Below are 72,089 nucleotides of genomic sequence, written 5' to 3' on the forward strand. Positions count from 1 at the left end.
AGTTAGGTAAAGGCCAAGTAGGCCAAGCCGGGAAGCGCCAGGTTAAATCGTGAGGTGCCAAGTAGGCCAAGCTGGGAAGCGCCAAGTTAAACGTTAATGTACCAAGATCGTAGGCCCGATTGAGTTGGGAAGCGCCAGCCGCAAATAGCTGTAAGTCGCCAAAGGTCGAAGGCCAGAAAAGTACAGTCAAACTACCGGTGCCCGCAGATCTCAATTAACCTCCGGGAATCGGATCTTCCTTTTGGGGGATCAAGATCGAAGGCCCGACCGAGTTGGGAAGCGCCAGCCGCAAGTAGCTGTAAGTCGCTAAAAAGGTCGAAGGCCAGAAAAGTTCAATCAACTACTAATGTACCAAGATCGAAGGCCCGACCGAGTTGGGAGCGCCAGCCGCAAATAGCTGTAAGTCGCTAAAAGGTCGAAGGCCAGAAAAGTACAATCAACTACCGGTGCCCGCAGATCTCAATTAACCTCCGGTAATCAGATCTTCCTTTTGGGGGATCTCCTAGCCTATGCAGATGCCCTCCTCTTGCCTCAAGAGCAGCGCCACTGGCTAATGGAGTCATGCGCCAAGTATTTGCCATGCATGCCGATTGCTAAATAAAGTTTGTTAAATCCTACCAACTGGCCTCTCATGATTGAAGTGAGGTCTCTAGACCATATTTCAAGCAGAAGGCCATTCATGCATAATCTAATCCGATCACCCCCTGACGTCAGTCAAGTTCTAGTATGACGTGGTCAGTCAAGGTCTTAGTATGACGTCTGTAATGACGTCAGATATGACGTCAGTTAATTCTCATATATATAGCAAGGGTTCTACGTCATCTCTCTCTCTCTGGCCGATCATAGCAGCAGCTAGCTTCACGGCAGTCCATCTCCCCTGAAGCCGTCCTCCGAAGCGTTGTTTTGCCCCACCCACCTCCCCAGTCCGCCACCAACGAGTCGTGACTCCTGATCCCCCACGGGGGGGGGGGGGATCTCCTAGCCTATGCAGATGCCCTCCTCTTGCCTCAAGAGCAGCGCCACTGGCTAATGGAGTCATGCGCCAAAGTATTTGCCATGCATGCCGATTGCTAAATAAAGTTTGTTAAATCCTACCAACTGGCCTCTCATGATTGAAATTAAAATAGATTGAATCTTTCACAGTCAACATCATCCACATTTAGACACTAAAAAATGTCAGCACAGCACACAAATATAACACAGCCTGTTTATGCAAATAGTCTTGTGTTAAGAAACATAGAAAGTATTTTCCACAAAGTAGCTATGTAAAGTCTCAATATTTATAGAGCATTATATGCAAACCTTTTTAAGCCTATTAAATCATGAAGCATAATAAAAAAGCCGTCAGGATGGGGGAAAACGGCTGGAGGGCTTCACCTTATCACTTTCACACAACAATATATATATATAGTGTAGGTTTGTATTTATTTATATATATATATATTATTGTGCAATGGTTGAACTAGTGATGTCTTTACGAAAAGGACACACACACAGACACACACTAGGGCATTCACAGACTAGTCGACTAGTCGACTAGTCGACTAGTAAAACCACTAGTCGACACTGTGCTTAGTAGTCGACTACGGTAGTCGTTTTAGCAAAAAAATAAAAAAATAAAAAATATATCTTTAAGAAAGAACATGAGGTATTTACACGACAAAGAACATCAAAACACAACAAGACAAGAAAACTGCATAAGATACACAATAATCCCAGAACAAACAAGACTATTGGACAAACAACCAAACAAAAACAATGCATTCAAAGTAAATACATAGATCTTGCCCTGTTGGCAGCTATGATAGCTTTAAATTGGAAAGCATCCAATCCCCCAGCTGTAGTTCACTGGTGGAATGAACTCTCAAGCTACCATACGTTGGATAACATTTACTACAAGAGCAAAGGCAGATTCTTAGACATCCCCCAAATATGGCAACCACATACAGAGTTTGACTTTAAGAACTTTTTACCCCAGTGTCATTAGGATTATCAGGATAGGAGCTGAATGCATTGTTTTTGTTTGGTTGTTTGTCCAATAGTCTTGTTTGTTCTTGGATTATTGTGTATCTTATGCAGTCTTCTTGTTTTGTTTTGTTGTGTTTTGATGTTCTTTGTGGGGGATATGGGATATGGGATATGATAGTCCATCTATGTCGTGTAAATACCTCATGTTCTTTCTTAAAGATAAAAAAAAAAAAAAAAAAAAAAAAAATTAATTAAAAACAATTAAAAACGATTAATCGACTAGTCGACTACCTTTAGGGACGACTAGTCGACTAGTAAAATTCACTAGTCGTGAATGCCCTAACACACACACACAGACACACACACACATACACACACACACACACACACACACACACACACACACACACACAAATTGTAGATACAAAAGCTTTTAGTTCACACAAATTAAACAAAGGCATTTACAAGAAAACACTGTTTGCATGCACACAGAAGAACAAAAATAAAAAACGCAAAAACACACCACACCATTATACACAAAATAAAGAAATAGTTTGAAACTAGAAACTATGGCCTTTCACACATTTTTTTTTGTCTTTGTGGATTGGGAAGTTTAGAGCATCCTCGTGCGCCACTTGGTAGATTTTTTGTTGTGTGATCAGCCTCTGAGAGGGGTGGACATTCTCCAGCAGGTCCTCGACGACACCTGCAAAGCGAATTGCAGGAGTCCAGGGGGCCAGGGCAGGTACAGGGCAGGCCTGGAGAGGTGCAATGCTGGCCAGGGCAGTAGGTGTAGGGGAGGCCAGGGCAGGTGCAGGGCAGGCCTGGGGAGGTGCAGTGCTGGCCAGGGCAGCGGTAGGTGCAGGGGAGGCCAGGGCAGGTGCAGGGCAGGCCTGCGGAGGTGCAATGCTGGCCAGGGCAGCAGGAGGCACACGGAAGGCCAGGGCAGGTGCAGGGCAGGCCTGACGAGGTGCAATGCTGGCCAGGGCAGCAGGAGGCACACGGGAGGCCAGGGCAGGTGCAGGGCAGGCCTGCGGAGGTGCAATGCTGGCCAGCACAGCAGGAGGCACACGGGAGGCCAGGGCAGGTGCAGGGCAGGCCTGGGGAGGTGCAATGCTGGCCAGGGCAGCCGGAGGCACACGGGAGGCCAGGGCAGGTGCAGGGCAGGCCTGAGGAGGTGAGGAGCTGCACGATGACTGTGATGAAGACCCTCGACTCCATCCCTTTAATAAAGAAACGTGAAATTATAAGCCGCCCGATAAACACCACATGAAAATGGAAAGACAGGACCCTGCCAGCTACATTGTAGAACAGAGACAAACCTAATAAAGACATAAAATGAATTGAAACTGCTAGGCCATGCTTGTGTTATGAGTTGTGTTATTACTGAGTATTACTGAGTATTACTGATAGAACTCATAGTAGTAGGTGTGTTGTGTGGTCTTTGTGGCAATACAATACAACGTATGTGCAATAGACACAGCCGAGATACAGCCGAGATATGTCCTATAACACATATTTTTAATTTGTCTACCTTTAATAATGTAATTCCGGCGGGTGTCATGTGACGTGCTGATGAAGATGGCCGCTTAGAGGAGTAGCTCTGCGCGACATGCAGTAATTATTCGAATATATCATATTACACACGTATCAGTTGGTTGATTGAGCAATATATTATGCACTAACTAATAATAGGATGGGAGACGCGAAAAAAGAACTGTCTAAAAGCTATGAGACTAGACTACAAGGGAGCAAACAAATGGAAAAACATGGCGGCGACGGCATCTCCTCAAACACAAGCAGCAGCATGGCTCTGGACATTTCTAACATAAATGTCATGCTAACCAAGATGAGTATTGAACTGGGTGACCTGAAAGAGATCAAGAGAGCGACGGTCTCCATGGAGGAGAAGTTATCGTCTATCATGACCCGAATCAACGATGTTGAAGGAAGAGTTGGATTTCTGGAAGACGCCCAAACAAAGTTAGAGACTGATCCCCCAGCCACTAAGAACGAGCTGGAAGAGCTTAGAGCTAATGTGGAAGCGCTGGAAAATCGATCGAGGCGAAACAATTTAAGATTTGTCGGCATTGCAGAGGGCAAAGAGAACGGGGACTGTATCGCCTTTCTAAACAGATTTCTGCCAGCTGCGCTGGGAATTAATTCTCCGGACGGAGGATTCGAAATTGACCGGGCCCACAGAATCCGTGCCCGTCGCCCTGACGCCAAAGAGAGACCCAGAACCATCATCGCCAGATTCCTTCGATTCCAGGACAGAGAACGGATTCTGCTGGCGGCTAAAGAAAAACGAAGGATCATGTGGGAAGACAGCCACGTTATGATTTTCCCTGACCTGGCGAGAGCTACGCAGACCAGAAGAGAGGGATTCGCACCGTGCAAGAAAGTCCTTCATGATCGCGGGATCAAGTTTGCTCTGCTCTTCCCAGCCACGCTGAGGATCGACACCAGTGGCGGCTCCAGATCGTTCGGGGACCCGAAGGAAGCCATGGAGTTTGTACGGGCTATGAAGTGACACCCCAACTGATAGCACGCACGCATACACACACACACACACACACACACACACACACACACACACACACACACACACACACACACACACACACACACACACACACACACACACACACACACGCACACACACACACACACATTTGAAAAGGCCAGGTGAGAATTATTTTTTGTGTGTTTTTCTTTTGGGTTTAAACAAGTAACAATGCCATATTTTCAATCTACAGCTATAATTATATTTTATATGGCATAGAAGCAAATGTCTCTGCTAGTTATGGCCCTACATTAGATAGGTTACTCACCTGGCCAGGCCTGATTTCTTTTATTTTCTTTTATTATTTTCTCCCCCCCTTTTCTTAAGGACTCAGGCATACATTACTAGTTTCAAAGTGACTTTCTTTTTTTTCTTGCCCCCCCCCCCCCCCCCCCTCCTCTTCTCTCTGGCAGTCGCGGATGCTGTCTGGAGTGCACATCTGAATCAGCTTAGGTCATGGACCTTAATTATTTTTGTTTTGTTTTTGGTATTTGCGCCTCGCCTCGGTGCTGGTGCTATGCACTGAGCCCTGTTATAGGGCTTCATCCGTTGCCTCTCAAGGACTGTACCGTATGTGTTTTATGTGTAGGGTTAATTTTGTATTTTTGTCTGTTTAAGTTTATGGCATTAGCACTGAGAGTCATGGTAATTGGAGTAGCTCTTACATTAACATTGTGGATTATTTTTCTATATGTCCAGCCATAGTATTAATAAACTGTGCTACGCTAGTTGGAATATTAATGGCCTTCGCCATCCTATTAAGAGAAAGAAAGTGCTGTGTAATCTGAAAAGTAAAAAACTTGATGTGATCTATCTACAGGAAACACATTTAACTCCTGAGGAGTCTAGGAAGTTATGTAGGGATTGGATAGGACATGTTTTTTTCAGTGTTGGATCAACTAATAGTAAAGGGGTGATTATTCTAATTAATAAGAAATTGCAATTTAAATGTTTAAAAGAAGTAACAGACACTGAGGGACGCATGGTCATTATTCTTGCAGAAATACAGGGACAAATGATAATACTGGCCAATATTTACGCACATAATGGAGATCACCCTGCTTTTTTTTGTAGATCTGGAAACTAAACTCTTTGAATTGGGTGAATATCCTATTATTTTGGCTGGGGACTTTAATCTTATTTTGGATCCTGTTTTAGACCGTAGTAGTTCTCCTAGCATCAAACCACCCAAAACTGTCTTGACAGTGAAAGGTTTTTGTGAATCATTGGGATTAGTTGATGCTTGGAGGCTAATGAACCCAAGAGCAAGGGATTACACCTTTTACTCTCATGCGCATAACATGTATTCAAGAATTGATATGTTTTTGGTTTCTAAGATACTACTCCCTTCCACTTTATCCTGCTCCATAGGTCATATTCTGGTCTCTGATCATGCAGATATTTCACTTGAACTGTTACCTTACTATGAAACAATCAGACCACATAGATGGAGATTTAATGCATCTCTGCTACAAGACTCTAGCTTTAAAGAAGCCCTCAGGAATCAAATTAAGGAGTATATAGAATTCAATGTGTCCTCGGCTCCCTCAGCTGGGGTGGCTTGGGAAGCTATGAAGGCAGTCCTGAGAGGCTTTATTATTCAGCATGCTTCATACAAGAAGAAAATTAGCATAGCCAAAGTTATAGAATTGGAAAAAAAGGTTCAGACAGCTGAAACAATATTTAAACGGGATATGTCACCTATTAATTTGCAAAATTTGACACAATTAAAGTATGAATATAATAATTTACTATCACAGAAAGCGGAATTTTTGTTATTTAGAGCCAGGCAAAATTATTTCGAGTCAGGGGAAAAAGCAGGGAAACTCCTGGCAAGATATATTAAAAAGAAGGAATCCTCTTCAACCATTGCAGCTGTGCGCGATCAGGGGGGGAGCCTCATGACTAAACCAAGTGATATAAATAATACATTTAGAGAGTTTTACACAAATCTTTATACGTCTGAGAACACCTCAACAGATACTGAAATAAACTTCTTTCTTGAGGGCCTGAACCTTCCTAGATTAGATGAACAACAACGTGACTCGCTTGATGCCCTAATCTCTAGGTCAGAGATAGCTGAGGTTATTAGAGGTCTGCCAGTAGGTAAATCCCCAGGACAGGACGGCTTCACTGCAGAATTCTACAAATGCTATGCAGATGAAGTGATGCCACTAATGCAACAGATGTTTGAGGAATCCTTTAATGTGGGAACACTACCACCTTCACTAACACAGGCAGTTATTACTCTTATACTCAAACAAGGTAAAGATCCGTCTGACTGTAAGAGCTTCCCCCCTATCTCGTTAATTTCTACGGACTGCCAGATTCTGTCCAAGATTCTGGCTAATAGAATTAATAAAGTGCTTACATCACTGATACATCCAGACCAAGTGGGTTTTATCCCCCAGAGGAACTCTTCAGATAACATCAGATGCTTGTTAAATGTCATGTGGTCAGTCCGCAACATAGACTCCCCAGTGGCTGCTATTTCACTCGACGCCGAAAAAGCGTTTGACCGGGTGGAGTGGAGATATTTGCTGCTTACTCTTAAATCTTTCGGATTTGGCCAGAACTTTTTAAAATGGATAGAAATACTTTATAATCACCCACAAGCGGCAGTTCAGACAAATGGATTAATCTCGCCTTATTTCTCATTAAGTAGAGGGACCCGTCAGGGCTCAAGCTTTTCACCAGCATTATTTTGTTTAGCTCTAGAACCGCTCGCTGCGGCTATACGCAGGAACCCTAATTTTCCTGGGGTAACCAATGGGGAGTCAGTACACAAACTTATGCTTTACGCGGATGATATACTTTTACTGGTGTCAGACCCTGTAAAATCAGTACCAGCTCTTCTAGATTCTATTGATTCCTTTTCTAAACTCTCAGGGTACAAGGTCAATTGGTCAAAGTCTGAGGCTCTCCCCTTGACTGCGTACTGTCCCAGTACTCTCTTTAAAGACGGCGCCTTTCAGTGGCCAACTGAGGGTATAAAGTATTTAGGAATCCTCTTCCCTCCAAAAATAGAAGATGTAATTAAGGTGAATTTTGATCCTCTTTTTGGAAAGATTTCTGTTGATGTGGAGAGGTGGTCGTCTTTGTTTTTGTCCCTGTGGGGTAAAGTAAATGTGTTAAAAATGACTGTTATCCCGAAGGTAAATTACTTGTTACAGTCACTTCCATTATGTATCCCCATGACATATTTCAAGAAATTTGACAGGATTTGTAATAATTTTATATGGAACGGGAAAAAAGCCAGAATGCGACTTGAAAAGTTACAGATGCCTGTCGACAAGGGAGGCCTCGGGCTTCCAAAACTTATTTTTTATTATTATGCTTTTAGTTTAAGACATTTGGCCCAGTGGTCATTACCTCCTGAAAGGGCGCCTCCCTGGTTCGTATTAGAGCAAATCGGATTTCTCCCTCTCTCCCCTCTTGCCGGTATAACAGCTAAGCTGTCACCTACATTTCGGTCCCATCCTATCATCTCTCATCTTCAGACGGTCTGGAAAAAAGTCTCTTTAATCTTTAAGATTAACCCCTATTTGAACTCAGAATCAGGGATTTGGCTAAACCCCAAGCTCCCTATAGGTAGAGCTCCCTTTTTTTGGAAGGAATGGAATAATAGTGGTATCAGTATGCTGGGTGACCTTTATGAGAGAGACACTCTAAAAACGTTCGAGACCCTAATCCAAGATTTTAGTTTACCTAGGACACAGCAGTGGCAATATTTTCAATTGAGGCATTTACTTGTGAAAACCTTTAGTTCAATTAACACCTCTCCGTCTCACTCGGATCTACTGAGTAACATAATAAGAACATTTGGTCTGGGTCACGAGGCATCACACTATTACTCCATGATTTTCAACCAAGCTCATAAAGGGAACTGGGCACTAAAACGAGTCTGGGAACATGATTTACATTGTTTATTTAATGAGAAGGAATGGGACCGAATATGTCAGAACTCAAAGAAAATGTCTAGGGATATTAGAATTAGATTAATTCAATTCAAAATAATTAATCGGTTTTACTGGACCCCATCAAGGTTGCATAGATTGGGGCTGAAAGACACAGCAAACTGTTGGAGGTGTGAGAGGGCAGAGGGTACTCTTTTACATGTATTATGGTCATGTTCTGTTCTTCAAGATTTCTGGCACAAAGTTCATAAGAAAATCTGTGATATTGTGAAGCTTGATTTTCCTTTCTGTCCTAGACTTTATGTTTTGGGTGACCCCTCACCGCTCGCCCACTGTGTGGGTGAGGTAGCAGACTGGATCCAGACTAGTATTATGGTGGGGAGGCAAATGATAATGAGGGGGTGGAAAACAACAGAAGGACCCTCCATGCAGGAATGGCTGATTGAACTGGGAAGGGTGGCGTCCTATGAACATTTGTCCTATAGGATGCACAACAGATTGGAGGTCTTCACCTTGAAATGGGGGACATATCTGGCTACTAATGTAGCGCAGGATACCTTACCATAGGGAAGGATTCTGGACTGATAGAGCTACATGATGTAAGATTTAAAAAAGAAAAAAAAGTCGCTGTGCCTTTTTGTTTGTCATCGTTTGTCTGTTTTTGTCGGTTTTCTTTTTAAGTTATTTACTATGTATGGATGATTGTAATGATGATTGTTGTGAAAATAATAAAAAACTTAAAAAAAAAAAAAAAAAAATGTAATTCCGGAGGTCTGGAAAACTGCCTTTGTGCTCCCACTTTTGAAAGGCGGTGATCCACAAATTTTAAATAATTACAGACCCATTTCCAAGCTCTCTATCCTAGCCAAGGTCCTTGAAAGGCTAGTAAATTAACAAGTGACAGAATTCCTTTGTTTAAATGACATTTTATCTCCTCTTCAATCTGGCTTTAGGAAGCACCATAGCACAGTGACTGCTGCTGCTAAAGTTGTAAATGACATTGTGGAGGCTTTGGACAAGAAAAAGCATTGTGCCGCCCGCTCTTTTTATTGATTTGTCCAAAGCGTTTGACACCGTTGACCATGCCTTATGCCAGCGTTTGTTAGATATATGTCTGTCTACTCAAGCCATTGGTTGGTTTGTAAATTACCTCTCAAACCGTAGACAATGTGTTCAATTTGGTGATCTCTCCTCCAGTGTCCTTGATGTCACAAGTGGCGTGCCACAGGGCTCCGTGCTAGGGCCAACCCTCTTTATCATTTATATAAACGATGTAGGCCGTAATATAAATGCGTATGTTCATCTTTACGCGGATGATACCATTCTGCATTGTTGTGCGAACACTGTTGCCCTTGCTTTTGAATGCTTACAGTCACACCTGTATCATCTCAAATTGGTGTTAAATGCAGATAAAACAAAAGCCATGTTATTTTCTTTTAAGAAGGTGCCAGCTGTTCTCCCCTGCATTATGTCAGTGCAAGGTACCCCTATTGAGCTTGTGGGTTCTTATAAATATTTAGGTATTTTAATTGATGATGCCCTTTTTTTTAAACTTCACATTGATTTGCTGGCAAGGAAGTTGAAATTGGGCTTCTTTTTTAGGAACAAATCTTGTTTCTCCTTCAATTCAAGGAGACGACTGGTTGCTGCCACCTTCTTGCCGCTTTTGGATTATGGTGATGTTCTGTACATGAATGCATCTGCTAAATGTCTCCATCTGCTGGATGCTGTTTATCATGGTGCGCTGAGATTTATTACTGGCTGTAAACCCCTTACACATCACTGCTTGCTGTATTCTTTAGTCAACTGGTCATCCCTCTCCATGCGCAGAACTGTGCACTGGTATACTTTCATTTATAAATCCATCCTTGGTCTGCTTCCCACTTACTTATCTGTCTATCTCCACAAACAGTCCAACTACAGCTTAGGCATTCAAAACTTCAGCACCTATTCCATCGCCTCAGTTTCGTACTGAGCGTGGAAAAAAGGTGTTCTCTTACTCTGCCCCCTCCACCTGGAACACCTAGTCTGAAGCTTGATCCCCCTGGCAAGTTTTAAATTATTGTTGAGTAATTTGGAGAGAGCTTCCTTGATCTGCTCCTGCTCTCAAGGCGGCTAAATGTTGTCTCCACCCCCCCCCCTTCCTTCAGCACTTTATGTTTTATGTTGTTTTTAACTTATTATGGTTTGACGGTTGATTGTACTGTTGTTGTCTTTACATGTTGTATGAGCTGCTGTATGAACAGGTCGCACTTGTAAATGAGACTTCGGTCTCAATGTGATTTTACCTGTTTAAATAAAGGCTAAATAAAATAAAACCAAATAGTAAAACATTCTTTACTGTTGCTTACATTTGTGTAATATTGCTTACCTCCAAATCAAAGTTATTTTCGGTAATACGATGTTTGATGCATGTTGACAGCCTTCCCAGCTGCACGAGAATAGGAGGAATTGTTTTTATGCCACCGGGATCTCCACTCTTCTTCACCTGAGCTTTTTTTGCTTTAACAAAGCGGTCTTTAGCGTTTTTCCACTTTTTCTTACAAAAAGTGTCCTCTTCTCCCAGCGTGCTAGCGATTTCTCTCCACAAGTTCTGTAGCATTTTGATTGATTGATTGATTATTTTATTTGGTCTCCCTTGGGAGAAACTTGTTGTGGTCCTTGTGGTCCCTTCGGGAAGTGTCGTAGAGGTTCGGGTAGAGCCGGATCTGTTCAGCGAGACATGCTTCGAAAGTGTCCATGTTTGGAGAGAAGCTGTGCGGAGGTCGCGCTGTGAGAAAAATCTGCAGGTACGCGGTGGGCGTCCTACGGAGGTAGCGGCCAACCACGCCCAACACATTGACGTCATTTGACGCTCGCGCCCCTCGCTCCAGCCCCGCGCCCTTCACGGCATGGCGAGTATAAAACAAGCTTTAGTGACTTACAGCAACTCACGGCTGCCGCTTAACTTGGCTGGGCCTTCAGCCTTGGTGACTTAGTGACTTAACTTGGCCTCTTCCAGACTTGGATGACTTAGGGGAGGGGTTTATACAATGGAGGTGACTTAGGGCTTTATACAGCGGAGATGGCTTAGACCGGGATTTATACAGTGGAGATGACTTAGGGGTTTATACAGTGCGAAACCGGGTTAATACAGTGGAAATTCGAAGGGTTTATACGGTGAGGAATCCGAATCCGAATCCCCCCAAAAGGGTTTATATGGTGGACGTGACTTGAGGGTTTATATGGTGAAGATGACTTAGGGGTTTATACGGTGGAGGTGACTTAGGGGTTTATACGGTGGAGGTGACTTAGGGGTTCCACAGTGGAGATGACTTAGGGGTTTATACAATGGAGATGACTTATGGGTTCTACAGTGGAGATGACTTGGGGGTTTACACGGTGAAGATGACTTAGGGGTTTATACAATGGAGATAACTTAGGGGTTTACACGGTGAAGATGACTTAGGGGTTTAGACAATGGAGATGACTTAGGGTGTATACGGTAAAGATGACCTAGGGGTTTATACAATGGAGATGACTTAGGGGTTCTACAGTTGAGATGACTTAGGGGTTTACATGGTGGAGAGGGTTTCTACAGTGGAGATGCCTTAGGGGTTTATACGGTGGAGATGACTTAGGGGTTTATACAGTGGAGATGACTTAGGGGTTTACATGGTGGAGAGGGTTTCTACAGTGGAGATGACTTAGGGGTTTATACGGTGAAAATGACTTAGGGGTTTATACAGTGGAGATGATGTAGGGGTTTACATGGTGGAGAGGGTTTCTACAGTGGAGATGACTTAGGGGTTTATACGGTGAAGATGACTTAGGGGTTTATACAACGGAGATGACTTAGGGGTTTACATGGTGGAGAGGGTTTCTACAGTGGAGATGACTTAGGGGTTTATACGGTGAAGATGACTTAGGGGTTTATACAGTGGAGATGACTTAGGGGTTTATACAGTGGAGATGACTTAGGGGTTTACATGGTGGAGAGGGTTTCTACAGTGGAGATGACTTAGGGGTTTATACAGTGGAGATGGCTTAGGGGTTTATACAGTGGAGATGACTTAGGGGTTTACATGGTGGAGAGGGTTTCTACAGTGGAGATGACTTAGGGGTTTATACGGTGAAGATGCCTTAGGGGGTTATACAGTGGAGATGACTTAGAGGTTTATACAGTGGAGATGACTTAGGGGTTTGTACAGTGGAGATGACTTCGGGGTTTATACAATTGAGATGACTTAGGGTTTATACAGTGGAGATGACTTAGGGGTTTGTACAGTGGAGATGGCTTCGGGGTTTATACAATGGAGATGACTTAGGGTGTATACAGTGGAGATGACTTAGGGGTTTATACAGTGGATATGACTTAGGGGTTTGTACAGTGGAGATTACTTAGGGGTTTACACGGTGGAGATGACTTAGGGGTTTAGACGGTGGAGATGACTTAGAGGTTTATATGATGGAGATGACTTAGAGGTTTATACAGTGGAGATGACTTAGGGGTTTATATAGTGGAGATAACTTAGGGGTTTACACGGTGGAGATGACTTAGGGGTTTATACAGTGGAGATGACTTAGAGGTTTATACAGTGGAGATGACTTAGGGGTTTATACAGTGGAGATGACTTAGGGGTTTACATGGTGGAGAGGGTTTCTACAGTGGAGATGACTTAGGGGTTTATACAGTGGAGATGGCTTAGGGGTTTATACAGTGGAGATGACTTAGGGGTTTACATGGTGGAGAGGGTTTCTACAGTGGAGATGACTTAGGGGTTTATACGGTGAAGATGACTTAGGGGGTTATACAGTGGAGATGACTTAGAGGTTTATACAGTGGAGATGACTTAGGGGTTTGTACAGTGGAGATGACTTCAGGGTTTATACAATGGAGATGACTTAGGGTTTATACAGTGGAGATGACTTAGGGGTTTATACAGTGGAGATGACTTAGGGGTTTGTACAGTGGAGATGGCTTTGGGGTTTATACAATGGAGATAACTTAGGGTGTATACAGTGGAGATGACTTAGGGGTTTGTACAGTGGAGATGACTTAGGGGTTTACACGGTGGAGATGACTTAGGGGTTTAGACGGTGGAGATGACTTAGAGGTTTATATGATGGAGATGACTTAGGGGTTTATACAGTGCAGATGACTTAGGGGTTTATATAGTGGAGTTAACTTAGGGGTTTACACGGTGGAGATGACTTAGGGGTTTATACAGTGGAGATGACTTAGAGGTTTATACAGTGGAGATGACTTAGGGGTTTATACAATGGAGATGACTTAGGGTTTATACAGTGGAGATGACTTAGGGGTTTATACAGTGGAGATGACCTAGGGGTTTATACAGGGGAGATGACTTGGGGTTTATACAGTGGAGATGACTTTGGGGTTTATACAGTGGAGATGACCTAGGGGTTTATACAGTGGAGATGACTTAGGGGGTATACAGTGGAGATGACTTAGGGGGTATATAGTGGAGATGACTTAGGGGTTTGTACAGTGGAGATGACTTAGGGGTTTGTACAGTGGAGATGACTTAGGGGTTTGTACAGTGGGGATGTTATATTATGAAATTTAAACCCACATTTGCCGGACGTGTCTTACGGTTTCTTACTTTAATAATAATAATAATAATAATTAATTTATTTTATATAGCGCTTTTCAGAACTCAAAGACGCTTAACTCATTGAGTGCCAATGACGTCGATCGGCGTCAAATCAAATACTAACGTAGAGTGCCAATGACGTCGATCGGCGTCAAATGCGTTTTTTGACGGTGGGACGTGGATCAAAGCCTCATGCATCTCCTGTGAAAGTTTGGGGGATTTTGAATGTGTATAACCTATTTTACGGGCCCATTAGGTGACGACAGTGCTCTCCAGATTAGAGAAAGTTGAGGAAAAACAGCAGAAAAAGCCGTGATGAAACCATTCTCATGAGAATGGTTTGGCTTTTCGCTGTCGCGCTGGGAGCCGGCGCACAACGGTGGGGGGCTCCGAAAATAGACTCTGGGATGCAGCACACTTTGAAACGCGCAGCAGAAAGCCCAGAAAGCCCAGAATCGAACGCAGCTTCATCCCAGCTCACAACCGAAACCCCAGAAACGAGCAAGCCCAATCCAGACTCCCCCGACGAGCGGCCGCCATCCGAACGTGGATCCGCAAGCAGCAGAGACTCGCCTGACACGCAGCAGAGCGAGCAGAGCCGCCAGAGACACACCCACGGAGGAGGAGTTTGCAGTAGAGGGGGGTGGGGGTGCTGTTATATTGAAAGAAATTACTGTTCAGATGTTTCAGGTCAGAAAATATTAGCTTCAGAGTCAGTGATTTGCTTGAAATGCTTCAATTCACAAAAGGCTCATTATCTCAGCTTCTAGATGGAAACGCCTGTTTTTGCTGTTTTTGACCTATCTTCTCCGGCTGATAACTAAAGAACGGAAAATGATATCAATAAACTTTTTTTTGCTGCTGATACAATAGAGTCTCATCGTTCTTTGTGCGTGTTCGGTGTTTACATAGTAATATCACACAATATTCTGTGGGCCTCGAGAAATCACTGAAAACGCTCTGAAACTCTGGCACTGGGAGCGTCCGTTCTCCAAAAGTGGCTGAGTTAACAGTAAACAAAAGACAAGCAACAGAAACAGGCAACAGGCAACAGATACAGGTAACAGGTACAAATAACAGTGGCGATTCAGGGCAAGGTTGTATGGAGAGGCAGAGGAGAGGAAGAGAACAGGAGGGGGGAGGGGGAGGCGGAGGGTGGTGGTTAGGAGGAGGTGGTCAGGGGTAGGGGAGGTTGTAGGCTTGGGAGAACAGGTAGGTTTTAAGTCGGGTTTTGAAAGTGGGGAGTGAGGGAGAGTCTCGGATGGTCTGGGGGAGGGAGTTCCAAAGTCGGGGTGCGGCGCGGGAGAAAGCACGGTCACCAAAGGTTTTGAGTCTGGATGGGGGGATGATGAGGTGGCAGTAGAAGAGGATCGGAGTGTACGGGAGGGGCGATGGGGGATGAGGAGGTCAGTCATCTAGGGGGGGCTAGGCTGTGGAGGAGTAGTAGTAGAGTAGTTTGAAGTCAATACGTTGCTTGACGGGGAGCCAGTGAAGAGAGTGGAGGACAGGGGTGATGTGATCGCGGGACCGGGTGTGAGTGAGCAGGCGGGCGGCTGAGTTTTGAACCATCTGGAGTCTATGGAGGGAACGGGAGGTGATGCCGATGAGGAGGGAGTTGCAGTAGTCGAGGCGGGAGGAGATGAAGGCATGAATGAGGGATTGAGCAGTAGGGGGGGAGAGGCAGTGTCTGACTTTGGCAATATTGCGGAGATGGAAGTATGAGGTTTTGACAACGGAGCTGACGTGGGGATCGAAGGAGATGGTGGGGTCCAGGATGAAACCAAGGTTGCGAGCCAGTGGGGAGGGGGTGATGGTGGAGTCGTCTATGGTGAGGGTGATGGGTCCGGTTTTATTGAGGGTGGATTTGGTGCCAATGAGGAGGAGTTCCGTTTTGTCGCTGTTGAGTTGGAGGAAGTTGTGGGTTAGCCAGGTTTTTATTGCGGATATGCAGTTTTCGATGTGGGTGAGGGGTGGGTTCTGGAGGGATTTGGTGCTGATGTAGAGCTGAGTGTCATCGGCGTAGCAGTGGAAGTCCAGGTTGAATTGACGGATGATGTGACCAAGGGGGAGTATATAGCAGATGAAGAGCAGGGGGCCGAGGACTGAGCCCTGAGGGACCCCCTGCAAAACAGAGGAGAGGGTGGAGGAGTGACCGGAGAGGGAGATGAACTGTTGTCTGTCGGTGAGGTATGAGGTGAGCCAGTCCAGTGCGGTGCCCTCAACACCCAGTTGGCGCAGCCTTCGGAGGAGGATGGAGTGGTTCCCAGTGTCAAAGGCTGCGCTCAGATCTAGTAGAACTAGGATGTTGAGGGCACCGGAGTCAGCGGAGGTGAGGAGGTCGTTGATGACTTTGGAGAGGGCGGTTTCGGTGCTGTGGAACGGACGGAAGCCAGACTGTAGGGATTCGTAGAGGTTGTGAGAGTGAAGGTGGGAGGGAAGTTGGGTGGCGACGATGCGCTCAAGGGTTTTGGAGAGGAATGGTAGGTTGGAGATGGGGCAGTAGTTGGAGGGGTTGGCAGGGTCGAGGGTGGGCTCGAGAGAGCAGGTGGAGGACTTGGAGGCGGTGATAATGTCGGTGATGAGGGAGGAGTCAACAGGGGAGAAGGCAGTGAGGGAGGGGGGAGGTCAGGGGGAGGGAAGATGATAGTGGGGGGGGAGCGGCGGAGGGGTTGGCGATGGAGGCAGTCAGGGAGGAGTGGATTTTGGAGATTTTGCTGTTGAAGGCGTGGAGAAATTAGTTTCAGAGTTCAGGGGCGGAGAGTGTGTTATTGTCCGGGGGTTGGAGGAGCTTTTTTGACAGTGGAGAAGAGAGTGCGGGGGTTCCTGTTGGTGCTGTTGATGAGGGTGGAGAAGTGGGCGGATTTGGCGGCTAGGAGTGCATCACGGTAGGAGGAGAGGTGCTGCTTGTAGAGTTCAGCGTGGACAGTAAGGTGAGTTTTCTTGAGGAGTCCTTCCAGTTGCCGGCCGGTCTGTTTCATAGTGCAGAGTTGGGGAGTGAACCAGGGGGAGGAGGAGGTGAATGAGACTGTGGAGGTTTTAAGGGGGGCCAGGGAGTCAAGGGAGTAAGTGAGTGCAGAATTGAGGAGGGTGGCATAGTCATCGGGAGAGGAGGGGGCGGATTCAGGGGGGGGGGGGGGGGGGCAGAGGATATAGTCTGGGAGAGAGTGGGTAGGTCAATGGATTTGATTATTACGGAAGGAGATGGTGCGTTTGTTGGGGCGGCGGGGTGGGGGCAGGGGAGCAGAGAAGAGGATGCAGTGGTGGTCAGAGAGAGGGAAAAAGAGAGGGTGAGGGTTGGAGATGGGTAGAGAGGAAGAGCAGACTAGGTCAAGAATGTGGCCTTTGGTGTGGGTGGGGAAGTTGATGTGCTGGGTGAGGTGAAAACAGTCGAGGAGAGAGAGGAAGTCAGATGTCAGAGGGGAGTCAGGTTGGTCAACGTGGATGTTCAGGTCACCGGTGAGAAGGAGGCGGGAGGAAAGAGAAGAAGCGATGGTGAGGAGTTCAGAGAGATCAGACAGAAAAGAGGGGTGGGGCTTGGGGGGACGGTAAAGAAGAAGGGCAGTGATGGAGTTGGGAAGAGAGAAGGCAAGGTGTTCAAAGGAGGACAGGGATGGGAGGTTGAGGTTGAGTTAGTTGATGGGTAGGGATTGTTTATGGAGAACGGCGAGACCCCCCCCCCCCCCACGCCCAGAGAGGCGGGGCTTGGCGATGTAACTATAGTTGGGGGGGGTGGCCTGATTGAGTGAGTAGAAGTCCAGGGGCTGTTGCCATGTTTCAGTGAGGAGGAGAAGATCAATGTTATTGTCCAGGATGAGTTCCGATATGATAGGTGATTTGTTGGAGAGAGAGCGAGTGTTCAGCAGGGCAAGGGAGATGGATTTGGGAGCAGGGGGAGCAGGGGGGAGAGAGCGGAGGTTGTTGGGGTTAGCAGAGCGGCAGGTGGTATTGACAGGGGGGCGGGAGTTAGTCCAGAGTGAGGGAATGTTAGTGTCGGCAGAGTAGTGTAGGGTCCGGTTGCGGTTATGGCGGGGTCCATGGTGGATGTAGCGGCGGCGGCGGAGAATGTTAGATTTGCTGGCGGCAGTGAAAGCAGGAGCAGAGAGACGGTGGTTATTGTTAAGTAAGTGAAGGTTGGCAGCAGAGTAGGTGAGGCGGGGGAGAGATCGTGGAAGTTGGGGGGTAGGTGGAAAAAATAATGGTCCAGGTGGAAAAAATAAAAATAAAAATGGTCCAGGGGGAAAAGATAGGAGCAGTAGTGAGAGTCCAAGATGGAGGTATGATATGAGGAGAGGTGACAGTAATCCGGGGAGAGTGGTGTTGCAGTTGTTGTTGTTGTTGTTGGTGTGAGGATTGATGGTGCTGGCCCAAGACCGAGCCCGTGCGGCGGGGCAGCCCAGCCGTGCCATGGCAAGAGACCAGCTCCAGCAGCAGTGAGGGAAAGCGGGGTGGCAATCACTCACCTGCAGAGATGGCTAGCGGAGGTGGCGGGAGCCCACGAAATGGCGAGGTAGTGGAGGCTGCCTGCCAGGACGTGGGTCACACAGCGCAGCACGGCTGGGCAGCGATAGGAAATGGCACGCAACAGGTCGGTCATGGAGGGGCGAAGCAGATGGAGTCCAGGCAGTGAGAGGGAATGATAAATCCAACGGGAGAAGGTAATCCAGCGACGTGTTGATCAGCGGAGGGGAGACAGGAATGAGGAAATGATCGATCAGTTTGACGGGTAATCCAGAGGGTGGTGAGGACGTGTTGATCAGCCGAGGGGAAAACGGGAATGTTCAAACAGCAGGGAGGAAAGGACAGAGAGACACGGACGAGGACGGGTGGACCAGAACAAAACAAAATAAACACACAAACAGCTAACAATAACGAAAAGTAAGGACGCGGGCAGAAGCGGCAGTCACAACAACAGACGCCAGCAGTACTCAGACCCGGATACAACGTAACGTAACGTAACGTGAGACTTTACGTTACGTTCACTTTTGGCACAGTGAAATTCAGAACCACCTGGGCTGAACTTTGCGTTCAAATCGGGGGTGACTTACGGTGCCTTACCGGGCGGCACCACCAACGAGAAGTTTTGACATTGAGGTATTGGGACACTGTCCATTGCCATGCTCACCAATTACGGGAGGAGGGGCTTTTCGGCCGCCGGTATGGCTGCCTGCTCCGGTAGATGTAGGCAGAGAAGGCGGATGTAGGTCGAGAAACCTGACTGGCGCCCCGTTTGCTGGAGGGAGGCGGAGGACACCCCTTGCGCGGCAGCCGATGTAGCTGCGCCGATCCAGAAGGAGTGACTGGAGTAGATCTCCGCCGGGAGGTTACATGGAGCGTCCACTTGAAGTGCTAGATGAACCAGGATCTCGTCATGTGATGACGGGGTGCGATGAGGAACAGGGGGGCAGAAGGGCTAGTAAGGTCTGAGCTTGACATAACGTACCATGGACAGGGGGGACGTAGGTGTCTGCCCTACTGATACTGATACTGTGTTGCTGTTTTTGTTTTGTTTTTGTTTGTTTTTTATTATTATTTATTTACTTTATTATTATTATTATTATGTTATTATCATTATAATTATTTATATATATTATTCTTATTAATAGTATTATTATTATTGTTATTAATGGGCATTGATGATAGAAGTCATTGCACCATCGCTCTGATGGTTGAAAGCATATTATGATGTTGATTAATTTAGCCTACTAATATCAAAGTCGTTTCAGCATAGAAATCCTACTATGACCTCAGTTGATTTGTCATTTAACGAGCAGCAGCTTTCGTTTATTTGTGTGAACGACTTTATGGAGCATCATCTCAGAGGAAAAATAACTCACAACGACGCGCAACATAGCAAGGGATTTCGTTCTAGGAAGTAGGCTACAGGTAGCGATCTTATCTCTGCGCCTCAGTTAACAGTAAAGGCTATAGGCTATTAAGACCGTTCTGAATGCGAGTTGGATGCCCGTGTGTCAACCAGCTGCAATCGCTTTTAATAACCTAAGTGTTGTCATTGTCAATATACCGTCTTCAAAAAATAGGCTATACTTTTAAAAGTTTGACTGACTGCACGTCTCGTCTCGTCTCCTCTCGTCTCGTCTGGCTTGTCGCGGGTAGGGAACTGGTTCTTAGCATGATTTGTTTTTAGTTTTTTTTGTTAAAATATTTAATTTCACATTATTGGATGCAAAGAGACATTTAGTAGGGTTTGACAGATAGCTAGTCCGACCGGTGTCAGCACAGCCAGCGCTCCCGGTCCTCGCTGCTCGTTAAAGATGTCCAAATAGGCTTATTCTGATAAACTGGTCACATCTATGTAACGTTCTCACCCGAAGATTGAAACTTTAAAACAGTTTTTTTTTTGCTTGAAAACAGCTTTTTGGCAAGTCTAAAAATGACTACAGTAGGCGTAATCTACTTCCGTGTCTAAAACCGGAAGGACGATTACGAAATGACGTCATGCAGAAGCGTCCTTGTATGGGCAAAGAATAAGGTGACCACACTGCCACCTAGCGACCTGGCATGTACATTACGGCGTTTTAAAAATTCAACAGCGCTCATGTAAACAGGGAGAAGGTGTGAAGGAAAATGTGTGAAGGAAACGCTATTGTGTCATTTCTTCCAGAAACTGTTCTCGTGTAAAGGGCCCCTTTATGTAGGCTCGCCAGAATCTTTCTTTACTTATAGGCCGGAATAGAACCTGTTCGGTTCGCAGAGATTGTGAAGAGTTCATGCACTATCATAAATACATTTGCTGCTTGTTTTTTGTGTTTTATTGCTGTTTGACAGGCCTGTAAAGTCAAACCCGAACAGAGGCGATATAAATAAATTGATGGGCAGTGTGCGCAGTGGCGTGCCTGACCAAGTTGGTGCCCTAGGCAAGATTTTCAAAGAAAATTTGACGTTTTTTGGACTTTCATCCATATTTAGAAGAATATTTAATTTTAAATTAACATTAGGATTATACTGCTGTGATGTCATTATTCAGTATCTTCTCCTTTTCTCACTCACTTTCATGTAAGCACCTGCTCTCCCTTTAGTTGTTTTACACTACAACAGACAGCAACACAGGCATAAACACTGAACTTATTATTATTATTATGGAAAACCAGATTATGTTGAAAATCAAACACTTTTGAAGAGAGAGCGTATGAAATAAGATTAGAGCTGCAGAAGCACAAACTGTTTTTTAATGCATCTTGTTGGTGGTATAAACACAAGACAGCCAAATCCAACAATTTCGAAAATCCCATTTCTTGCCACCAGGGTTGCTGCAGCACCCTCAGCACCCAGCTTCCAGCTCCCTTCCCCCACTCTGGGAAAAAGCTCCGAGCAGGTAGAAGGGGGTGTGGCCGTGCAGGGGGTGGGGTGGTATGGATTAGGGACCATGGTGAAAGTGCTGCAGCCCAGGCAGCCAGAAAGCCAGAATTAGAAAAATGATTTCACTATTATTTAAAGACTTAAGACGTTGTTCTGCTTATTTTTTGTCTACTATTGTAAAATAATAGTAGGCCTATTATCATGAAAAAGTATTTTTAAAAATGTTTTTTTTTTTTTTACCCTCTCTGGCGCCCCTAACGGCTCAAGCGCCCCTAGCATTTGCCTAGTTCGCCTAATGGACGGCACGCCACTGAGTGTGCGGCTTGCTTCCTTTGCACTCGAAAGGAACTCTGGAAGGTTTCCTTTCCTCGCAGGCCGTTGTGCGTCCGCGGGTGCCCTCGCTTCCTTTTCAGGCCTCCTGCCCCTCTGGGCCCTTCTTCAGTGAGTCTCCTCGTTACGATCTGAGACGCAGCCTGGGCCGTTGCGCCCGGGTCTGGCCGGCTGAGTAGAGAGCCTCTCAGCCGCAGAAACGAACGAATGCCAAAATCCACGAGCAGGAACAGAGTAGGCTATGATCGTCAAAAATCCTTGTCTCCGTCCAGGAAATGCTCTATTTCCTCCTCCCCGAATCTTCCATTCTGCTCATCGCCCAATCCAGACGTGCTGAGAGTGAAAGTCAATGCTGAGTGAACCCACGGATTAATGGCGATTTAAGAACAGGATGGAAGTGGCAAACGATAGGAGAATGGGAGAATAGAATAGCGAAACAACAGCTTCAGAGGACGGCTTCAGAGGAGATGATGAACAACTGTGAGGCCAGCTGCTGCTATGATCCACCAGAGAGGGATGTGAACCATCGCTATACTGTATGTACTAGGATGAACTGACGTCATAACTGATGTCATAGTTACACTTGACTGACGTCACGGGCTGATCAGGTTATGCGAATATGGCGGCCTTCTGATTGAAATTTGGAATGAAACCTCACTTCTCAGACTGTTGAGATACTATACTTCTGTATTCCTCATGCAGTGACAGGAATCAGAAAATAGGTACAGAGACACAACACAATACCAGCCTTGGTTTTCTTTTCTTTTTCTTTTTTCCCCGATTCTTTATCCCATTTTATCCCCCGTTAGTGCTCATTTGATTTCTCAATCCTGGTTGCTACTCCATCCTCTGCCGATCTGGGGAGAGCCGAGACTGATTCCATGCTTCCTCCGAGACATGGGCAGTCAGTCAGCTGCTTCTTTTCACCTGACAGAGGAAGCTTCACCGGTAGGACATACTGTAGCACGTGGGAGGTTCACGCTATTTCAACCAGTTCCCCTCCCTCTGAACAGGCGCCCTTAACGACCAGAGGAGGAACCACACTAACAACCAGGATATTGCATGTTTTTGTGAAGGGGGTTCCTATATGAAGGAAACCCCCGGGAGGCACGGGGAGAACATGCAAACTCCACACAGAAAGGCCCTTTTGCCGACCCCACCCGGGCGGTGGGCACTCGAGGACATGCGGACGGGCACGCATTCCTTCAGCGTTCACCTCGTCCCCAGGTGGGAATCGAACCCAAGACCTTCGAGCTGTGAGGCGATAGTGCTTACCACTGCACCACCGTACCTCCCTCAGCCTTGGTTTTCTGACAGGTCTAGCCCTATATGTTCAGCTGAAGAAACAGATAATTTCCAGGCAGGAGCTGTCAATTATAAATAACTTCAAATTCAAAAACACTGCAACTGCTATCTGCAATTTCCAATGTTCACAAAAAAAGAAATCCACTCACCAACTTTAACTTAATCAGGTCCCAATTTGATGGTCGCTTTGGCTGCAGAAATACAGAGAGAGAAATGTTGAATAGCGCTGACATAATTTGATGACTGACTTCTTACTACAGTAACCTAATTAACAAATTTACCACGAGAGAGAGGGGGTTGTGGGCACATTTACCACTGGTACAGGGTTGTGGCACGAGGCGAAGCCGAGTGCTATAAACCCTGTACCAGTGGTAAATGTGCCCACAACCCCCGACCTCGAGTGGTAAATTTGTTTTCTACAACAGCTACCAAATAATATAAAAAATACACAATTGTAACATCCAATTCATTTATTTACAATCATTACTGGTTTCAGAATACATTTATCCTTCCGCCACAGAATATAGTTCCATACACAAGATCAATGATTGCACTAAACATTTAGTTGCCTTTGAGCCAAAAAACAACTAACCTATTCCTTAACGGGATTCACAGTTATTGATACATTGCCTGTAAAAGTACAGTTATTTAAACAGTTTTCTACAACAGCCCGTTTTGGTGGTGGTGTGTTGATATCTGGTGACGGCAGAGGGCGTTTGTTTGTTTGACAGTCCCAGGTTCGGGGTCCGGGCGCTAGTCGGACCTCCCGCTAGTCGGACCTCCCGCTAGTCCGAACTCGTGACAACTCAAGCTCAGCCAGTTCTCTCTCCCCAATTTCACCATGTCGTTCTTTGTTCACTTCACCTTCATCTTCATCTAACCACTGCTCAAAACTCAATCCACCCAGTAAATCAAACGGTACTACGAAATCGGACAATTCCTTGTTAGAGATCGGCCATTTCCTTGTTAAAGATTTGTCGACTGACAGGCTAACAGTGGGCGGAGTCAGCACAGGCAGCGGAGTCAGCATCAGGGAGCGGAGTGATACTGCGGTTGGAGCCGAACTGTAGGTTGTTGGCCTATTTACCACTGTTGCTAGCCAATCAGAATCCAGTATTCACCCATGCTGTTGTAGAATCAGGAACATCTACTTAATTCTCTATCACAGAGGACTGGCCAAGATTTAAAATTCAAGTTGGTTCTCATAATGATATAGGTAGTCTTCAGGACCACAGACAGAGAAAGAGAGGGGGGCAGAGAGAGGGAGTGCAGCACAGAAAGGACCACAGACAGAGAAAGAGAGGGGGGGCAGAGAGAGGGAGTGCAGCACAGAAAGGACCACAGACAGAGAAAGAGAGGGGGGCAGAGAGAGGGAGTGCAGCACAGAAAGGACCACAGACAGAGAAAGAGGGGGGGGGGGGCAAAGAGAGGGAGTGCAGCACAGAAAGGACCACAGACAGAGAAAGAGAGGGGGGGCAGAGAGAGAGAGTGCAGCACAGAAAGGACCACAGACAGAGAAAGAGGGGGGACAGAGAGAGGGAGTGCAGCACAGAAAGGACCACAGACAGAGAAAGAGGGGGGGGGGGGGCAGAGAGAGGGAGTGCAGCACAGAAAGGACCACAGACAGAGAAAGAGGGGGGACAGAGAGAGGGAGTGCAGCACAGAAAAAACCACAGACAGAGAAAGAGAGGGGGGCAGAGAGAGAGAGAGTGCAGCACAGAAAGGACCACAGACAGAGAAAGAGGGGGGGGCAAAGAGAGGGAGTGCAGCACAGAAAGGACCACAGACAGAGAAAGAGAGGGGGGCAGAGAGAGGGAGTGCAGCACAGAAAGGACCACAGACAGAGAAAGAGGGGGGGCAGAGAGAGAGAGTGCAGCACAGAAAGGACCACAGACAGAGAGAGAGGGGGGGCAGAGAGAGAGAGTGCAGCACAGAAAGGACCACAGACAGAGAAAGAGGGGGGGCAGAGAGAGGGAGTACAGCACAGAAAGGACCATAGACAGAATTTAGGGGTTAGGGTTGATGTTTCTTTCTTCCACACAACTGATTTTCACTTCCTGTTACTTCACCTACCTTCCAACATGTGGGTTCTTCCACCAGACGCTCCAGCCGGGGGTCCTGAGGCTGCAAGACATGAAATGAAGAAGACATGATGAATGTATATTTCTCAGACCACAGACAGAGAAAGAGGGGGGACAGAGAGAGGGAGTGCAGCACAGAAAGGACCACAGACAGAGAGAGAGGGGGGGCAGAGAGAGGGAGTGCAGCACAGAAAGGACCACAGACAGAGAAAGAGGGGGGGCAGAGAGAGGGAGTGCAGCACAGAAAGGACCACAGACAGAAAAAGAGGGGGGACAGAGAAAGGAAGTGCACCACAGAAAGGACCAGAGACAGAGAAAGAGGGGTGGGGGCAGAGAGAGGGAGTGCAGCACAGAAAGGACCACAGACAGAGAAAGAGGGGTGGGGGGGGGCAGAGAGAGGGAGTGCAGCACAGACAGGACCACAGACAGAGAGAGAGGGGGGACAGAGAGAGGGAGTGCAGCACAGAAAGGACCACATACAGAGAGAGAGGGGGGGCAGAGAGATGGAGTGCAGCACAGAAAGGACCACAGACAGAGAGAGAGGGGGGGCAGAGAGAGGGAGTGCAGCACAGAAAGGACCACAGACAGAGAGAGAGGGGGGGGGGGGCAGAGAGAGGGAGTGCAGCACAGAAAGGACCACAGACAGAGAGAGAGGGGGGACAGAGAGAGGGAGTGCAGCACAGAAAGGACCACAGACAGAGAGAGGGGGGGGGGGCAGAGAGAGAGGGAGTGCAGCACAGAAAGGACCACAGACAGAGAGAGAGGGGGGACAGAGAGAGGGAGTGCAGCACAGAAAGGACCACAGACAGAGAGAGAGGGGGGGGCAGAGAGAGGGAGTGCAGCACAGAAAGGACCACAGACAGAGAAAGAGGGGGGGGGGCAGAGAGAGAGAGTGCAGCACAGAAAGGACCACAGACAGAGAAAGAGGGGGGACAGAGAGAGGGAGTGCAGCACAGAAAGGACCACAGACAGAAAAAGAGGGGGGACAGAGAGAGGGAGTGCAGCACAGAAAGGACCACAGAAAGAGAAAGAGGGGGGACAGAGAGAGGGAGTGCAGCACAGAAAGGACCACAGACAGAGAAAGAGAGGGGGGCAGAGAGAGGGAGTGCAGCACAGAAAGGACCACAGACAGAGAAAGAGAGGGGGGCAGAGAGAGGGAGTGCAGCACAGAAAGGACCACAGAAAGAGAAAGAGGGGGGACAGAGAGAGGGAGTGCAGCACAGAAAGGACCACAGACAGAGAAAGAGAGGGGGGCAGAGAGAGGGAGTGCAGCACAGAAAGGACCACAGACAGAGAAAGAGGGGTGGGGGCAGAGAGAGGGAGTGCAGCACAGAAAGGACCACAGACAGAGAAAGAGGGGGGACAGAGAGAGGGAGTGCAGCACAGAAAGGACCACAGACAGAGAGAGAGGGGGGGCAGAGAGAGGGAGTGCAGCACAGAAAGGACCACAGACAGAGAAAGAGGGGGGGGGGCAGAGAGAGAGAGTGCAGCACAGAAAGGACCACAGACAGAGAAAGAGGGGGGACAGAGAGAGGGAGTGCAGCACAGAAAAGACCACAGACAGAGAAAGAGGGGTGGGGGCAGAGAGAGGGAGTGCAGCACAGAAAAGACCACAGACAGAGAAAGAGGGGGGACAGAGAGAGGGAGTGCAGCACAGAAAGGACCACAGACAGAGAAAGAGGGGTGGGGGCAGAGAGAGGGAGTGCAGCACAGAAAGGACCACAGACAGAGAAAGAGGGGGGACAGAGAGAGGGAGTGCAGCACAGAAAGGACCACAGACAGAGAAAGAGAGGGGGGCAGAGAGAGGCAGTGCACCACAGAAAGGACCACAGACAGAGAGAGAGGGGGGACAGAGAGAGGGAGTGCAGCACAGAAAGGACCACAGACAGAGAAAGAGGGGGGGGCAGAGACAGAGGGAGTGCAGCACAGAAAGGACCACAGACAGAGAAGGGGGGGGGGGGCAGAGAGAGAGGGAGTGCAGCCCAGAAAGGACCACAGACAGAGAGAGAGGGGGGACAGAGAGAGGGAGTGCAGCACAGAAAGGACCACAGACAGAGAGAGAGGGGGGGGTCAGAGAGAGAGAGTGCAGCACAGAAAGGACCACATACAGAGGAAAAGGGGGGGGCAGAGAGAGGGAGTGCAGCCAGTGCTGTAGTGGTAAAAAAAAAAGTGGGTAAACTATACTTTTGAGGCAGCTTTCTCACGCGGCACCGGCGTGACTGATATACAAGACAAAATATGAGAGTAGAACAACTTAATCTGTATCTGAAGCCCTATAAGGTATATCAGGGGGTTCCCCACATTTCTGAGTATGAAAAAATGCCAGATATGAAAAGTAGCTGGCTATAGGGATGGGCCTTGGACAAGTGGGGTCCGGGGGGATTCTCTCCCGGTAGAAAATGTTGTACATTTTAAAGTAAAATTCATCAACGTGGTGCATTTGAGAGCAAAATGAAGAGGCTAAATCTATGAAGAACTACACACATCTCTAATGTGTTGTGACTTTACAAATAATTAGGCCTAAACAATCAATATAAAATGTATTTACACATTGTACACAAAATGCATTCATTGTGACAAATTTACAATAGTTACTTATCCAGCCAGAATCATTGCAAATGGATGTTCAAAGTAACAGTTAACATTATAGCATTCAGTTAATCAATGCCTAATGACGTTAGCAAGAGCAGTGCAAATTAATAACGCTTGATTGAGCTCAGCACATCAAGCTTCAAGCATTGCTATTCGACAACAATATCAGGCATAATCTGACTAACTGATTTAAAGCCCCATTCAGCAAGTTTTCCAAGTTTTGCTATTGGAGAAACTGCGCCCTCTGGGTGCAATAGTATCGATAACGATATCGCCGTTCAACGTCAACAAAACACAGCGCCAGAAAGCTCTATGTACATGTTGTGACATCGGGTACTCACCACGTGATGAAATAATAATCCATAGTTCCGTGAAACATCATTTTCGTAGCAAATCCAAATCGAGTTACTTCCTTGTTTTCATGAAGACAGCGCTTCCGCTGTACAGCGCATGCGCGCATCCTTTTCTTTTTTTCTTTTTTTTTTGCCACGGGACGTGGCAGACAACCTGCTTAGTCCCAGGGCTGGCCAATGGAGGGCGGTGTGGGATAAATAAAGTCGAGAGTCTCCCTATTACAAGTCAATCTACCATGTCCTCTGACTAAAAAGCTCTTATATTACAGTAAAAAATGTCAAAAATATTACTGATTGGGGCTTTAACAAGCAATTTACCATTTGCAACCGCTATTCTTCGTTTTTTCGGGTTATTTGTGAAAAACTAACGAATGTCCATGCTGCTTCTTCTGCGTCAGAAATTGTCACGTTGTCTTAATTGCATGAAGAAGAAAATCACCTGCATGCCGTAGTTCACCCTCTGGCGTTTCGTGAATAATAAAACATTTTGTGAATTTGCCAGCAGCCAGGCCAGGGGTACAGATCTCTGCATAACAAACACCAGTATGTTTCTAGATAGTTTTCAACATGGTTGTATTGGCTTTATACAGTAGCACCTGGACTATTCAAGTCGCACCTAATGTTACAAACTTTACTTGATCAGAGGGAAATCAATCATGTCTCTTACACCAGTGATTCACTCTTCAGTTGTAAAACGGTAGGCCTATATGATTTTCCCCACTCCTGACACACATTTTTAACCAACCTACGTTCAGCTCACCATGAGCTGGTCTCCAAATGCACGTCTCCAAATGCGCATTGCGCATCGCTGGCACAATGGCACCGTCAAGTTGTTTGAGGGGAGCGCTGTCTGGGCAGACAAGCGCAGCTCGAGAAAGGCACCAACGTGACCGGGGCCGTGTACCTTTCCCGCGGAGCGCACCACAATTCGAGTTTACTCGAACTTTTTAAAACTCGTGCAATAATAAGTGCAAAAATGATTTATCTTAAAAGGTGCCTAAACGCTGCAGAGCATTGAAAAAGGTACCTAAATGCCGTTTACGTGCGTTTAGCCACCACTACAGCCCTGAGTGCAGCACAGAAAAGACCACAGACAGAGAAAGAGAGGGGGGGGGCAGAGAGAGGGAGTGCAGCACAGAAAGGACCACAGACAGAGAAAGAGGGGGGGCAGAGAGAGGGAGTGCAGCACAGAAAGGACCACAGACAGAGAAAGAGGGGGGGGCAGAGAGAGGGAGTGCAGCACAGAAAGGACCACAGACAGAGAAAGAGGGGGGGGGGGCAGAGAGAGGGAGTGCAGCACAGAAAGGACCACAGACAGAGAAAGAGGGGGGGGGGCAGAGAGAGGGAGTGCAGCACAGAAAGGACCACAGACAGAGAAAGGGGGGGGGCAGAGAGAGGGAGTGCTGCACAGAAAGGACCACAGACAGAGAAGACAGAGATGTTTCTTTCTTCCTCACAACTGATTTTCACTTCCAATTACTTCACATACCTTCCCACATGTGGGGTCTTCCACCAGACGCTCGAGCCGGGGTCCTGAGGCTGCAAGACATGAAATTAAGAAGACATGATGAATGTCTATTTCTCAGACTGTAGACAAACCATACGTCTGTGTTCTGTAAAATACATGATAAATGTATCTTTCTCAGACTGTAGACATACCATACTTCTGTCTTCCTCATGTAGTAAAATACATGATAAATGTATATTTCTCAGACTGTAGACATACCATACTTCTGTCTTCCTCATGTAGTAAAATACATGATAAATGTATCTTTCTCAGACTGTAGACATACCATACTTCTGTGTCGTCATGTAGTAAAATACATGATAAATGTATATTTCTCAGACTGTAGACATACCATACTTCTGTGTTCCTCATGTAGTGACAGTAATCAGAAAATAGGTACAGGGACACAACACAATACCAGGCTAGGTTTTCTGACAGATCTAGGCCTATATGTTCAGCTGAAGAAAAAGATAATTTCCAGGCAGGAGTTGTCAATTATAAATAACTTCAAATTCAGAAACACTGCAACTGCTACAATCAGCAGTTTCCAATGTTCACAAAAAAAGAAATCTACTCACAAACGCCGGAATCAGGTGCAGGTAGGCGCAATTTGGTGGTCGCTTTGGCTGCAGAAATACAGGGAGAGAAATGTTGAATAGCGCTGAAATAATTTGATGACGGACTTCTTATACTACAGTAACCTCAGGAACATCGACTTCATTCTCTATCATAGAGGACTGGTCAAGATTTAAAATTAAAGTTGGTTCTCATAATGACACAAGTAGTCTTCAGGACCACAGACAGAGAAAGAGGGGGGGCAGAGAGAGGGAGTGCAGCACAGAAAGGACCACAGACAGAGAAAGAGGGGTTGGCAGAGAGAGAGGGAGTGCAGCACAGAAAGGACCACAGACAGAGAAAGAGAGGGGGGCAGAGAGAGGGAATGCAGCACAGTAAGGACCACAGACAGAGAAAGAGAGGGGGGCAGAGAGAGGGAGTGCAGTACAAAATGGCCACAGACAGAGAAAGAGGGCGGGGCAGAGAGAGGGAGTGCAGCACAGAAAGGACCACATACAGAGAAAGAGAGGGGGGAAGAGAGAGGGAGTGCAGCACAGAAAGGACCACAGACAGAGAAAGAGGGGGGGCAGAGAGAGGGAGTGCAGCACAGGAAGGACCACAGACAGAGAAAGAGAGGGGGGGGCAGAGAGAGCAAGTGCAGCACAGAAAGGACCACAGACAGAGAAAGAGGGGGGGCAGAGAGAGGGAGAGCAGCACAGAAAGGACCACAGACAGATAAAGAGAGGGGGGCAGAGAGAGGGAGTGCAGCACAGAAAGGACCACAGACAGAAAGAAAGGGGGGTGGCAGAGAGAGAGGGAGTGCAGCACAGAAAGGACCACAGACAGAGAAAGAGGGGGGGCAGAGAGAGGGAGTGCAGCCCAGAAAGGCCACATACAGAGAAAGAGAGGGGGGCAGAGAGAGGGAGTGCAGCACATAAAGGACCACAGACAGAGAAAGAGGGCGGGGCAGAGAGAGGGAGTGCAGCACAGAAAGGACCACAGACAGAGAAAGAGAGGGGGCAGAGAGGGGGAGTGCAGCACAGAAAGGCCACATACAGAGAAAGAGAGGGGGCAGAGAGAGGGAGTGCAGCACAGAAAGGCCACATAGAGAGAAAGAGAGGGGGGCAGAGAGAGGGAGTGCAGCACAGAAATGCCACAGACATAATTTAGGGGTTAGGGTCGATGTTTCTTTCTTCCTCACAACTGATTTTGGTAACCCTTTACTTTACAGGTACCCTAGTTACATATGAACTATTTGTAATTACACATGAACACCAGATGTAATTACACAGTAATTACCAATAGTTATAAATTAAGTTCATATGTAGTTACATTGTAACAGACCTGTAAAATGGAGTGAGTCTGTTCAACTCAGTGACGGCGATAAACCGGGGCAAGGGGGGTCTAAAGCCCCCTTGCAAATTGCTGTAGCCCCAGTTAAGCCCCCTCAGGTGTAATTTGAATAATCTGGAAAATGATTCAGACTGTAAAGCATTATTTTGGAAACAGCTATGAACTTGCAAATCCTCTACATAATAAAATTAAATATAACAATTGTTCTTTGTAGTGTCTGTTTCACATTACAATTTAAAAGCTCATGAACACACCAAACAACATGAACAAGTTTAGAATCTGATTCCCATAAAAAAATTAAAATAAAAGTATTGTACGTATGGAGGTAACAGTGAAACTATAATCAAAATAGCCATTCTTCTACATTCTCTAATTGTTAGCTTATTTAGAGTCATTTACCATCAATTTCCCAATTTCTCAATTTGTTGGGGACCCAGTCGAAGCCCCTCAAAGACCACTGTGGTCCCCAGACCCCCGGATCATCTCTCCTTAAAGTCTACCCCCTCCCCCCAAAGTCTATAAATCCCCCCGATGTGAAGCATAAGGGGGGAACTCCCCCCAATTTGCTAAATAAATTGTATGCACTGTGCTCTAGAAAGTTTTTTTTTAATACATTCTAATCATTTTCTGAATTGGGGTGTAAATAGTCACATGAGCCATTCAAAGCTTGTGTATGTATGTGTGTGTGTGTGTGTGTGTGTGTGTGTGTGTGTGTGTGTGTGTGTGTGTGTGGGTGGGTGGGGGGGGGGGGTCTGGCACTGTCACACTGCAGAAATGCATTGAGTGCCAGCCACTTTTGGAAAACGGATGCTCCCAGTGCCAGAGTTTCAGAGCGTTTTCAGTGATTTCTCGAGGCCCACAGAATATTGTGTGATATTACTATGTAAACACCGAACACGCCCAAAGAACGATGAGACTCTCTTCTATCATCAGCAAAAAAAAGTTTATTGATATCATTTTCCGTTCTTTAGTTATCAGCCGGAGAAGATAGGTTGATTTCACCAAAAACAGACGTTTCCATCTAGAAGCTGAGATAATGAGCCTTTTGTGAAATGAAGCATTTCAAGCAAATCACTGACTCTGAAGCTAATATTTTCTGACCTGAAACATCTGAACAGTGATTTCCTTCAATAAAGAGCACCCCCACCCCCCTCAACTCCAAACTCCTCCTCCGTGGGAGTGTCTCTGGTGGCTCTGCTCGCTCTGCTGCGTGTGTCAGGCGAGTCTCTGCTGCCTGCTATGGCAGGCTCTGCTGCCTGCGGATCCACGTTCGGATGGCGGCCGCTCGTCGGGGGAGTCTGGATCGGGCTCGCTGAGTTCGTCTGCGTTTCTGGGGTTTCGGTTGTGAGCTGGGATGAAGCTGCGTCCGATTCTAGGCTTTCTGCTGCGCGTTTCAAAGTGCCTGCACCCAGAGTCTATTTTCGGAGCGCTCCGCCTTGTGCGCCGGCTCCCAGCGCGACACCGAAAAGCCAAACCATTCTCATGAGAATGGTTTGGCTTTGGTTTTCTTTTCTGGCGGCTAATCGTGTGGAGAAACTATGCAGCAGATACAGAGGGGCTCAGTTGTCTGAGCGGATTGGCTGCTGTTCGCAGCTAACGTTAGCTCCAGCCAGAGCAATCTGTGTCGCTCTGGCTCATGCATCGGTTTCTCTTTCATCACGGCTTTTTCTGCTGTTTTTCCTCAACTTTCTCTAATCTGGAGAGCACTGTCGCCACCTAATGGGTCCGTAAAATAGGTTATACACCTTCAATAGCTCCCATATTTTTACAGGAGATGATCCATGCTTTGATCAGGCTTTGATCCACGTCCCACCGTCAAAAAACGCAATTGACGACTTTAGTCGTCATTGGCACTCTACGTTACTATTTGAATTGACGACTATAGTCGTCATTGGCACTCAATGAGTTAATCAATATTGCCTGTCTTTCAAGCTACAACTAACAAACTATCAACATTTTTCCCCAAGTCTCTGTTTATAATAACAAAGGTATGAAGTGGCAACTACATCTGACTGACATACAGTTATCCTCTCAAACTCCACTAAGAAAGTTGGAAAGCCCTCGTGGCTGAGTGGTTAAAGCCGCCTTCTTTGCAATCTGAAGTTCAGTGGTTCGAATCCACCACTGGCTTTTAGCAATCTCTGTCCCAGCCCAGAGCTTCTTTACAGGTCTGGTGCCATGTAACTACATATGAACTACAGTTGAATACACTCACTCCACTTTACAGATCCGGTACCATGTAACTACATATGAACTACAGTTGAATAGACTCACTCCACTTTATAGGTCCGGTACAATGTAACTACATATGAACTACAGTTGAATAGACTCACTTCATTTTACAGGTCTGTTACCATGTAACTACATATGAACTACAGTTGAATAGACTCACTCCACTTTATAGGTCCGGTACCATGTAACTACATATGAACTACAGTTGAATAGACTCACTCCATTTTACAGGTCCGGTACCATGTAACTACATATGAACTACAGTTGAATGGACTCACTCCATTTTACAGGTCCGTTACCATGTAACTACATATGAACTACAGTTGAATAGACTCACTGCATTTTACAGGTCCGGTAACATGCAACTACATATGTATGGGCTGATATATGTGCCACCTCAAATTGAATTTGAATTGCTCAAATTTTTCATTTTGAATTTGAATTGCTCTTTTTGAATTCGAAATTTTTCATTTTGAAATTGAATTGCTCTATTTGAATTCGATTTTTTTTATTTTGAAATTGAATTGCTCTATTTGAATTTGAATTGCTCTATTTGAATTCGAATTTTTTCATTTTGAAATTGAATTGCTTTTATATTTAGAAATTTTTATTTTTTAATGTGAGTTGAAAAACTGAATCTGAATAGCATAATTTTAAACTGAATTTATTTGCTTTGAAATTATTCAGTTTCCACATTCCTATTTCAAAATTCAATTCAAAATTTTCAGAATCTTGTGTTAAAAAATTTCAACATGTGTGTCCGCCATCCGGGTCCTTCAAGGAGGAAGAGGAGGAAGGAGGAAGAGCAATCGAGCGCAGATTGACCGAACTCCTTTTTAGGTGAGGGGCCGAAGGCTGCTATCTGCTTTCGTTTTTGAGATGATCGATCCCCATTTTGAGGTTAGATGCTTTTTTCATATGAACTAAATAAAATTCTTCTGAACACGATTCCGTTTGTTGGCAGCCTCAAATCGAACGCAGTTTAATGAAAACGTAACTTATTAGATCAGGGAAACGTTATGGCAGTGCTATCGCAAAAACCAATCAAATGCTCGTTTTAGCGTCACATGACTTGAATCAGCCAATGATATTCCCGCAAACAGGACGTATAGGAAGTGTGAACAAACCATAACAAACGCATCACAGAACGAAGCCGCTGGTAAGTCTGTTGAGATAATGTTTAGCGAATATAATTCATAATCGTTTTAATAGTAATAGTAATACTACTTTGCTACATCTTTGATGCAGTCAATATTGGCAACCGGCTAGTGTTAAATGAATTGTCATCACACAAGTTGTCTCTTTGCTGGTGTTAGGCTACAGCTAACACCATGTTGGACGTTACCAGAGTGGGAAATTAATTATTTTGCGTCTTAAATCTACCAGCCACTTTAGTATTTCACCAGCATTTAGCTGCAGTGCTAGATTCTCACCCTGCACATAAGGCTGCTGTTGCAGTAGTGGCCTTGTGTCCATTCTAGACAAGGAAGACAAACCCCAAGACTGTGTTACAGTAGGCTAAGTGTATCTTGTCCTATAATTGACCAGACTAGACAGAGGTTGAAGTAGAAGAGATAACATTTATTACAAACGTTTACATCATCTGCAGCTCACCAGTTACTCGTGTCAATATTTTAACCTAAAATGTTTTAGCATTGATTTTTAAAAGAATTGCAAAGAATAACAGTTTTATGTTCTCCTGTAGGATGTGTTTTGGAGAGCATTGATAAAGGACTACCAGTACATCCCAGATCTCCAGAGCCTGAACAACGTTTTCTGTCAAGCTGCGAATGAGGGCTAGGTGTGACAGGAAACATGTCGTCACAGATTGTCTTTTGAAATGTAGCATATGAAATATAGCCCAATTAATTATAGTATATAGTAATCTTATTTTTTCCAACTAGAAAATGTTCAGTTTGTAGCAGCAAGGTGCATACCTCTGACACTAACACTGTGTTAAACTGTAAAGGTGGAGGTTACAGGTGTAGCCTCAGCAAGTGAGACATCCAGGTGGAATGAGGAGGATTCAGAAGAAACTAATGCCAAGGGTTTTTATTTACAAACCAAATCCCTTGATTAATGATGGAAAATCATGTGGACAGATGATTTGGCCTAAAAGACAAACAAGGTATTAACAAAGGATTTGATCAAACAAGGGAAAACAAATTAAACTGTAAAGTAATATAATAAATCTAATTCAAATCAAATACTCAATCAATATTCAAAGGAACTAACTATAATAAACTAACACTTCAAACGATGCATCTGCACATGGACAATCAATTGGGAAGAACAGAGCAGAGCAGCCTCCTCTCAACAGCATACATGGCCTACTGAGCTTCACCCAATCAACCACCCTTTATTGAGCCCATGTGCAGCTCAATCAGGGCCCCAGGTGTGGCTGGTTAGGTGGGGCTGAACTGGTGGGGGGATTTTGTACAACTAACATTTAAAAAAGTCTAACATTGAAGTATTTTTGACTCTGAAGAAGACTAGAAGAAGATTACCTGTCAAAATGTCACTCAGCCCCTATTAATAAACGTGCAGACAGAAAAGAGTGCTCCATATGTCTTTACTCCAGGCAGTCTGTGAAGTGCCCAGGTAAAACTTCTTTCTATGTAGGTTCCACTATAACATTTCTAAATTAAATGCTGCCGGTCACTAACACTAACCCATCTTTGCAGGCCACATCATCAGTGCACACTCATATTCATGCAACTCCATTATTCAGCACTGTAAATGTTACTGTTGCAAACAGTATGAATAGTTAATTGATTGTGTCCCACATGTTATTTTGGAATAAAAAAATATTCTATGCCCTGAAATGTAATGTCATGCATAATTACTTAGATTTTCTGACATCACATTAGGAGGGGTTATGCATTGTCATTTATGCTGTGATGGTAAATAAAAGGCACATATATAAATGTCCTTATTTATTACAGGTAAAACCAAACATGAAACTACTAACAAGTACTGTACATGTTTTATAAAATTTAATGATAGCCTGCATATCACTGTATAGATTAAGACTGTTCTTCACAGCCACAAATATCAATATGCAAGATGATTGGCAGGGTTCCTACATGCTTTCCATTTTTAAATTACATATTTTCCCATGCAGACCCTATGTTCTTGACTGGATTTGATTTATGTAGGTATTTGATAATGCATAGTGACAGCAGCTAGATAAATAGCATCCCTCTATCTGAACATTACTCACATCAACAAAAACTGGACTCAAAGTGGCTACAACATAAAAGCTGTCTTCCCCAACGTCAACGACGGGTCTTCATCCCATACAAGGAGCAAAATGATGTGTAGTAGCATGGAGACACAAGAGTATGGTGGTTGCAGAACATCTCTCCAAATCTGCGGGTATCTGCTGCAGTCTGCAGGTTTGGGTCCGTGATACACAGCTAGCAGTTGTCCTGTTCCCCATCCCACCGTCACAGTTAGTCATCGCCAGAGGCAATGTTCTCTCTTCTTGGAATCTCTAATAATAGAAAACATAGTTACTGTATGTTACATGTGTGGCCAGCGTTGCTAACCTAGCTTCTGAAATGTTTACGGCTAGAATTCATTAGATCGATAATGCTACCGTAGCCTAATCTAGCTAACGTTAACGTTACCTCCACCTCGCTAGCTATAGCAACATACTGTTCTAGCTACAGCCTACAAGGAAAATTCATTCATTTATCAAATGTCTTTATCTTACCAAACACAATTACGCTAGTTTCTGAGATAATATATAGTGTGGCATATACCTGTGAATAACATGTAATGTAAATGCTCAACATTGTGCGTTTATTCTTACCTGGAAATCACACATCAATCCGTAGCTTGTTTCTGTGGCAGTTAGCCTAGTTGGCTAGCTAGCCAACTAGGCTAAGCGCCACAGGAACAAGCTCAGCTGGTGTAGCTACGTTACGTTATGCCGGTGAAAATACATGGTAACCAGTTGGTATTTACCGTGGTTGGTGTCCTCTCGTCCATGATGATGAGCAGACAATGGAAAGACTGGCGGGCGGCTAATTTAATACATCCGCGGGGGTGTAAGGTAGTACATGATGTTGACCTGTTGATGATGTCACGGGGTCGGGGGAGGATCAGTTCCGGGTTCACGAGATTCGCTGTCATGTACTGTTCAATGATATATACTGTATAAACATCCTTGTTCAACTCAAAGTGGTCTTCTATGATTGTAGCGAACCTGAATACAACAAGACCAAATAGTTCTAGCGGGAGTGGGTGTGTGGTGGTGCCTCGGCCAAAAAGGAGTTAGGTCAATCAGCGCTCGATTGCTCTTCCTCCTTCCTCCTCTTCCTCCTTGAAGGACCCGGATGGCGCACACACATGTTGAAATTTTTGAACACAAGATTCTGAAAATTTTGAATTGAATTTTGAAATAGGAATGTGGAAACTGAATAATTTCAAAGCAAATAAATTCAGTTTAAAATTATGCTATTCAGATTCAGTTTTTCAACTCACATTAAAAAATAAAAATTTCAAAATATAAAAGCAATTCAATTTCAAAATGAAAAAATTCTAATTCAAATAGAGCAATTCTAATTCAAATAGAGCAATTCAATTTCAAAATAAAAAAATTCGAATTCAAATAGAGCAATTCAATTTCAAAATGAAAAATTTCGAATTCAAAAAGAGCAATTCAAATTCAAAATGAAAAATTTCGAATTCAAGTTGAGCAATTCAAATTCAATTTGAGGTGGCACATATATCAGCCCATACATATGAACTACAGTTGAACAGACTCACTCCATTTTACAGGTCTGTTACAATGTAACTACATATAATTTATTTTATTTAACATAATTTAACATAATTTATAACTATTGGTAATTACTGTGTAATTACATTTGGTGTTCATGTGTAATTATAAATAGTTAATATGTAACTAGGCTACCTGTAAAATAAAGGGTTACCAAATCTTCCTCCCAGCAAGATTAGGCCCTATGTTCCCACAGGCTTACATCCCCACAGCACCAGTATGGCCATTCCCTAATGCACATAACGTGTTGTTGCCACCCCCCCCCCCCTTAAACCGTCCCCCCCCCCCAAAAAAGACCCAGACTGCAGTGTATGTAATAAGTAATAGATAGTAGTAATATAGTACAGTAATAATGAGTAATCATACTGTAAAGGCAGGAATCTCTGTACTGTATGTCTGTGTGTCCTCATATCCTCATATTGTTCAGTTGACTTCACACTTGTTGGGTTGCTTGCATGGGACACGAAGAAGTCCAGTGTGTGATTTTGTGCAATTTAGACACTTTAGTTTGAGGGACAGTGCATTCTAATGAGACGTAATGAGAATGGGAAGGACAGACATACTGTACAGTACAGTACGTACGGAATACAAAAACATAATGCCTCTGGACACGGCTATCGCTGGCGGAGTAGGATAATTTTTATATGCTTCTTTTTTCATCTATGAAAATGCTTGAAAGACAGGTGAAAATCTTTATTTTATTATTAAACAGAGGAAACAGTTCTGTGGGAACATAGGGCTGTGGGAATATAGGCCTGTGGGAACATAGGGCTGTGTGAATATAGGCCTGTGGGAACATAGGGCTGTGGGAACATAGGGCTGTGGGAACATAGGGCTGTGGGAATATAGGCCTGTGGGAATATAGAGCTGTGGGAATATAGGCCTGTGGGAACATAGAGCTGTGGGAATATAGGCCTGTGGGAACATAGGGCTGTGGGAATATAGGGCTGTGGGAACATAGGGCTGTGTGAATATAGGCCTGTGGGAACATAGGGCTGTGTGAATATAGGCCTGTGGGAACATAGGGCTGTGTGAATATAGGCCTGTGGGAACATAGGGCTGTGGGAATATAGGCCTGTGGGAACATAGGGCTGTGGGAATATAGGGCTGTGGGAACATAGGGCTGTGGGAATATAGGCCTGTGGGAATATAGAGCTGTGGGAATATAGGCCTGTGGGAACATAGAGCTGTGGGAATATAGGCCTGTGGGAACATAGGGCTGTGGGAATATAGGGCTGTGGGAACATATGGCTGTGGGAATATAGGGCTGTGGGAATATAGGCCTGTGGGAACATAGAGCTGTGGGAATATAGGCCTGTGGGAACATAGAGCTGTGGGAATATAGGCATGTGGGAACATAGGGCTGTGGGAATATAGGGCTGTGGGAATATAGGCCTGTGGGAACATAGAGCTGTGGGAATATAGGCCTGTGGGAACATAGAGCTGTGGGAATATAGGCCTGTGGGAACATAGAGCTGTGGGAATATAGGCCTGTGGGAACATAGGCTGTGGGAATATAGGGCTGTGGGAATATAGGCCTGTGGGAACATAGGGCTGTGGGAATATAGGCCTGTGGGAATATAGGCCTGTGGGAACATAGGGCTGTGGGAACATAGGCCTGTGGGAACATAGGGCTGTGGGAATATAAGCCTGTGGGAACATAGGGCTGTGGGAACATAGGGCTGTGGGAATAGGCCTGTGGGAACATAGGGCTGTGGGAACATAGGGCTGTGGGAACATAGGGCTGTGGGAACATAGGGCTGTGGGAATATAGGGGTGTGGGAATATAGGACTGTTGGAATGTAGGGCTGTGGGAATACAGGGCTGTGGGAACAGGGCTGTGGGAACAGGGCTGTGGGAACATAGACACGCTCCCGACATGACCAGGAAATGCTGTTTGCCCTCCCTTTTTCCATGGATTCGTGAGCACGTTTTCTAACCCTGTTTTATAAAAATGTGTGTAGTTAGACCAGGAATCGAACCACAGTCCTCGGATTTGAAGGCAAGCACCTTACCCATTAAGCCACAGGACCGAGCACACCCTGAACCCTGCACTTTTTTCACACCCTAACCCTAATCTAAACCAAGGTTTTTTTAACTGCCGCATATTTTCAAAAAGAAGCAGTTTTGGTGACCAATCAAATTAGTTTGGGGCGTGACTTTCTTACAGAAAGGTCTTCTTCCAGAAAGGCTTGGGGGCTAACTTTGCCCATGTGTGACTCACGACACTGAGAAGATCATGGTCTGAGGCAGGGTTTCCGTTAGAAAAAACTTCAATGTGTCTGTCAGATTTCAGTCTCCTGGGAAAAAATATATAAATTCAAGTCAAATATTAGATCTGTGTTTATTGAGGGTAAAACCAATTGATAGCAGGCTATATAGCCTATAAAGAACATAATCAAGGCACGTAGATTTATATATTTCTTAATTAAAAAGGAAAGTGGGCTACTTTATACATATTATTTCCAAATCAAATAAGTCCAATCAGTTAGACTCAGCAGGTGCAGGGTGTGCTTTAGACTCAGCAGGTGCATAGGGTGTGCTTTAGACTCAGCAGGTGCATAGCATGTGCTTTAGACTCAGCAGGTGCATAGGCTGTGCTTTAGACTCAGCAGGTGCATAGGCTGTGCTTTAGACTCAGCAGGTGCATAGGCTGTGCTTTAGACTCAGCAGGTGCATAGGCTGTGCTTTAGACTCAGCAGGTGCATAGGCTGTGCTTTAGACTCAGCAGGTGCATAGGCTGTGCTTTAGACTCAGCAGGTGCATAGGGTGTGCTTTACGTTACGTTCACACAGACACAGGGAACCTACACCTTGCCTTGCCTCAACCCACGCCTACGCCTGCAGACCTTGAGCTGGACGTGAACCGATCACACCGCACGCCTTTGTACGCTGAACCTGGAGCCGAGTCACAAGCGCCTCTCCTCTCTCCCGGCTGTATTTTTTCACGTGTGGTCCCGAATTATCATGGGTAGGTAAAATAAATCTGATATATTTAATGTTCTATTGATGCTGGATATGTATAACCAGGTCTGACTATAGTCAGACTTTTTAGAGAGGTAATCTTGCAAGAATATGTGCTGGCACAACAACATTGTCCATCTTGCTTCTTCGGTCGCTATTCTCTCTCCTGAAGATTTGTTTGCCGACGAGGAGAAAGCCCCACGTGATAGCCACCCATCAATCTCTCTCTCTCTCTCTGCTCAACACTGTTGTAGTAACTCCATTTTATTTTGAAATTCAGTGGACTTTGCCATTTCCCATGGATATTGTCGCGTTTTTCTTTCATGGCTTGACAGAAGAAGCCTGCCTGCCCTGCACGCGCCTAGTCGGCTTGAAAATAGAACTCACGCCTAAACGATAAAATCGGCAAGGCACAGGCGAGGTGTGGGTACACGCAGGGTTCACGCTCAGGCGGCCGGTGTACACAGCCTCGTTGACTAAAATGGACACCTACTTAAAAGCGTGGGTAAAGGCAATGCGTAGGCAAGGCTTGGGTGGCCGGTGTGAACTAAGCCTTAGACTCAGCAGGTGCATAGGGTGTGCTTTAGACTCAGCAGGTGCATAGGGTGTGCTTTAGACTCAGCAGGTGCATAGGGTGTGCTTTAGACTCAGCAGGTGCATAGGGTGTGCTTTAGACTCAGCCGGTGCATAGGGTGTGCTTTAGACTCAGCAGGTGCATAGGCTGTGCTTTAGACTTAGCAGGTGCATAGGCTGTGCTTTAGACTTGCAGGTGCATAGGGTGTGCTTTAGACTTAGTCGGTGCATAGGGTGTGCTTTAGACTTAGCCGGTGCATAGGGTGTGCTTTAGACTCAGCAGGTGCATAGGGTGTGCTTTAGACTCAGCAGGTGCATAGCGTGTGCTTTAGACTCAGCAGGTGCATAGGCTGTGCTTTAGACTCAGCAGGTGCATAGGCTGTGCTTTAGACTCAGCAGGTGCATAGGGTGTGCTTTAGACTTAGCCGGTGCATAGGGTGTGCTTTAGACTCAGCAGGTGCATAGGGTGTGCTTTAGACTCAGCAGGTGCATAGCGTGTGCTTTAGACTCAGCAGGTGCATAGGGTGTGCTTTCGACTCAGCAGGTGCATAGGCTGTGCTTTAGACTTAGCAGGTGCATAGGGTGTGCTTTAGACTCAGCAGGTGCATGGGGTGTGCTTTAGACTCAGCAGGTGCATAGGGTGTGCTTTAGACTCAGCGGGTGCATAGGGTGTGCTTTCATGGGGCACAAATGATTTCCTGCAGCTTCAGGCCATCCTTCATTTCAAACTCTGCAATCTTCAATTCTCAATGGATTTAATTTATTTTTAACTTAGCTCGGTGTTGTGGGGGTCACTGATGTGCCAGAGAACAACTAGTGATTAAACTGAGATTTAAATTTTTGAAAGTTTAAGTAAACTACACTTTTATTTGCTATAGATTAAATTGGATGATTATCACATGTGAGTCCTTGTGTGCTTTCTGAGTGACTGCATTTGTCCTGATGGACTAATGACAGCATCTAAAGGCCGTTACACAAAATATGGAACAGTCAACTGCTCACATCAATGGGGTTAAGGAAGACAACCTGATTCAGTGGCACTTGGCCGCTGAAAAGTTGAAGGCTCTGGTGTAGTCTCCTCGCCCCATTTTTCTTTCTTTCTTTCCTTTTGTCTTTTTCTCTCTTACAAATGATCCTGTAGCTTTTTCCATCATGATCCTGAAGTACAGTGTTACTCAACCTTTCCCTACTCAAGGTTTAGTACCACCTACCACACTGACAAAAAAGAAGAAGCTTATCCAAAAAAGTCCCTTTGCTCACTATTTTTTATTTATTCGTTCAATTTAAGTAGGACTTAAAAGAGCCACAACTACCCCAAAATGAGCTGCATGTGGCTAGTCTAGAGCGTTGTGTTGAGTATCATTCACTGCTGTAGTAGGTCCTGGGGTGGGATGGGAGGGTGTGGTTGTATTCTATTGTATCGTAGAGTTTTGTACTGTATTGTGTTGTATTTTGTCTTTGTACCTGTCTTTGCACTTGTGTATTGTATTTTATTTTAAATGCTGCATGATGTCTAAATAAAAAAACATTTGATAAAAAAAATATGAGAAGAAACAGCACCAAATTGCGAGGTGAATTTTGACCCACCTGTCAATCATAGCAACAGATGTGTACATGTCGGAAGTTAATTTCTGAAAAAAAATGACCTTGGTCCGAAAAAATAAAAGCTGCAATATCACTCAGCAAAACTTGGCCGTTGGTATGCGCGGTTGCATTGACTCGATATAGGTTAAAAAAATATTATTTACGTGCAAATTATTAGCAGAGAATAGCTTTACCTTTAGACTGACTGCTGTCAGGAAGCTGACGAGCAGTAGACTGTGGTAGACTGGAGGAGGTTCCTCTGTTCTCTGTAGTCTCCCTGACATCGCTGACATCCACTGAGACTGAGAGGGAAAGAGAGAGACATAGATAAACAGACAAAAAGAGTGGGGAGAGGATTCACAAGAGATTCAATTTAACAGCAGCCAACAGCTCCTATGCGTCAACCAACTCTTTACATAAATACAAATAGCCTACTGATCATTCAACATGTTTAGATTCCATCTGAGTCTCTCACGTGAAGAAGTGACAACTGTCTTCCTTTGTGCAGGACAACTTATCAGTCAGATCAGCCTCGAGACTGGACGAATTAGCGGATGCTATTGTGGCGTATTTGGTTGTGTTTTGTCTCGCTGTGGCTGCGGGGAAGTGGATACTAATGTTAGCATGAGCCAGGAGCTGACTACCTGCTTCCTCTATGATACAGTCTATGCCTGGGGCGGATATGAGCTGGATGTGACCAAACAAACACGGACTTGATCTGTTACTGCAGTCAAACAATGTCCCAGAGCTGCCAAGTCTCACCCATTGAGAATGAGAGTCACGCAATTTAACCTCTTCACACGCGCACACGCCACACTTGCTATTTCACACGCTCATAAATGTTTTTCCCTCTAACTTCTATTATAATATTCCCATAACTTGCTGCTTGCGGCTTGTCGTAGTTCGAGTCTGTCACAGGGTGAGCCCGCCCTGTTCTGCCTCGGATTGGCTGACCCAGATATTCTTACCCTAGCTTTAACCAATCATCAGGGGTACGGTGGCGCAGTCGGTAGCGCTGTCGCCTCACAGCTAGAAGGTCCTGAGTTCGATTCTCGCCTGGGACGCTGTGGGCGCTGGAGTTGTGACCCCCCCATATCTTCAGTGCCTACTGCCCAGGTGGGCTATCTCGTCAAAAGGGCCTTTCTGTGTGGAGTTTGCATGTTCTCCCCGTACCCCCCAGGGGGTTCCTCCGTACATAACCCCCCACTAAAAACATGCAGAAGATCGTCATCCGACCAGTGACGACAACATCTGAAGTTGGTCCCCGGGCGCTGGAAAGAAAAAGCGACCACTGCTCCTGGCCGGCCCCCTGGAGGAAAGGACAAGCCTGGATGGGTCAAATGCAGGGGACATATTTCACCGGCCACGTCAGCATGAGGGTGTGTTGTGGCCGCATGCATGTGTTGTAGTGTTCGTGTGACAATAAAGACGGGCTTCCGTCTGAAATCGTGTTTTTTTAATCGTGTTTTTAATCAGTCCCCCTGCCTAAATCTAACCAACCCAACGAAAGGCAACCACAAGTCCAACCAATTAGAGGCAGAGTAGGGCGGGTCATAGCGTCACTATCCCAGGAAGAACGCAAGTTGAAAAGTTTGAAAAGATTTTTCTGTCAGCTGAAATGCCGTGACGCTCTTTCAACTGACGCGGCAGGTCAAACGGTAGGTAACCACCTCATTTTGATCATACAAAATACGTTATTTTTATAGAATAAAATGCGTTATTAGAGCCAGTCCAGGCAGGAGTAATGGTACACAGGCTGCTGGTGAACAGCGTGGTGGGTTGGTGGGCTGCTGTGGGTTTAACAAACAACCGTGACTAATAATAGCAGTGTTAGTTAAAATCATCACGTATTTGCGTGTGTGAGCTAATTGATACTTACTGTAGGCTCAGAAATGCACGGCTTCACTCCCACTCGGGCTATCAGGCTGGCCCTTTAGCTCGAGTGGTTAAGGTGTTGCGCAGTGCATGGTGCTGAGCCAGAGGTCCCAGGTTCGTATACGGCCTGACGCTACATTACTATGAGCTAAGGGGATTTACAGTAACATGTAGCTATCTTTTGAGACTGTGGGTCATTCATTCCTTAGTCTCAACGCCAGACCCATGAGAGTTCTTACGCTGATACACTACGTTACTGCATGCTGCAGATCTCTCTCTGGGTCTGATACACTACGTTACTGCATGCTGCAGATCTCTCTCTGGGTCTGATACACTACGTTACTGCATGCTGCAGATCTCTCTCTGGGTCTAATACACTACGTTACTGCATGCTGCAGAGCTCTCTCTGGGTCTGATACACTACGTTACTGCATGCTGCAGATCTCTCTCTGGGTCTGATACACTACGTTACTGCATGCTGCATATCTCTCTCTGGGTCTGATACACTACGTTACTGCATGCTGCAGATCTCTCTCTGGGTCTGATACACTACGTTACTGCATGCTGCAGAGCTCTCTCTGGGTCTGATACACTACGTTACTGCATGCTGCAGAGCTCTCTCTGGGTCTGATACACTACATTACTGCATGCTGCAGAGCTCTCTCTGGGTCTGATACACTATGTTACTGCATGCTGCAGAGCTCTCTCTGGGTCTGATACACTACGTTACTGCATGCTGCAGAGCTCTCTCTGGGTCTGATACACTACGTTACTGCATGCTGCAGAGCTCTCTCTGGGTCTGGGACACTTTCCCTCAGAGGGCTGGTTATGGGAGGGAACCGTTCACTTGGCCAGTCATATGCCAGTGATGGCTTCAGTCCTCTCCAATCAGTAACGACTTTGCGATCAGACGACACGGGAGGCGCAGCCCATTTTCCGAACCACTCTCTCATCGGTGCTACGACCTGTCACTCATTCAATTTCAACCCGCCTTCAAAACCAGCAGTGGCTGTTAACTCATTCACTGCCAATATCTGACTGGCATTTTTGGCACAGGCCAAGTATTTCCATAATGTTTGGTCATCTTTCAAGACCCACAGTAAATTCTGTACTAGGACTACAGTGATGTCCAATACCTCGAAATGAAGATCTAAGTCTCTACTTTCACCCCCAAAAAGAAAGTTAGCTTTTAGCATGTTCTGTACTCTACTTATAACCCTTTTTATACACCCCATGTTCACCAAAAAAGCCTGTCTGGGAAGAGAAAAGGGAGAAAAAAGCATTTTTGTAAAAGGGCACAATCTCAGGCATAACTCACTCTCAATTCTTTTATTTTGAACTGTATTGACATCAGACATGTAAATATTATTCGTTAGGACACAAATGACAAAAAAAAAATATATATATATATATATATATATATATACACACATGAAGTGCTTTTTTTTTACATTCAACAATACAGTTTACTCGGTGTGAGTGTGCAGACAGACAGACAGACAGACAGACAGACAGACAGACAGACAGACAGACAGACAGACACACACACACACACACACACACACACACACACACACACACACACACACACACACGATCCCCCTTTTAGATTTCTAACCCAACATAGGATAAGCAATAACCACGCCCTGTGGCGCTGGGATTGGCCAGGAGCAACACTGGAGGGCACGCAGCCCAGCGATTTCATGAACCAACTGAAGAGCTCTTGAGAAGGACAGCGGGCTGCTGTGAGTGCCTTCTGCCCGCTGCTGCCTAGCTGTTCCTGTGTTTATTTTTGATTTGTTCTGGTCCATGTCTCCCTGTCATATCAACTCTGCTATTTGATCGTTCCCGTTTTCCCCTCGGCTATTCAACACGTCCTCACCGCCCTCGCAAACTGATCGATCATTTCCTCATTCCTCCGATGATCAAACACATCTCTTGATTACTTTCTCCCGTTTTCTCCTGGCTGGCACAGAGGAAGGCGACTCCAGCTCGTGCAGCGCGCCGAGGGCGTTTCAATGGCGTTTCTCCTGTCTGCACAAGGAAGCGTTACCCGTTCTCTGCTTTTCCTCTTGCTCAATTTCAAAACAACAGCTGCGGTATGTGTTTGATCGCGTGCTGTCGGCTACCCTTTGAAGGCAGGGACCTGTGTCTGTGTCACAGGCTGGGCAAGTGTTTGCTGCAGGCGCTGCACCAATAAAAACAAAAACACGTCAAACACGTCTTTGGCGTGGATGGCTATTTCTGATAAGACGTCAAAGACGTCTTTGGCGGTGAATGAGTTAACTGGCACAGACTCACTTACATGTATGTAGTATGCAGAGCGCAGCGATTCAACGTAATATTTGAGTCTCTGGGGAGAGACTATTCATTCCTTAACTGCACGACAGTGCAGGGAGAGCAGCTGGCATGGGGGTGAAGACTGAATAATTACATCACAACAGTAATCATAATGTTAATTGAAATTGAGATATCCCTCTAAATCTACCCTAAAAAAGGACGTCCCTTCGCTTCTCACTCCTAACTTTGGCTGAAACTTGGCAGCCCTGATGTCCCATAAGCATAACGGTAGTAATGTTAGCCATATTTGCTACTGTTACATTATCCACACAAGATGGTAACGTTATTAGCGGAGCTTCTGGGTGGTAAATCCATTGGCTATAGTCGTGTTGGCAAGCAAGCTAACGTTATCTAGCACCACTATCCAGCCAAAACCACAATATCACAGCAGCTAAAACACAAGCAAACGCTAATGGAAAACGTCACTTCATGACGAAAACAGCCGCGTCTCTAGTATTGTAGTTTCCCCCTGACGTCGGTCACATTCCTGCTGTTTGGCCAGACAGGCTTCACTAGATAGATCCCCCCCCCCCCCCCACACACACACACACACACACACACACACCCGGTTGGCTGGAAAAGACTTGAACCCCTGTAGTGGCCGTGTAATGGAGATCCGGCAATGCAGATCTGTGTATTTTTGCTTCCCTCTTTGAGTTGCGTCAACCAGCACAGAACAGATCGAGCTGGGCAGGAACTCACGAGAATAATAAAATAAAACATTCAGTTGATTTTCAAAATAAAACCTGTTACTGTATAGAGAGCCAAAGTGAAACGTCACTTCCTGCTTTCTCCCTGTACCAGCTCTGAAATAAATATGAATGGCAGTGAACGGAGAATAACGTAACTTTTTTGATCCCGTTTGAATTGTGCCACGGGGTGCCAACATTCATTTTCTCAATTTAAAACATAACTTTGCATGTCAAGAAAGTCGCAGTTTGTCGTCAAACTGAAACGTTTTTATATTAAACGTAGTTTAATATAAAAACAACATAGCTCGTGGAAGCTCGTGGCATGTCGCCGGTCTTCAGCTTTAGTAGAGAAAGTGACGTCACTTAGGCGACAGTGTATGTAGTCTTTCTGATTTATAACTTATAGTGCAACAGTTTGACAAACTGTGACTTTCTTGACATGCAAAGTTACATTTTAAATTGACAAAATTACTCACTTGATATTCACTCACAGTGATTATTCACTTTGCCTCTCTATGTCACGAGAGAAACCGTCACACATTGAGCTGTGGGGGGGAGTTGGCCTGCTTCCTAGGCTATAATGCATCCCTCAATTACTTGAATGCTTATATTATTTTGGCAGCTACTTGGGTTCGAATTAATTTAGTTTAGTTTTTTAGTTTTTAACTCAATGCACTTTACATCTACCTGTCGTGGGACTACAGATGGAAATTAGTTAAGGCTACATTTACATGCAAATGTTCATTAATGCTGCACTGTCCCTATGAAAAATAAATAAATAAAATAAATACAAATAAAAGACTAATTAATTTGAATGTGTGTGAGTTGAACTTTGAACTAGCTCTTGTGAAGTGTGAACTTGCACAACACTGCAGCTAGCGAACGTTGTTATCGCCATTAGCTAGCGACTACCTAGCTGTCGTATAGGAGATGACTGTAAACACTACCGCAAGGCACTCTGGGTATTGTGGTGCGGAGCTCCCGTTTTCAAGGCTAGGAGGCTAGCTAGCTACCATTTGTTTTCTGTTTACTCATAATTGTGGTATATTAGCGTGGTATACACTAAATATACCACAGCATTGCTTGATTTGAGAGAGCCCCTTTATAGCCCTCAGGACTAGCCTGGCATCCCCAGACCAATTCGCTAGAACAAATCAAACATGAACTCACAGATTCGTGAGGTTCCCAGGCTACCTCAGGACCTTCTTTACTGGGATTATGGATAAAGTGTTGATGCAACATGTAGAAGACCACATCACATTTGTCTTATAGAAGATACTCTCAGGCAGTATTATTACTAGCTCAGACAAGCACGATGACAGCAGTGGTCAATATTACTGAATGATGGCAACTCACCTGCTGCAGCCTGAACTTCCCCAGTGGACAGACCGAGGTAGGAGTGAACTGCAGGGTCTCTGATCTTCAGGTGAGTGATCATCTTCCTGCTGGCATTGTCTCCTTTCTTCTTCACCATGTCTATGAGACTGCGTACCCTCTCTGCTCTGGCATTGTTTTCTTCAAGTATTGATTCTTTCTCCCCATCATTCAAGACTCCATCCTCTAAAAGGTCATCCAGGAGACCCATAAGAACTGGGGTTGAGATCCCCTCCACAAGCGCTGTGCGAACCCTGGCAAGCTCATCTAGAGAAAGAGACAAAATGACAAAACTAGTTTAGCCTGTCAAGATGGTTCCAGAGTCGGCATCACAGAAGAAAAAGGCATTATTTAAACATAATGTTGTTGTTGTTTGTTGATGGCTTATATTTGGGCTGAGCTGACATGTTTAGTGTTTCACCTGATCATGAAAAGTCTCTTGATCCTTAATTCTCAATAGCCTCTATGGTGGTGTTTTCACCCACACGCTGATTTTGCTAGTGGTCAATGACCGTACTGTATGATGCCAACTAAATCTGCATTCAGTGATGTTTTTGTGTTACAATAAGTGTTAAATGGCTCTATATTCTGACAGCAATCACTGAAATAGAGTGTTTGGTCAGTAACTTGGAACCCCCCCCCCCCCCCCCCCCCCCTAAAATCTAATTATTTTTGGTTTTTTAATCTAACGGCAAAAAAACTGTTGCAGCCAATCTTAGACATATCCCAGGCTCTGGGGGGAAAAAAAAATAATAATATATATATATATATATATATATATATATATATATATATATATATATATATATATATATATATATATATATATACCGTAATTGTGCCAATAATATCAAAGTCCGGTACCATGTAAGTACATCAGAATCAGAATCAGAATCAGAAAGACTTTAATGATCCCCGGGGGGAAATTGGGACAGGTTACAGTAGCTCGCACTCAGAACACAACATAGCATAAAATAAACAGTAGTAAAATGTGATAAGTAAGCAAAAATTAAAAATACAGTAGAGTACGTATAAAGTAAGCAAAATAAGTAGAGTAAGTGATGTACATTACGTGACAATTGCATATTGCACACTGGACTTATATTAAGTCGGCTTGCCCTTTACATTCCGCGTGGCTCAGCCAGGCACAGTTAACTTATCGGCTGGCTCAGTCTCAGGGAGACTGAGCGTCTCCGAGGTGCATATGAACTACAGTTGAATAGACTCACTCCACTTTACAGGTCCGGTACGAAGTAACTACATATGAACTACAGTTGAACAGACTCACTCCATTTTACAGGTCTGTTACAATGTAACTACATATGAACGTCATTTATAACTATTGGTAATTACTGTGTAATTACATTTGGTGTTCATGTGCAATTACAAATAGTTCATATGTAACTATATTTCTCAGACTGTAGACATACCATACTTCTGTGTTCCTCATGTAGTGACAGTAATCAGAAAATAGGTACAGGGACACAACACAATACCAGGCTGGGTTTTCTGACAGGTCTAGGCCTATATGTTCAGCTGAAGAAAATGAAAATTTCCAGGCAGGAGTTGTCAATTATAAATAACTTAAAATTCAAAAACACAGCAACTGCTACAATCTGCAGTTTCCAATGTTCACAACAAAAGAAATCTACTCACAAACGCCGGAATCAGGTGCAGGTAGGCCCAATATGGTGGGCGCTTTGGCTACAGAAATACAGAGAGAGAAATGTTGAATAGCGCTAAAATAATTTGATGACGGACTTCTTATACTACAGTAACCTCAGGAAGATCGACTTCATTCTCTATCATAGAGGACTAGTCAAGATTTAAAATTAAAATTGGTTCTCATAATGACACAAGTAGTCTTCAGGACCACAGACAGAGAAAGAGGGGGGGGCAGAGAGAAGGGAATGCAGCACAGTAAGGACCACAGACAGAGAAAGAGAGGGGGGCAGAGAGAGGGAATGCAGCACAGTAAGGACCACAGACAGAGAAAGAGAGGGGGGAAGAGAGAGGGAGTGCAGCACAGAAAGGACCACAGACAGAGAAAGGGAAGGGGGGGGGCAGAGAGAGGGAGTGCAGCACAGAAAGGACCACAGACAGAGAAAGAGATGGGGGGGCAGAGAGAGCAAGTGCAGCACAGAAAGGACCACAGACAGAGAAAGAGGGGGGGGGGGGCAGAGAGAGGGAGTGCAGCACAGAAATGCCACAGACATAATTTAGGGGTTAGGGTCGATGTTTCTTTCTTCCTCACAACTGATTTTCACTTCCTGTTACTTCACCTACCTTCCAACGTGCTGGTTCTTCCAACAGACGCTCCAGCCGGGGGTCCTGAGGCTGCAAGACATGAAATGAAGAAGACATGTAGCAAAATACATGATAAATGTATCTTTCTCAGACTGTAGACATACCATACTTCTGTGTTCCTCATGTAGCAAAATACATGATAAATATATCTTTCTCAGACTGTAGACATACCATACTTCTGTGTTCCTCATGTAGCAAAATACATGATAAATGTATCTTTCTCAGACTGCAGACATACCATACTTCTGTGTTCCTCGTGTAGTAAAATACATGATAAATGTATCTTTCTCAGACTGTAGACATACCATACTTCTGTGTTCCTCATGTAGCAAAATACATGATAAATGTATCTTTCTCAGACTGTAGACATACCATACTTCTGTGTTCCTCATGTAGTAAAATACATGATAAATGTATCTTTCTCAGACTGTAGACATACCATACTTCTGTGTTCCTCATGTAGCAAAATACATGATAAATGTATCTTTCTCAGACTGTAGACATACCATACTTCTGTCTTCCTCATGTAGTAAAATACATGATAAATGTATCTTTCTCAGACTGTAGACATACCATACTTCTGTGTTCCTCATGTAGTAAAATACATGATAAATGTATCTTTCTCAGACTGTAGACATACCATACTTCTGTGTTCCTCATGTAGCAAAATACATGATAAATATATCTTTCTCAGACTGTAGACATACCATACTTCTGTGTTCCTCATGTAGTAAAATACATGATAAATGTATCTTTCTCAGACTGTAGACATACCATACTTCTGTGTTCCTCATGTAGCAAAATACATGATAAATGTATCTTTCTCAGACTGTAGACATACCATACTTCTGTGTTCCTCATGTAGCAAAATACATGATAAATGTATATTTCTCAGACTGTAGACATACCATACTTCTGTGTTCCTCATGTAGCAAAATACATGATAAATGTATCTTTCTCAGACTGTAGACATACCATACTTCTGTCTTCCTCATGTAGTAAAATACATGATAAATGTATCTTGTAGACATACCATACTTCTGTCTTCCTCATGTAGTAAAATACATGATAAATGTATCTTTCTCAGACTGTAGACATACCATACTTCTGTGTCGTCATGTAGTAAAATACATGATAAATGTATATTTCTCAGACTGTAGACATACCATACTTCTGTGTTCCTCATGTAGTGACAGTAATCAGAAAATAGGTACAGGGACACAACACAATACCAGGCTAGGTTTTCTGACAGATCTACGCCTATATGTTCAGCTGAAGAAAAAGATAATTTCCAGGCAGGAGTTGTCAATTATAAATAACTTCAAATTCAGAAACACTGCAACTGCTACAATCAGCAGTTTCCAATGTTCACAAAAAAAGAAATCTACTCACAAACGCCGGAATCAGGGGCAGGTAGGCGCAATTTGGTGGTCGCTTTGGCTGCAGAAATACAGGGAGAGAAATGTTGAATAGCGGTGAAATAATTTGATGACGTACTTCTTATACTACAGTAACCTCAGGAACATCGACTTCATTCTCTATCATAGAGGACTGGTCAAGATTTAAAATTAAAGTTGGTTCTCATAATGATACAAGTAGTCTTCAGGACCACAGACAGAGAAAGAGGCGGGGCAGAGAGAGGGAGTGCAGCACAGAAAGGACCACAGACAGAGAAAGAGGGGGTGGCAGAGAGAGAGGGAGTGCAGCACAGAAAGGACCACAGACAGAGAAAGAGAGGGGGGGCAGAGAGAGGGAATGCAGCACAGTAAGGACCACAGACAGAGAAAGAGAGGGGGGCAGAGAGAGGGAATGCAGTACAAAAAGGCCACAGACAGAGAAAGAGGGCGGGGCAGAGAGAGGGAGTGCAGCACAGAAAGGACCACAGACAGAGAAAGAGAGGGGGGGCAGAGAGAGCAAGTGCAGCACAGAAAGGACCACAGACAGAGAAAGAGAGGGGGGGCAGAGAGAAGGGAATGCAGCACAGTAAGGACCACAGACAGAGAAAGAGAGGGGGGGCAGAGAGAAGGGAATGCAGCACAGTAAGGACCACAGACAGAGAAAGAGGGGGGGGGGGGCAGAGAGAGGGAGTGCAGCACAGGAAGGACCACAGACAGAGAAAGAGAGGGGGGGCAGAGAGAGCAAGTGCAGCACAGAAAGGACCACATACAGAGAAAGAGAGGGGGGCAGAGAGAGGGAGTGCAGTACAGAAAGGACCACAGACAGAGAAACAGAGGGGGGAAGAGAGAGGGAGTGCAGCACAGAAAGGACCACAGACAGAGAAAGAGGGGGGGACAGAGAGAGGGAGTGCAGCACAGAAATGCCACAGACATAATTTAGGGGTTAGGGTCGATGTTTCTTTCTTCCTCACAACTGATTTTCACTTCCTGTTACTTCACCTACCTTCCAACATGCTGGTTCTTCCAACAGACGCTCCAGCCGGGGGTCCTGAGGCTGCAAGACATGAAATTAAGAAGACATGTAGCAAAATACATGATAAATGTATCTTTCTCAGACTGTAGACATACCATACTTCTGTGTTCCTCATGTAGTAAAATACATGATAAATGTATCTTTCTCAGACTGTAGACATACCATACTTCTGTGTTCCTCATGTAGTAAAATACATGATAAATGTATCTTTCTCAGACTGTAGACATACCATACTTCTGTGTTCCTCATGTAGTAAAATACATGATAAATGTATCTTTCTCAGACTGTAGACATACCATACTTCTGTGTTCCTCATGTAGCAAAATACATGATAAATGTATCTTTCTCAGACTGTAGACATACGATACTTCTGTGTCGTCATGTAGTAAAATACATGATAAATGTATCTTTCTCAGACTGCAGACATACCATACTTCTGTGTTCCTCGTGTAGTAAAATACATGATAAATGTATCTTTCTCAGACTGCAGACATACCATACTTCTGTCTTCCTCATGTAGTAAAATACATGATAAATGTATCTTTCTCAGACTGTAGACATACCATACTTCTGTCTTCCTCATGTAGTAAAATACCTGATAAATGTAGTTTCTCAGACTGTAGACATAACATACTTCTGTGTTCCTCATGTAGCAAAATACATGATAAATGTAGTTTCTCAGACTGTAGACAAACCATACTTCTGCATTCCTCATGTCGCAAAACACATGATAAATGTATGTTTCTCAGACTGTAGATGTCACAGGGCAGAGAACTCCCTATTGTTTTGATTTATTTATTTTGGTTTATTTCTATTAGATGTGTCCTTTATTATTACTTTAGATGTGGCATTTATATTACATACTGTTGCTTTAATTATTTTGCATGTTTCAATTTGGTTTGGTTTGGATTTGGAGTGTGTGTGTTTTTGGGAGTTTCTGCCTGGACTGCTGATTGCGCAAACTACAGACACCTGGGGCAGGGGAATGGACACGGGGGAGCCAATGGGCGAGCAGAGCGGGGCAGCATTTCCCCTTATTAGGAAGATGCAAAGGACTGGAGGGGAGAGCGAGCCACAGCAGACAGAGCCAGCCAGCAGCCGACCGAGACAGCCACGTCCCCGCCAACAGCCGACCGAGACAGCCACGTCCCGCCACTGTGACCCAGGACCCCGGCCGAGGAGGAGCAAGCAGCCGACACACTATAACCCAGGCCGGATTGCCATTCTGGACGAGGCTGGAGCCTGGTCCAGGGCAGTGTGAGTAGCTCACGATTTGTTATAGTGATTGTCGGTCTAGCCGGGAGTTCCTGAAATAGAACAAGTTACGTTAATTTGCAAGCACAGTATTATAGTGCTACTGCTGTAGGACCGCGACAACACGTACTCGCCAGCCTTTTGTCTTATAGACGCCACCTCCGAGGGAGTGGACGGCGGAGCCGAGACAGGACGGAGCGGAGCCAGAGCGCAGTGGGAAGGACTGCCTGAACGTTGGTGCGGCGCTGTTGGGCGGCTGACTGGGACCATCGAATACACGGGACTCTATCTGGACTTTTTAGTTGTACATTTTTATTCCATTTTTATTCCCTGTATTTTAGTTGGCTTTTAAAGCCCCTAACCCCATTTTTACCCCTTGTTTGAAATGCCCAGGTTTTAACACCTATTTATATTGTAGAAAATAAAAGGCATTTGTTTTGGGTACAGCTGTTTCCGTCTCTGTCCTTGGGTCTAGTTACACTGCTCTCCCTTGTATACAAAGAACCTACCTGGTACATTTGGGTCCACCTTTTATAGAGTTCCTAGGCTCTATTCAAACAAACCTAGGTGGCGTTGTCAGGCACCACCACTAATAGTCAAGCCGTTACATTTGGCGTTGGTCGGCAGGATACGAGTTGGGAGCAGTGTTTTTTACCCAAGGCTAGAACAATGATGATGCCAGTTTACCCCGGTGCACCTTGGATGCCCAAGTTTAAAGGCCCAGACAGTGATGTTAAATATGGCGAATGGAAAGAACAAATTCAGGGTTTTATAAATGCCCAGGAATTGGTAGAGGCCAGAAAAGTTGATATAATAACGGGTGCCTTAGCTGGGGAAGCAAAGCGGCAAGTTGGTGTATTGGGAGCGGAGGAGCGTGACACGGCCCGCAAAATTTTTACACATTTAAATTCCCTGTATGGCGATAACACCCCTGTTGCAGTATTGAGAACACAATTTTTTGGCTGTATGCAGAAGCCAGATGAGTCACTGAAATCATTCACCCTGCGGCTGAGGGAAATGTATTGCAGGCTACAGCGACGCAGCCCCGACGACTCTCCCTCCGAGGCCAACCTGAAAGAACAGATGCTGCTGGGGTTGCGAGAGGGGCCGCTGTCTCAGTCGCTGAGAGCCTATGTGCGTCGCAACCCAGAGGAGGAGTTTGCTGCAGTACACCGGGAGGCCTTACTGCTTGAAGAGGAACAGGGTGGACATCGAGGATTGGAAGCTACCTGCTTTGCAATGGGTGAGTCTACACACACGAAAACATCATGTGGACCTGACTGGAAAGAGGCTCTGAAAAGGGAAATTATGAACGATGTAAAGGAACAGATGAAAGGGCTTGCACAGGAAGTCATCAATGAAATTAAACCCCTCTTGCAACATACAGCTGATGCCCCTCCCCACCACCATCATCCAAGGTTTGCCCCAAGACATCCTAGTTACACTAGTAACACCTGGACTAGTGATGGTAAACCCATATGTAGACGCTGTAACCAGGCTGGACATATGGCTAGGTTTTGCCGGGGCACTGCAAACTCACAGCCGCAGTTAAACTAAATGTCCCTGCTGCTGAGGTCCAGGCAGTGGGGTTGGCCGGCGAGGCAAATAACCAAGGGCCCACCACACCATTCATTGGACAATGCCCAACAATAGAAGTTTCTATAGAGGGAGTAAAATTGGCTGGGTTGCTGGACACAGGCTCCCAAGTGACTTTAATACAGCAAACACTAATGGACACATACTTCTCCCAAGTCGACAAAGGTGGCGCCCCCTTGGTGTTTAACCTAAAAGCTGCAAATGGCCTCAGCATACCATATTCAGGGTACGCCATCATGGACTTTGACGTTGACGGGGTTAAAATCCCACAGAAAGGAGTTGTGATCGTGAAAGATGATTGTTCCACCCATCCTCTAATTTTAGGAATGAATGTCATTGGTGCATGTTGGGATGCTGTTTTTAAACATGAGAAACCAGTTTCATCTCCCCAGCATTGGAAGTCTAGACGGGCCTGGAAGGAGGCTTTTGCTGTCTGCCGGAGGACCATTGCCACCACAGCTGAAGATGGGTTTCTAGGCTACATCCGCCCCACCAGCCGGAGAAAGGTTCAGGTACCCCCAAATAGTGAGATTCTAGTATGGGGCCGTGCCTGCAGAGGGCCTGGGGGGGCAGATTACTCTGCATTGGTGGAGGCTCTGCCAGAGGAAGAAACCTGGGGGGTGGCTAGGACTGTGGCTGTGGTGAAAGGGGGAAGGGTCCCGGTCAGAGTGTGCAATCCTCATCCCTATGCAGTTTCCATAGGACGCTACGACAAACTGGGCCGCTTATACCAAGTGGACGAGGCTGATGTCCAGGGGGCCCATGACCTTAGCCTGACCATGGATGCGGATGGTGTTATTGAAGTGGGCGTGGTGGAAATCACGGACGCAGGGACGGGGAAGGAAGACGGCCCCAATGAAGAGGTGAGGAAACTAATGGGCCGCACCAATCTAACCCAACCACAACAGATGGAGCTACAGGCCTTGCTGGAGAAGTGGACAAAGGTGTTTGCGGCTGACGATGAGGATTTTGGGAGAACAGACCTGGTCCAGCACACCATCCACACAGGCGATGCAGCTCCTATCAAGGAGAGACACCGACCGTTGCCACCGCTGATGTATAAGGAGATAAAGACTTTGCTGGCAGGTATGTTGGAGAAGGGGGTTATTCGAGAGAGCTGTAGTCCCTGGGCGGCTCCCATAGTATTGGTGAGGAAGAAAGATGGCAGCTGGCGTTTTTGCGTCGATTATAGAAAACTCAATGCAGTTACTCATAAGGACGCTTTTCCCCTGCCTAGGATTGAAGAGACACTGACATGCTTAAGTAAATCTGAATGGTTCTCCACACTCGATCTTGCCAGTGGTTACTGGCAAGTAGAGATGGATCAGAGAGATAGAGAGAAGACGGCATTTACCACTCCTGTGGGACTCTTTGAATTTGAACGCATGCCCTTTGGGCTGTGTAATGCCCCCGCAACATTTCAGCGTTTAATGCAGCACTGTTTAAACGGCCAGATAGCAGATTCCCTTCTAGTATACCTCGATGACATCATCATATACTCACCTGATTTCTCCTCCCACTTGCAGCATTTGGAGGAGGTTTTCCAGAGACTTTGGCGACACGGGCTGAAGCTCAGGCTGGATAAATGTCACCTGTTTCAACACCAGGTGAAATTTCTCGGACATGTGGTTGACAAGACTGGGGTAAGACCAGACCCCGAGAAAATCTCCGCTGTCAAAGACTGGCCCATTCCTACCACTGTACGTCAGGTAAAGGCTTTTCTGGGCCTGGCCGGCTATTATAGACGTTTTGTACCTGGATTTGCTAAACTGGCCCGCCCTCTGAATGCCCTGACAACCGGTGTGCCAACCAGTAAAAGATCCGCGGCGGTGAAGGTGAAATGGTCCCCTGATTCTCAGACTTCATTTGAACAGTTAAAGGCTGCCCTGACACAAACTCCTGTTTTGGCCTATGCCGATTTCGCCCTGCCTTTTGTAGTATACACTGACGCCAGTAATCAGGGCCTTGGAGCAGTTCTGGCTCAAGTGCAGGAGGGCCGTGAACATGTGATAGCCTACGCCAGCAGAAGCCTGCATCCTACAGAAAGAAATGATGCTAACTATAGCTCATTTAAATTGGAGCTTTTGGCTTTAAAGTGGGCTATAACTGAGAAATTCAAGGACTATTTAACAGGGACCAAATTCACTGTCTACACTGACAATAACCCGGTGGCGCATTTACAAACAGCCCGGCTGGGGGCAGTCGAACAGCGATGGGTCGCACAGATGGCCTCTTTCGACTTTGAGGTAAAATATCGGGCTGGTAAAGAAAATATCAATGCTGACGTCCTTTCTAGGAATCCCATATGCCCTCCCACAGGAATAGAGGCCAATTGCCAGGTGGCCCAGGTGACTGGCACAGCAGCTCCGACCCCTCAAGCCCATCTACCAGAGCCCGAACTGCATATGGAGGGCTGGAAAAATCTGCAGGAGGGCGATGTGGCCATTCAGCTCGTCAAGAGGTATGTGGGAGAGGGAGCATTACCCAGTGGGCCAATACGACAGGCTATGCCTCTAGGGGCCCGTAAACTGTTGCAGCAGTTCAAGAAGCTTCAGCTCAGTCGGGGTGTGTTGTGTAGGAAAGTGATTGACTCAAACACCCAAGAGATGCGTCTCCAAGTTGTCTGCCCTACAGCTAAGTGCCAGGAGGTCTGGAAGAAGTACCATGAAGCGACAGCCCATGCAGGAGTCGAGAGGACCCTCTCCCGGATCCGGCAGTTCTTCTACTGGCCCAGCATGGAGGGAGAGGTGCGTCAGTTTCACCTGGGTTGTGTCGCTTGTAGCCTGCAGAATAGAGGTGAGCCTAAGGCCCCGCTGCATCCCATCACAGTGTCCTACCCCCTTGAAGTTATAGGTTTAGACTTCCTTTCACTTGGTAGACACACTGACCGATATCAAAATATCCTGGTGATGACAGACCTATTCACACGTTATGCCTGGGCAGTTCCTACTAAAGACCAGACGGCCCCAACAACAGTGCAGGCCCTATGGTCACATGTAATCCAACCATTCGGCTGCCCAGCCAGGTTACACTCCGACAGAGGTGCGAACTTTGAGTCAGCTCTAATGTATCAACTATGTGAGCGTTATGGCATAACCAAGAGTAGGACAACCCCTTACCATCCGGCTGGCAATGGTAGTGTCGAGCGGATGAATCAAACACTGCTTAACATGCTCAGATCCCTAGAAGCAGAAAAACAACACCGTTGGTCAGAATATCTACCAGAGTTGCTGCAGGCATACAACAACACTTCCCATAGTGCAACAGGCTATGCCCCCTCCTTTTTAATGTTTGGTCGACACTTGAGGCAGCCAGTAGACATGGGATTAGGTGTAGGCCCACAACAGCCATGCTTGGACGCAGGGGGGTGGGTGCGGGACCACCATCAGAAGCTTTCTTATGCCTATGGGCTAGCTAGACTCCAGATGGCCAAATCTGCAGCCCACAACAAACAGGTCTATGACCGGAAGGCTCACGCCTTGCCTTTGGCATCAGGTGAAAGGGTATGGGTAAAGGACAGGAACAGACAGGGCCAGGGTAAGCTACACCCAGGCTGGAACCCAGAACCTTATGTTGTGCTTGGACAGGTGGGTGAAACTGGTGTTGTATATAAGGTACAACCAGAGAAAGGCGGTCGTGAGAAGACACTACACAGGAACGCTCTGAAGCTCTGTATTGCCCCTGTAGCTGGAACCCCCCAGCAGACCTTGGGAGTAGACCCAGGGGCAGGGACGGAAACAGAACCCCCATTTTATTTTTTTTGGCCTACCCCTCCACATCCACCCGGTGTAGAGGAACCTAGACGTTCTGCTCGAGCAAACAGAGGGCAACCCCCCAACCGGTATAGGCCGGATGACAGTTGAGGTGTCAGGGACTGCCACCCTTTAACTAGGGGGGGATGTCACAGGGCAGAGAACTCCCTATTGTTTTGATTTATTTATTTTGGTTTATTTCTATTAGATGTGTCCTTTATTATTACTTTAGATGTGGCATTTATATTACATACTGTTGCTTTAATTATTTTGCATGTTTCAATTTGGTTTGGTTTGGATTTGGAGTGTGTGTGTTTTTGGGAGTTTCTGCCTGGACTGCTGATTGCGCAAACTACAGACACCTGGGGCAGGGGAATGGACACGGGGGAGCCAATGGGCGAGCAGAGCGGGGCAGCATTTCCCCTTATTAGGAAGATGCAAAGGACTGGAGGGGAGAGCGAGCCACAGCAGACAGAGCCAGCCAGCAGCCGACCGAGACAGCCACGTCCCCGCCAACAGCCGACCGAGACAGCCACGTCCCGCCACTGTGACCCAGGACCCCGGCCGAGGAGGAGCAAGCAGCCGACACACTATAACCCAGGCCGGATTGCCATTCTGGACGAGGCTGGAGCCTGGTCCAGGGCAGTGTGAGTAGCTCACGATTTGTTATAGTGATTGTCGGTCTAGCCGGGAGTTCCTGAAATAGAACAAGTTACGTTAATTTGCAAGCACAGTATTATAGTGCTACTGCTGTAGGACCGCGACAACACGTACTCGCCAGCCTTTTGTCTTATAGACGCCACCTCCGAGGGAGTGGACGGCGGAGCCGAGACAGGACGGAGCGGAGCCAGAGCGCAGTGGGAAGGACTGCCTGAACGTTGGTGCGGCGCTGTTGGGCGGCTGACTGGGACCATCGAATACACGGGACTCTATCTGGACTTTTTAGTTGTACATTTTTATTCCATTTTTATTCCCTGTATTTTAGTTGGCTTTTAAAGCCCCTAACCCCATTTTTACCCCTTGTTTGAAATGCCCAGGTTTTAACACCTATTTATATTGTAGAAAATAAAAGGCATTTGTTTTGGGTACAGCTGTTTCCGTCTCTGTCCTTGGGTCTAGTTACACTGCTCTCCCTTGTATACAAAGAACCTACCTGGTACATTTGGGTCCACCTTTTATAGAGTTCCTAGGCTCTATTCAAACAAACCTAGGTGGCGTTGTCAGGCACCACCACTAATAGTCAAGCCGTTACATAGACACAACATACTTCTGTGTTCCTCATGTAGTAAAATACATGATAAATGTATCTTTCTCAGACTGTATACACAACATACTTCTGTGTTCCTCATGTAATAAAATACATGATAAATGTATCTTTCTCAGACTGTAGACATAACATACTTCTGTGTTCCTCATGTAATAAAATACATGATAAATGTATCTTTCTCAGACTGTAGACATACTTCTGTGTTCCTCATGTAGTAAAATACATGATAAATGTATCTTTGTCAGACTGTAGAGATACCATACTTCTGTGTTCCTCATGTAGTAAAATACATGATAAATGTATATTTATCAGACGGTAGACTACCTTCTGTGTTCCTCATGTAGTGACAGTGATCAAAAATAGGTACAGGGACACAACACAATACCAGGCTAGGTTTTCTGACAGATCTAGGCCTATATGTTCAGCTGAAGAAAAAGATAATTTCCAGGCAGGAGTTGTCAATTATAAATAACTCCAAATTCAAAAACACTGCAACTGCTACAATCAGCAGTTTCCAATGTTCACAAAAAAAGAAATCTACTCACAAACGCCGGAATCAGGTGCAGGTAGGCCCAATTTGGTGGTCGCTTTGGCTGCAGAAATACAGAGAGAGAAATGTTGAATAGCGCTGAAATAATTTGATGTCGGACTTCTTACTACAGTAACCTCATCAGGAACATCTACTTCATTCTCTATCACAGAGGACTGGCCAAGATTTAAAATTCAAGCTGGTTCTCGTATTGATAAAAGTAGTCTCAGGACCACAGACAGAGAAAGGGGGGGGGGGGGGCAGAGAGAGGGAGTGCAGCACAGGAAGGACCACAGACAGAGAAAGAGAGGGGGGGGGGGCAGAGAGAGGGAGTGCAGCACAGGAAGGACCACAGACAGAGAAATTTCCTTCAACTCAACGCTGCAAAGTCCGAGGTGCTAATCATAGACAACATCGCCTCCAGAGTGGCCACGCACCTGGGGGCTTTTAAAGAAAACGTGCGCACGCACCTCAGAAACCTGGGCGTCATTTTTTCGACCAAGCAATGCACCTGGACAAGCATTTCAAATCCTTCACCCGCACCTGTTTCTTTCACCTTAGAAATATTGCAAAACTCCGGTCCATCATATCACACACCGAACTGGAAATGTCTGTACATGCTTTCATCTCATCCAGACTTGATTACTGTAATTCACTGCCTCACCTGCGTCAACAAATCATCTGTCAACCAACTCCAGTTAATTCAAAAATGTCGCTGCCAGACTACTCACTAAGTCAAAAAAATCATGTCACATCAACCCCATCCTTGCCGCCCTGCACTGGCTCCCTGTACGCTTCAGAATACACTTCAAACTCCTCATTTTCACTCACAGAGCCCTCAATGGTCACGCTCCCTCCTACATCTCAGACCTCATCCTCCCATACTCCTCCAGCCGCTCACTGAGGTCATCTGACCAGGCGCTCCTGGCGGTCCCCAGGACCAAACTCAAAACAAAAGGGGACCGAGCCTTTGGGGTAAGGCCCCCAAGTCTCTGGAATGCCCTCTCCCTCTCCCTCTCCCTCTCCCTCCCCCTCCCCCTGGCCCTGCGAACCGTCCCAACTGAAAGCCTTTTTAAAAAACATCTAAAGACTCACTTCTACAGACAGGCTTTTGGCAATCTATAATTCATTCAATCACTGCTTTTACTTTTTTATTTGTCGTATCTGTTGTTTTATCCCATGCTTTTACTTTACCTCGCTGGTTTTTTAACTTATTATCTTATTGCACTGTATTGTTTTGTCTTGCCTTGCTTTTCCTACCTACCGTATGTAAAGCACTCATTTGTGCTGTGAAGGGCGCTATATAAAGTTTTACTTACTTACTTAGAGGGAGTGCAGCACAGGAAAGGACCACAGACACAGAAAGAGAGGGGGGCAGAGAGAGGGAGTGCAGCACAGGAAGGACCACAGACAGAGAAAGAGAGGGGGGGCAGAGAGTGTGATGCGCGGGCCGCAGTTATAACCGCGCTGACCACGGATATCCCGCCCCGCGGGCGGGCCAGATCATAAAAATAAACATTCTGATATAGTGGATGGGTTGCGGGCGGTTGAAACGATGTATCAATAATGAGGAAAAATAATATTAATTACGTTCTCTAGTCTATGAACGTATTTTAAGCTACATTTTTCGTCAGGCACATTCTTAGTCGCCTATTGTAGATCCCCCAAAGGACCCACGGCCGTAAACCAAACAATACTAGCCATGTGCTCTCCACTTTTCGTCCATATGGTCAATGATGTCACCCTCAAAGTCTCTGCTGAAGACGTGTTTGAAGAGAAGACGCGTTCGTATTTTCCCATACAATGAGGCAATCCAGTAAACTAAACTTAAAGCTATAGCGTTAGCCGGTAAGCTACATAAGGGCAAGTGGTGGACTGGACATACAGCATGGAAGTTTATTTGGAGTCTTGGACTGCAACACTTGCACCAACGGCAGCAGAAACCGTAAGTTTGCTCCTTTTATAGCGTTTTAAAGCGTTTATAGCGTCGGGTGCATGGCGGGCGCAGATCTATAAATAGTATGAAATAATTTGTGCGGATTCATGGCGGGCAGACGGTTCATGCATACACGCGGATTAGGATGGCATAAAAGCTCATCCACGCATCTCTAAGAGGGAGTGCAGCACAGGAAGGACCACAGACAGAATGTAGGGGTTAGGGTCGATGTTTCTTTCTTCCTGATGACTTGGGCCTGGCTCTCTCAGACAGCCTCTTGTTTCCCCAGCTGAAAACCTTGTGAGGTGACTTAAGGGTCCCACACAACACCCCCCCCCCTCTCAAAACACCCCAATCCAACACAGAATTAAGTAATCCCCACTAAACTGGTATCCAGCATTGCAACACGTTCTCACTCCGACCACGTAGCATATTGACGCTTTGTCCCGTCCCTTATGCGCCACTTGTTACTAACATGGTACCCTTGAGCGACCCATGAAACGACTTGGGCTTTCCGACTAAACTCAATACAAACCCATAGAAGTCAACTTTGACGCTTATGGCAACTGCTCCCCCATCAGCCTAACTGCTCGCCCATTAGTCAACTGCTCACCATTAGCGTCTGGGGGGAGGTTAGGTTTAGGCGTGGGAGGTGGGAGAGGTTAGGTTTAGGGTCTGGGGGAGGTTAGGTTTAGGCATGGGGTGGGAGAGGTTAGGTTTAGGGTTAGGGTCTGGGAGAGGTTAGCTCCTCCAGACCCTAATGGGCGAGCAGTTGACTAATGGTGGAGCAGTTAGGCTAATAGGGGAGCAGTTGCTATAAGCGTCAAAGATGACTTCCATGGGTTTGCATTGAGTTTAGTCGGAAAGCCCAAGTCGTTTCATGTGTCGCTCAAGGGTACCATGTTAGTAACAAGCGACGCACAAGGGACAGGACAAAGCGTCAATATGCGACGCGCTCAGAGTGAGAACGGGTTGAGCATTGACGGTAGATAGAGTAGACACGATTCTGCCTGACCAATCAGTCGTCTGCAGTGTTTTCACCGTCACCGTATAGTACCGGGTCCACAGCGCTAGAACCTCAACAAAGCAGGGACCAAAACTAGCACGACTCAACCCCGACTCAACCCAGGCTGGCCAGGTTTTTGATCGGTGGAATGAGACAAAAAAGCGAGACGAGCTGGGCGGGGCCGCGCTGATACCAGCGGTGGAGGCCCTGGAACAATGGTGCCAGGACAACCACCTCTCTCTTTGAACGTTTCCAAGACAAAGGAAATCATTGTAGACTACAGAAGGGGGGGGGGGGGGGGGGGGGGCGCACACCCCCCAATCACCATCAACGGCACAGTGGTGGAAAGGGTGGACAGCTTCAAGTACCTGGGAGTCAATATCCACCAGGACCTGACATGGGCCAACCACACCGCCACTGTTGTCAAAAAGGCCCAACAGCGACTACACGGACTCAGGCGCCTGAAGAAATTCAGGCTAAGCCCAAAAATCCTCAGGGACTTCTACAGAGGCACCATTGAAAGCCTGCTGACTGGCTGCTTCACCACCTGGTACGGGAACTGCACCACTATGGACTGCAGGGCGCTAAGAAGGGTGAGGCGTGCGGCCCAGCACGTAACAGGATGTGAGCTGCCAGAACTGCAAGATCTGTACAACCAGCGGTGCCTCAGGAGGTCCCTGAAGATCATCAAAGAGACAAACCACCCCCACAACAGTCTGTTCTCCCTGCTACCCTCAGGGAGGAGATACAGGGTCCCAAGAGCATGCACAAATCGCTTGAGGGACAGTTTCTTCTGACAGGCCACGAGACTCCTTGACATATACAAATAGTGTAGTAGCCGTACTGTACCGCACTGTAGATGCTACCATTATGTATGACTAATGTTCAATAGTATGTTTAATTAGGTATACGCTATTTGCACCTAACAGAATGTTATTATGTTTAATTATGTTTAAAGTATGTTCATGCCATTTGCACTATGGGCAGTGAATACGCCACTGTCTGTGGCGTGTCTTACTGCTTTATTGCTTGTTGCCTCTTGTTTTTATTTATATATCTTTTATTTTTTGCACTATGTTGTAACGGAGCCTACAGCACAAGAATTTCACACGTGATACTTGTACTACGGAGTGACAATAAAAATCTTGAATCTTGATCTTGGAAATGGGCCATTAGTATGTCTTAAGAGCATAATGCTACCCAATGTTGCTGCAATACTGTCTGTTCAATAGTTTAATGAAATACAAGCAGGCAGCGAGCTGGTCCTCCTATCACATCATTGAGAGGAAGAGGATGGACAACCTGTGCGGACGGACGCTTCAGGGAGCAGAAGGTTGGTGCGGTTAACAGCAGTTACTGTTCACTGTTATCATGACATTACCATGACAGACTTGTGTGGGTGCGTTGTCGTTTTTTGTTTTGTTTTGTGTGTGGTTTTTGTTAGTTGGTCTTCCAACTCTGTGTGACATCATCAGCCTTCCTCTCTACAGTATGTATGTTCCTCTGTGTGACATCATCAGCCTTCCTCTCCTCTACAGTGGGTATGTTCCTCTGTGTGACATCATCAGCCTTCCTCTCCTCTACAGTATGTATGTTCCTCTGTGTGACATCATCAGCCTTCCTCTCCTCTACAGTGTGTATGTTCCTCTGTGTGACATCATCAGCCTTCTTCTCCTCTACAGTATGTATGTTCCTCTGTGTGACATCATCAGCCTTCCTCTCCTCTACAGTATGTATGTTCCTATGTGTGACATCATCAGCCTTCTTCTCCTCTACAGTATGTATGTTCCTCTGTGTGACATCATCAGCCTTCCTCTCCTCTACAGTGTGTATGTTCCTCTGTGTGACATCATCAGCCTTCTTCTCCTCTACAGTATGTATGTTCCTCTGTGTGACATCATCAGCCTTCCGCTCCTCTACAGTATGTATGTTCCTCTGTGTGACATCATCAGCCTTCCTCTCCTAGTATGTATGTTCCTCTGTGTGACATCATCAGCCTTCCTCTCCTCTACAGTGTGTATGTTCCTCTGTGTGACATCATCAGCCTTCCTCTCCTCTACAGTATGTATGTTCCTCTGTGTGACATCATCAGCCTTCCTCTCCTCTACAGTGTGTATATTCCTCTGTGTGACATCATCAGCCTTCCTCTCCTCTACAGTGTGTATGTTCCTCTGTGTGACATCATCAGCCTTCCTCTCCTCTACAGTATGTATGTTCCTCTGTGTGACATCATCAGCCTTCCTCTCCTCTACAGTATGTATATTCCTCTGTGTGACATCATCAGCCTTCCTCTCCTCTACAGTGTGTATATTCCTCTGTGTGACATCATCAGCCTTCCTCTCCTCTACAGTGTGTATGTTCCTCTGTGTGACATCATCATCCTTCCTCTCCTCTACAGTGTGTATGTTCCTCTGTGTGACATCATCAGCCTTCCTCTCTACAGTATGTATGTTCCTCTGTGTGACATCATCAGCCTTCCTCTCCTCTACAGTGTGTATGTTCCTCTGTGTGACATCATCAGCCTTCCTCTCTACAGTATGTATGTTCCTCTGTGTGACATCATAAGCCTTCCTCTCCTCTACAGTGTGTATGTTCCTCTGTGTGACATCATCAGCCTTCCTCTCCTCCACAGTATGTATGTTGCTCTGTGTGACATCATCAGCCTTCCTCTCCTCTACAGTATAGCTTTATTGTTGGTTTCTGATGCAAGAAAAACACCATGGTGCAGTCCTCTCTTTGGGTTCAATCTTTTTTAAATCACCCATTGAATTGTTTTCAGTATTTTGTCCTGTTCTGAGAGCACCGACTTCCCTCTGTGGAGGGGCTGAAGCACAATAAATAAATACAGTTCTTCTACGAGGCGTGTGCACTTACAGAAATCTCTGGTGCCAGATACAGTGTGTTTCCGTACGCGTGTACAGAGATGCACAGGACAGAAATGTCACTTTATGTCTGGTGGTGTGGCTGCTTAGCAGGTGTCTTTACCTCTTGACTCTGAATTATAAACGTATGAGTCATCTGTGTCATTTCTGTTTTTCACAGGTTTATATTTTCATCTCATGAGTTACCTTTGGGTCCCGACTCCGAGCTGCTGTTTGACAACCTGTACAGTAGATCATTCCTCTTCATCTTCATCAGAATCTTCTTGGTCACCTCCAGATAGCATTGGTTATAGGTCTGCACCACCTGGTCCACTGTGTCCTTCCTGTCTGCCTTCTCCAGTCGGCTCTTTTTGATGACTGGGAGACCTTCCAGGATGTCATCCTGCTGCAGGAACCATTTGAAGCTCTTGAACTCTTCATCACTGAAATCATCCAGTGTTTCCAACAGCTTCTCTTTATCTGTTGTCTTTGTTGCTCCCTGCTAAAAGCAAAGGATATTTTCAACTCAAAGCACATTTCTTAAGCTAAAAATCTATCTCATCACATCACACCCTATACCAGTCGTCCCCAAATGGTCTGTCTAGTAGGCACACTGGCCTTGAGGCTTGCCTCAAGGCTCAAAATCCCAGGTGTGCCTTGAGATTTTGAGACAACCATACATTATTATTGCAAATACATTATAGCATTTAAGTTTCAAATGAATTCCTGAATTATCTTGATCATAAATATTTCACGACTCACGAGTAATATAGTTGTTTGTTAAATTGTATTTGGCATGAGTAAATAAAAACATTTAGAGTGATACGAGTGATATTACGTGTTATAGAGGCTATTTTGCATGGATATAATACAGTAGGTGTGCCTTGAGATTTTGTCTTGCCCTTTGGTTTACCTCAGGTACAAAAAGTACCTGAACACGACAGACAGACTGAACACAGCAATGTGACAGACAGCAGACAGACAGACAGACTGAACACAGCAATGTGACGGACAGCAGACAGCGAGACAGACTGAACACAGCAATGTGACAGACAGCAGAGAGAGACAGACTGAACACAGCAATGTGACGGACAGCAGAGAGAGACAGACTGAACACAGCAATGTGACAGACAGCAGAGAGAGACAGACTGAACACAGCAATGTAACAGACAGACAGAGACAGACTGAACACAGCAATGTGACAGACAGCAGAGAGAGACAGACTGAACACAGCAATGTGACAGACAGCAGACAGAGACAGACTGAAGACAGCAATGTGACAGACAGCAGACAGAGACAGACTGAACACAGCAATGTGACAGACAGCAGACAGAAACAGACTGAAGACAGCAATGTGACAGACAGCAGACAGAGACAGACTGAACACAGCAATGTGACAGACAGCAGAGAGAGACAGACTGAACACAGCAATGTGACAGACAGCAGACAGAGACAGACTGAACACAGCAATGTGACAGACAGCAGAGAGAGACAGACTGAACACAGCAATGTGACAGACAGCAGACAGAGACAGACTGAACACAGCAATGTGACAGACAGCAGACAGAGACAGACTGAACACAGCAATGTGACGGACAGACAGAGACAGACTGAACACAGCAATGTAGGACAGCAGAGAGAGACAGACTGAACACAGCAATGTGACGGACAGCAGAGAGAGACAGACTGAACACAGCAATGTGACAGACAGCAGACAGAGACAGACTGAAGACAGCAATGTGACGGACAGCAGACAGAGACAGACTGAACACGCTCTGCAAGGTAAATATAAGTGTTCATTTTCTCTCTTTTACAATAACAATCTGAGCCTGTGTTTCTTACTAAAAACAAGCTTGTTTAGTGGACAAGGCAGGAGGAGCATGTGGGACAAGCGACTGAAGAGATCTTGGTCAATACTGCACCAATTTAAAAAAATCTGATCACATGACTGAGTTATACATAAATATGAAAATAGGGTCCAGGTTGGAAAATAAAGAAATTCTCCTTTAAGACATGCAGGTCTTTTAAAGGGGCCATATTATGGATTTCTTAATTTTGTATCGTATATATGCTGTTACAATCTTGGATGGTCATATTAAACGTGGGCTAAGCTTCAAATAAATAGGTGAAAGTGTTTAAATGTTACGCCCAGGTACCCCCCCATGAAATCTCATGTACGAGATGGTGCGAGAGCCACTGGTCTAGGTGACGTCAGCTAGGACTTGTTGCCTTGCCAACCTGGCTGTCAGACTGGCTCGCGCACACACCAGTAGTCTCATGGAATAGAGAGGCAAAGTGACCGCCTATATCCTGCTTCAGCACTGTACCAGAGATTTTCATACGCCATTTATTTCCCCATACACATTTCTTAAAATGCTTATACAAATAGTTTTACTGGTTCAAACCAAACGGTACAGATATATTTCGGAACAGGAGAGATCGCATAACATTTCACTGGGACCAAAACGTAAAGAAAATGCAGGTTTAAAGAAAATATTTTTTCTTTGTTTTTTTTTTGTTTTGGTCCGAGTGAAATGTTCTATGGTCTCTCCGAATGTTAGCGTTAGCTGAACCGTTTGGTTCGACGAAGTAAAACTATTTTATAAGCATTTTACGAAATGTCTATGGGAAAATAAATGTCGGATGAAAATCTCTGGTACAGTGCTGAAGCAGGAAGTAGGCGGTCACTTTACCTCTCTATTCTCAACGGATTCAGGACCGCAAAAGCAAGGAGACGACTTGGAAGTGAGCAAGGCTGTAGGACTGATGTGGTAAGTTCTGAAAATATGTGTCTCATTCCAGCATCGGTTGTACTGCAAACCAACCTGCTGTGCTAGGAAGCGCTAAGTAACGTTAGCGCTTGCTATATATAGCAAGCCTGCTCGGCCAGCCGCTGAAGGAAATGTCCCGGCGCAGCCCGGGCCTAGCGGAGCTGTTGCGTTAGGGGGATGTTGATACTGTATATTAATTGATAGCTTGCTTGTTACATCCAAGTCACATTTTTCATCGATGGTCAAATTCGTTTTGACAATCCGTTGCTCGTTGATATAATTGTTTTACAACTACCAAATGTAGTACCCAAAGCAGAGATCGCTGTTTCTGTTATGCATGACTATCTATCTATCTATCTATCTATCTATCTATCTATCTATCTATCTATCTATCTATCTATCTATCTATCTATCTATCTATCTGTGCGATGAGCTATCCATGGTCAATGCCTGGTTAGTTGTCAATAGGCTCTTTTTGCACCTCAGGAAAACTGAGGCAATTATTTTCGGTACCAAG

At 45.6% G+C, this 72,089-nt stretch overlaps 2 protein-coding genes across 2 annotated transcripts in view; both read right to left on the reverse strand.

Moving 5' to 3' along the window:
- Nucleotides 1-2,528: 2,528 nt before the first annotated feature.
- LOC310775840 (uncharacterized protein) lies at nucleotides 2,529-54,615 on the reverse strand (the record flags this gene model as incomplete). Its single annotated transcript, XM_083635967.1, has 11 exons — nucleotides 54,571-54,615; nucleotides 53,563-53,610; nucleotides 52,150-52,200; nucleotides 51,520-51,567; nucleotides 49,846-50,130; nucleotides 43,777-43,884; nucleotides 30,112-30,159; nucleotides 29,516-29,565; nucleotides 25,074-25,124; nucleotides 23,150-23,191; nucleotides 2,529-3,191 (listed from the first exon to the last, which is right to left on the reverse strand). Exons 1-11 carry the CDS (start codon nucleotides 54,578-54,580, stop codon nucleotides 2,529-2,531), a joined length of 1,404 nt encoding a protein of 467 aa, XP_083492093.1. The 5' UTR covers nucleotides 54,581-54,615.
- Nucleotides 54,616-63,006: 8,391 nt separating this feature from the next.
- LOC310775841 (uncharacterized protein) overlaps nucleotides 63,007-72,089 on the reverse strand; it is a gene marked incomplete at both ends in the record, with an annotated part of 55,645 nt that continues 46,562 nt past the window's right edge. The window contains 2 exons of the mRNA XM_083635968.1: nucleotides 63,007-63,062; nucleotides 69,009-69,300. Of these exons, the coding sequence (XP_083492094.1) occupies nucleotides 63,007-63,062; nucleotides 69,009-69,300 (348 nt within the window). The remainder of the gene's footprint in view (nucleotides 63,063-69,008; nucleotides 69,301-72,089) is intronic.

This window comes from Poromitra crassiceps, assembly GCF_964638095.1.
Source record: "Poromitra crassiceps genome assembly, chromosome: 4".
In the NCBI taxonomy this organism is placed as follows: domain Eukaryota; kingdom Metazoa; phylum Chordata; class Actinopteri; order Beryciformes; family Melamphaidae; genus Poromitra; species Poromitra crassiceps.